Source organism: Acomys minous (genome assembly GCF_964271855.1).
Source record: "Acomys minous genome assembly, chromosome: 15".
In the NCBI taxonomy this organism is placed as follows: domain Eukaryota; kingdom Metazoa; phylum Chordata; class Mammalia; order Rodentia; family Muridae; genus Acomys; species Acomys minous.
This window is the reverse complement of record NC_140497.1, coordinates 54,721,581-54,793,669: the sequence shown is the minus strand read 5'-3', so window position 1 is coordinate 54,793,669 and position 72,089 is coordinate 54,721,581. Positions and strand designations below refer to the sequence as shown.

General features: G+C 44.1%; 1 protein-coding gene across 4 annotated transcripts; it reads right to left on the bottom strand.

Annotated features, from left to right (window-relative positions):
• Nucleotides 1-11,995: 11,995 nt before the first annotated feature.
• On the bottom strand, nt 11,996-41,638 carry INTS10 (integrator complex subunit 10). 4 transcript variants are annotated; one of them, XM_084760667.1, is made up of 19 exons: nt 41,437-41,638; nt 40,885-40,952; nt 39,143-39,246; nt 38,361-38,500; nt 37,791-37,872; nt 37,315-37,455; nt 34,799-34,970; nt 31,895-32,064; nt 30,827-30,960; nt 28,532-28,685; nt 26,964-27,046; nt 25,149-25,301; nt 24,531-24,639; nt 20,244-20,323; nt 18,739-18,901; nt 17,463-17,556; nt 15,445-15,522; nt 14,596-14,673; nt 11,996-12,413 (listed from the first exon to the last, which is right to left on the bottom strand). In XM_084760667.1, exons 1-19 carry the CDS (start codon nt 41,563-41,565, stop codon nt 12,257-12,259), a joined length of 2,289 nt encoding a protein of 762 aa, XP_084616793.1. In that variant the 5' UTR covers nt 41,566-41,638; the 3' UTR covers nt 11,996-12,256. The 4 variants fall into 4 exon arrangements, with proteins under 4 accessions (XP_084616793.1, XP_084616790.1, XP_084616791.1 ...); XM_084760664.1 differs by lacking the exon at nt 15,445-15,522 and having other exon boundaries at nt 41,437-41,637; XM_084760665.1 differs by lacking the exons at nt 14,596-14,673; nt 15,445-15,522 and having other exon boundaries at nt 41,437-41,636.
• Between the last annotated feature and the right edge of the window lie 30,451 nt (nt 41,639-72,089).

Genomic DNA, 72,089 nt, shown 5'->3' with positions numbered 1-72,089 from the left:
TCCTTTCCAATTTGTATCCCTTTGATCTCCTTTAGTTGTCTAATTGCTCTAGCTAGAACTTCAAGTACTATATTGAAGAGATATGGAGAGAGTGGGCATCCTTGTTTTGTCCCCTGTTTTAGTGGAATTGCTTTGAGTTTCTCTCCATTTAATTTGATGTTGGCTATCTGCTTGCTGTATATTGCCTTTATTCTGCTTAGGTGTGGGTCTTGTATCCTTGATCTCCCCAAGGCTTTTTATCATGAGGAGGTATTGGATTTTGTCAAAGGCTTTTTCTGCATCTGATAAGAGATCGTGTAGTTTTTTTTTCCTTTTCCATGTTCATCAAAGGAAAAATCCACCAAGACGACATCTCAATTCTGAACATCTATGTCCCAAATGCAAGAGCAGTCCCATTCATAAAAGAAACATTATTAAAGCTTAAATCATACATTGGTAATGTGAGACTTCAACACCCCACTCTCACCAATGGACAGATCATTAAGACAGAAACTAAACAGAAATAATAAAACTAACATGTGTCATGCATCAAATGGACCTAACTGTTATCCCTCTGGATGTTCTTCTCCTGGCTGTGTCCCAGCAGGGCAAAAGAAAGGCTGGGCAGGCTTGAACCTGGCTATTCCCATAGTCTCACAGGCCTGAATGATCCTGGGGCCAGCAGGCTTCCTCCAAAGGGAGCCCTGTGGGCTATGTACCCTGGCAGACAGGAGGAAAGCTGGGCACCCTTTTACTTGGCTTTTCCTGGAGCTGGCAGGCCTCTTCCAGAGGTGGGATTATGGAGCTCTGCTAGCTGTGTTTCTGGGTAGGCAGGAGAAAGGCTGGGCAGGCTCTCACCTGGCTCTTCCCACTTTCCAGTTTTTAAGCCTATAAATTGGTGCATGTTTGTCAATTCCCTCTCTCTTCTTCATAATCAAGACCAGAAATAAGCAAAGTACCTGCACATTTATTATTTGTGTGTGTGTGTGTGTGTGTGAGAGAGAGAGAGAGAGAGAAAGAGAGAGAGAGAGAGAGAGAGAGAGAGAGAGAGAGAGAGAGAGAGAGGGAGAGAGAGAGAGAGAGAGTGTGTGTGTGTGTACCTGTGTGCCATAGTACATGTCTGAAAGGACAGCCAGCAGTAGCAGTTCTGTCCTTCCACTGTGGGTTCTGGGGATCAAGGCCACCAGCTATGTGCAGCAAGCCCTTTTTAGCTTCCATGCCATCTCACCAGCCTACCATGAATTTTGTTTCATGTTTGTTTTTAGCCTCAATAAATGCACCTTTGCTGGGGAATGACTTAATCATGCCACCAATCATGACAGGAGAAGAAACATAATTCCAAATAATCCTATGGACCAATCCCCTTGGGATGCAGATTCCAGTCAATGGCAGGGTAAAGGCCAAGGAAGTTCTAATCTTTTCTGTCATGTTATGGACCCCTGAAATCCATCCCATTGGTACAAACAATGCTCTTAAACTTACATATCATAACCTGTCGGCCACTGAGCAAATAAAATGCCTTATCAATGCCTCTTTCCTTCTGCTTTCCATTGTGAACCTTCCTAACAGAACTGTAAGAGCAGTTTGATAAAATTAGAAACCTGACGACAGACAAGGAGGCCTGTGCAGCACGAGGGTGCCCAGCATGGATAATATGGTGTCTCTTTTATAGAGAAAGAAGTTGAGCTTGAAGTGAAGCACTGTGCTGTGGGAACAGCAGGGAGACCCTTGATCTCAGGAGTATCTACTCTTTCACCTTCAAATCCCAATGGGGGCTTTTCAGCCAGGACTCATCACTTCCACATCTTACTTAAAACGAGAGCAAGACAGACCTCTGTCATTCAGTAACGCCAAATTGCTTAAAATCGGAAAATCAAAGCCAGCTTCAGTTTCTTTTGGTTTCTATACCCATCAAATGTCTGGTGTGCACACTGTATTAACGGAACACTCATTCGTCTAGACCTTTCCTGTTTTCAGTGTCCTATTGTGTACTCTCTCTGTAGGAGATGAGATACTGCCACTAAATCCCCGGAAAGTGCCACATGATTATAAAGAGAATGTATCCTCTGGTTTGGAGGGTTCACCAATAGAAAGGCATGTAAGAATCCTCACCCAGTTCCTCATCCATAGAACAAGACCAAGGCACACAGTTTCCCACACATAGAGAAAGGAATGGGCTGGAAGAAAAAGTCAGCAGAGGAGCTCCTGCAGAACTATGCCATTTGGAAAAAGCAGTTTGCTAATTGAAGTCAGGAGTGGGTACGACAAAGAAACTGATGTAAGTGGGTGCAGGGGAGGTAACGGGAAAGCTGTCATGGGTGGGTGGGAGGATGTGGTGAAGGCTTAGTGAGGCACAGAGATGCTAAGACTGGAGGAATAAATGTAGGCAGGAGTAGAGAGGGGGGATGGGAAGGAGGGAGAGAGTTGGGGAAGACTTGAAGATTTCAGGGGCCAAACAGGACAGGAATTGATAAGGTCATTGTGGGTGAATAGCGTTTAGGAGCCACTGTGCAGAAACTCATTCCTAGTGTTGCTGCAAGATCGAGACTCAAAGAAAAAAGGGGCTGAGGAGATGGTTCCTGGTACCCGAGTTTGATGCCTGGTAACCCATGTAAAGCTGAGTGTGCCTGCATCCCCAGTGCACCAAAGGCAGAGGCAGGAGGATCCCTGGGGCTTGTGCTGGCCAGCCAGTGCAGTCAAAGCAGCAAGTTCTGGGTTCAGTGAGAGACTTTGTCTCAAAATAAAAATAGGATGGTGTTGGATTGAGGAAGACACCTGATATTAACCTCTGGCTTTCACGTGCACGTGCACATAAACACAAAAACCATGTACAAACACACATACACACGCACACACGCATGCATGTACACACACACACACACATGCACAGAAACGGAACCGTTTAGGGGGGTCCTATCATTGAGTGTCAATGGGGTCAGAGACAAACCCACTCCGTCCCTTTCTCCTTAAATCACTGTCTATCCAAATCTGATCACCAGTACCGCTGTGGTTTCAAACTGATGTACTTTTAAACAAACTCTCAGAAGTCAGAAATAAGTGAGCCACTTCTATGGACAAGTGCTGGTCCGCCCTACAGGCAGGGATTTCTGGGAAAGAGAAGTTAACAAATTCACCTCTGCTTTACAAAACAAACACCCAAGTAAAAAATGGACCATATCAGAGAACTTGATGATTTCAGTTTAGTGTGGTATTTGTGACCACATTAATTTGTGGTTCCGTATACTCTGCAGAAACAAAGAATTTTCTCACTAAAGATCAAGCCACTCCAGATCTAGCCAATGGACAGAACATTCTCCACAGTTGAGTGGAGAGTGGGGTCTGACTTTCACATGAACTCTGGTGCCTCATATTTGACCACGTCCCCTGGATAGGGAGGCCTGGTGGCACTCAGAGGAAGGATAGCAGGCTACCAAGAAGAGACTTGATGCCCTATGAGCATATACAGGGGGAGGAGGTCCCCCTCAGTCACAGTCATAGGGGAGGGGAGTAAGGGGAAAATGGGAGGGAGGGAAGAACAGGAGGATACAAGGATGGGATAACCATTGAGATGTAATATGAATAAATTAATAAAAAAAATCAAGCCACTATCCAAGGGCCGAAAGGGAGTGGCTAAAAGTCAGCCTGTTCCTGCTCTGAGTAGAGGATAGTGCCACCTGCTGGCAATGTCTTGAAGTTTTACTTCAAGGGCAAGTACAGAGTATTTAGATAGTAATTTTTACTAAAAATAAAACAAGAGCATGTTTTAAAACTGAGAATAACCAATGGCATATGGTGACACTAGTTTAACTCCTTTCTCTCCCCCGCAACCCCTTGGTTCTTTCCGCAGGTGAGTTACTTCTCACCCATTCTGGCTGTTTTCCTGTTTTCTGGCTGTTTTCACATATGCCTGCTTTTGACCAATCACTCACAGGCTTTTTGTACTAAAGAACTCCTAGGTACGAATGACCCTGTCTTCTCTCTTGGCCACTCAGTGTCCCCAGAGACAAACTCATCACTCTGACATGTGGCAGGCAGCTGTCCCTCCTAGAACAGGATTATAAAAGAGGCTTGGAACGCTTGTCCATAGAAGGCAACGGACTGAAGGCAAGCGGTGTCATCTCCATTAGAATTCCAGTGACAATTCTTCTCAGATTGAGAAAAAAAAATCCTAAAATCCATAGGAAGTACAGAAGTTCTGAATGCCCAAAGCAATTCTTACGGAAAGAGGGATGTTAATAGGCACCACACACCTGATCTCAGACTTTAATCTTGGAGCCACAGCAGCCAAAACACTACGGTACTAAGTACTAGCACTGATACGGCCCCATAGACTAATGGGACGGCTTGAGACCCCAGAGTCAACCACACAGTTGCAGCCACCTACTTTCTGATAAAGCCCTCAGGGGAGTATTACCCTGGCTGCTTGCTCCCTCACTCCCTGCTTCCTGGTACTGCCTGAGTGGCCGGAGCCTCTTCTCCATGCCTTCCTTGACACACTGGATGCTTTGCAGTCAGGAGCCACAATAAATCTTTATTCCCTTAAGTGGCTTGTCAGACATTTTGTCACAGTGACATAACAGGTCAAAAACAATGTGTTACCCAACAGTCACATTCACTGGCAAGAACCAGCTGTGTTGATTTCTTGGCCACACATTCGTCAGTGTCCCTTGGGCCCTGTTGTGTCCACTAGGTCTCTGTCTTAGTGTGCTGAGTCCAGACTTTAAAATGTTTTTCAAGAAACCATTTTTCTTTTCTTTTCTTTTTTTCGAGACAGGGTCTCTCTGTGTAGCCTTGGCCGTCCTGGACTCACTTTGTAGACCAGGCTAGCCTCGAACTCACAGCGATCCGCTTACCTCTGCCTCCCGAGTGCTGGGATTAAAGGCGTGCGCCACCACGCCCAGCTGGTAAGAAACCATTTTTCTACTATCTACCCCTCCCCTCTAGCTAACCCCCCCTCACCACACTTAACATGTAGTTGGCTTCCTTTGGCCAGGTACCTCAAGCCCTCACACCTGGCTCAACTTCCTAGAAGTTCCATAGCTTTTCCTCAGCTGCCCAGTGGCTACGAATCTGCACTCGAACTCAATCTCCTTCATACTGCAACAGAGTTAAATAAAATCTGCCTTGCTATTTTTAACTAGTACTGAAAAATAGGCTTCCCAGAATAGTGCCTGGGGAATTATTTCTGTTGCAAAGCTCAATAGCCCTCACAAAATGAGGAATGGAAATAGAGTTTTAAAGTAGAACAGACCAAATGCCTAAAGGAGAAGTGCTTCTTTTTGTTCAAAATGAACTGTCCTGTACCTTGTGGGAAATGAGGATACCCTGAGTCCAGAGAGCTGTGAATTTTGAGATGCGAACAGACTTCGTAGATAAACAAAGCAGGATAATTTACACGGGAGTTTAACTCTTGTCTCTGGCACCTTTGTACTGTAATGGCACAGCCGAGGAAAAGCAGCACAGGCCCCGGAAGCCCTAAAGATTTATCACCACGCCATTTACGTAAGAAATATCTTCAAATATATAATATAAATGATATTATAGGCCAAACTTAGATTGATCAGAAATTCAGGAAGTTGGAACCAATCTGGGTGCTCACAGCGAGCGCTGTGGCTGGCGTAAGAATGAGGTAGTGGGTGGGGCAGAGGCCTCAGAGGAGCCAGTAGCTCCCTTTGTGACGTCAACACTGAATTGGGTTTAATTTGGGTTAAATTTGGAAATCCATTGTGTGGCCACGTCCCCTTGATGGGGAGGCCCGATGGCACTTGGAGGAAGGATAGCAGACTACCAAGAAGAGACTTGATACCCTAGCATCGTATTCAAGGGGAGGAGGTCCCCATCAGTCAAAGTCATAGGGAAGGGGAATGGGGTGAAAGCGGGAAGGGAGGGGAGGGAGGAATGGGAGGATGCACGGGATGGGATAGCAATTGAGATGTAATATGAATGATTTTATTTTTCAATAAAAAAAAAAAAGAAAAAAAAAGAAAATCCATTGTGTCATGGACTCAGGGTGTACACAGCTTTTAATACTGTAAGTTTACTTTAAAAGCTCATGTGTTGGAAGTTCTTAAGTTTAAGAAAATCAGAGGTAGAAATGGCAACATCAAGGATTTAGGTTTTCCATATGATTAATTTTTTTCTTGAATAAGGGATATTATGAGAAAGAAAAAAATAGTGTTCCAGGAAACCTGTAATTCTCTGAGGCTACTAAAACAGTAGAAATAAGTTGGCACTCCAAGGCACTTACTTGTAGTGTGACATAAACGGCTCTTTGCTTTCGTAGAAACCCTCACCACATCTGTAATGATGTCAACTTTATTTCCTGCAGAAGAAACTGAATGTGTGAGCTGCGAATACTGCTTTAAATGTTCATACAGGTAGGCTAGCACACCTTAGAAGGTTACATTTATATATAATTAAGGTCTGTATGTCTCCTAGGATTACAGGAGGGTGAACTCCTTAAGTGAGCTTGATAAACAGGTTCTTCAATTAATGGGCAGAAGGAACCCTCCAATTCATTGTTACTTTTTCTTTTTTGCTTATATCTAATCTCCTTACCTTTTTAGAAAACTATAGCAGAGTTAGGACTTAATTAATTTTAATATAGGCTTAAGCATGAGAGCTAGAGAGAGGAGCACTGAGCAGGCTTCTCCAGGAAGAGTCCCTGATTTTCTTCAGTTTCATCAGTGTGCTCTGAGGTTTCACTGGTGGCCTCGAGCGTGCGAGGTGTTTTCTTTTCTGAGCCTGCTCTCTTAGATGTGCCACAGTCTCGCAGTTTTGCTTTTGGTTTCAATTATATACATAGACTTCTTAGAAAGTAAGAATAGTTTCATAGTTCAAGAACTAGGAACCAATTATTCTTTCAACTAGAAAGAGGTTAAGGTTTTCAAAGGGCCAGTTAGAAATTTATCTTGGGCCAATGAGGAGGCTCAGCAGGTGAAAATGCCCGCCACCAAGTTTGCCAGTTTGAGTTCAATCCCCAGGACCCACACAGTGGAAGGACAGAACCAACTTCAGCAAGTTGTTTTCTGACCTCCACACACGCACTAGCATGTGTACATCTACACACAAGAATAAATACAATTTAAAACTTTTTTGTTTTGGGGATTTCACTGTGTAATCCTGCCTCACCTGGCATTTGTTATGCAAACCAGACTGGTCTTGAATTTACAGTTTGTGTCTCCTGGGTGTACTAGGATTAAGGGCATGCACCACCACATGTAATCTGATAATTTAAAAAAGTTAATCTTACGTCTCAAAATACACATACTAAATAAAAATATCAACAATAACAAAAGAAATAAATTCTGACCACTTATACAGTCAGTTGTGACAATGTGATGCCTTTTTTGGGGGGGGGCAACTATGAATAGAGTATGTCTACAACTTCTAAAATACTCATTTTAATGCTTATATCAGATAGCATGATAAATGCTTTATATTATAATGCAATAGCTCTATTATTTGCCAGTAAGTAATAGCATGGCATTGCTCTCAGGACCCTCACATCATCTCTGACTCCAAATGTCACGCTTCCTTTGGTTTTCTGATGAGTGATAAGGAACTGGGATTTTGAGTGAGACCCCTGACCAGTGCTGTCCCTGCTTGGGTGCTGGGAGGGTCCCAAGGTAGTTCTGTCGGTTACTGCACTGCAGTGTTCGAGGTAATGCGTGCTAAAGACATCCTGCCCCTTTGGGAAGGAACACAGTGGCAACATCAGTGGACATCAATATAGCTTCCACTTGTGTGCCTCGCTCCTCTAACTGTATCTGGGCTCTATGGTAAGTCAAGTCTGGCAGGTCCTGGAAGTATAAAGGAGTCTTACTGAGAGTCAGGGTATGCTCCGACGAGCAGACAGTGGATATGACTGGGAATGTCTCTGCTGGGTGCTGTCCCACCGCCACATCCCAGCACTACAAACAACTACAGGCCCCTCATCCATGAGGGGCACAGGCTACACAAAGGTATTTATTGCTACTTAGAAACTGAACACATTTCTTAATCACTGGCCCACTTCCAACAACCCCCACCCCCACCCCAAGGAAATAAATGCATTTTTCTTAATTTTTTCAGTGTTCATTTCTTCCTTGATCACTATATACTCAATAAATTGCCAGCCAATATTTTTTTTAACAATTCTACTCAAATCATTAGAATTTTGCCTTAGTTGCTAACAAAGATAAACCAAAGGTGTTTAAATATAAGCTTCAATTTATAAGGCAAATAAAAGCCAACTAAGACCATCATTCCTTTTCTTATTTCGTTGAAAGAACTTTTAGATTCCAAAAATGTTATAACAAAGGTAGCAATTAATTTCTAAGAAGTCTCTCCCTACATCGAGGTAACGGTTTGACTTTTAATCATACACTGGAAATACTTCATTGCCTTTGTCTTCACTTCCTGGAGGTGCCCTTGAGGGAAAAGGATTAACATGTCGGTCTAAATTTATATCCTCCCACTTTGGTGAGTTCATATATGTTTGTCTAAAGTGAAGGATAGGCCACCTAAAGTTGTATATTCAAAAGAAATATTCAATGCATAAATTCCTTAAATGCAAGCTCCTGCCCCTGCTTTGTGTAGCCTGTCTTATGTGAAGAATTATAGAATGCAGATAGTGCTAAAAAATTTAAATGTCTTTGTGAGGCGGAGGGGAGCTTATTATTCTGTTGTGGTTTGAATGTGAAATTTCCCCCACAAGCTCAAGTTGTTTAAACACTGGTCCCCACAAGTTGGGCACCAGCGTTAGCGAAGGTTGTAAAGCCTTAAGACTTGGAGTCCCACAGAGGAAGTAGAGTTTTAAAGCCAGGCCCCACTTCCTGTTTACTGTTCCCCCATTCCTCCTGCATGCCTTCCCTGTCTCCATAGACTGTACCTCCCCACTCCCAAATTTTAAGTAAAAATAAATTTGCCTCCCTTAAGTTTCATTTATCAGGTATTTTGTCAAAGTAATGAGAGACATACTATAGTCCTGGATATCATGTAAACAAACGGTGTTATTCAATTGTTTCTCTTCAAAATATGTGTTTAGAACACAATGGAGTGTGAGTGGTGTCCTCCAGTGAGGGACATCAGCAGGAGGCCAGGGAAGGTTGGAGCTCAGTGAGAGCTGGGCAAGGAATAAGGGACCATGGCTGCAGCAACCCTGAGATGGATGTGTACCTCTACAACAGCCTTCTCTCCTGACACCCGGTTCATCATCCTTTGTCATAACACCTCTGGACACAAACACCCAGAGCCAGAGCGGCGTGTGCAGAAGTGATAAAAAAGAAACCACCTGAGCAATCTGTGCTGAAGGGGGGGGGGGGAGAGGGAAGCACTCACAAGGATGGGATAAAAAAATAAATAAAAAATTTTTTAAAAAGGGAGATTAAAAGTGGGTTGAGGACAATTCTGCTGGATCCCATCTGTGTGGTGTGGCTGTGGTAGACACATGGAGGCGTCAACCTGTTTAGAAAATTCCCTACTATGGTACTTGAAATTTCACCATTAGGAACAGATGGTCAGTCATTTTGGGAGAGGCAGAAATGAAACAGCTTTCATGAAGATGTGTGAGTTAGTTACTGGTTTCCTTTGACTGGTGATGAATTCGGCTGCCTGAGTCTAAATAAGGCAGAATGAGGGGTCTGGGAGGGGCCAAGATTAACCGTGACTCCACAGCGATGCACTGATCATGAGCTATTAACTCAGTGACTGTGGGAATGCAGCCTGTCTTGTTCATAAGTAGCTCATTTGCATGCATTTACTGGACAGCTAAAAGGCCGTTATACCATCTTTGTACATGTACTGTAATTTACATTGATTACAATCACCTTTCCCCCAGTGCCAGGAATCAATCAAAGCCAGGGTTTTTGAACACACCAAGCAAGGTTCTACCAAGTTATATGCCTGGGTCTTGTGTGTTTGTTGTTATATTTCCATCTGCCTGAATGCCTTCTTCCTATGAGCATACAACAGGATTTATGCTCATCAGTCTAATAAAATCGACTTCATACTTCCAGGTCTTGTCCATCTCTGGAAGGCCTCACCAACAGCCCCTCCCTTCGTGCTCCATCTCTAAATGTCTGTTTAGTCTCACTGACTCAGGCTTCTATTCTATGGGGATCGTGTGTGTGTGTGTGTGTGTCTCCCACTTGTCAAGCTTTTTCAGGCAGGAAACACCACCCATAGTCTCTAGCCTTCCCTTTGAGATAGCTATTCCTAAAGTACTACAGCACAACACCCACATGGGGAGCTCCCAGAGAATCCATCAGAATGGCTGTGTCTCAGTCCAACACCAGAAGCAGAAATCCAGTGCATGACCTCAGTGCAGAGAGAGAATCTTAGCCTAGATTCTTCCTCCACTCATTAAACCCGTCTCACAGTGTTGACATGAGAAAATATATGTGACATTCACGGCATACGGCCTGAAACAGAGCTAGCAAATGTTAGAATTATTTTATTATAATTAAATTAATAACTGACCAGTGAGTCCAAGACATTCAAAAGCTAACCTCTGCTTCTATAGTTTGGTTTATCAAAGTGAATTTTCACTTGGTTTGTGTGAACTGATGTCAGTTCCAGGGCAACCCTTATCCACGGTTTCCAGTTCCCAGAGAAGAGCTGCTCCAACAGAATCCTGAGTCACAGAAAAGTATGGCAGGTGAAAAGCCACTTGAGGGTTTGAACTCGATGAGAGGCAGGGCCAGGCTGTGGTCACCGAGACACACCGAATTCCCTTTACTTTTGCTTGAAAGCACTGAGATAGTATTTAGTATTACCCTGAGTTCCAAATTTGACAAGAAAACAGTAACAAAAATTTCCACCCACACTGGGCTAAGTAGCGTCCCAGGGGGCACAGCGGCAGAACGGCAGGCTGACAACAAAGCCTCAGCAGTACGTAGCTAGGGACTGCACCCTGGAAAGTTAACTCGGGATCCTGTGGTGTGGGGATGCCTCCCATGGCAAGCACGGCTCTGGGCAGCTGGCTAGCTGACTTGGAGTTCTGGCTAAACCACTGGCATATTGTTCATCAGTCAGTTACCTCAGGGTAACTTCCTATAAGGTTGCCCCTTGACAAAAGGAAAGACCCTGCAAAGTCGCCCTGATCTTAAATTGGCATCCCATTAGGAATGTAACTTTTAAACCTTTAAACTACTGTGTGACTGTGGCCCGTTTTTATCCTTTTCTATTAATGGAATGTGGGCAATGGCACTTAAATCATAAGATCACTTTATTTTTCTCCCAGATTACTGCCATATACTCCAGCATTGATTTTAAAGGTACTTGCTGGGACTCTTAAAGACTTTTCAACAGGAAATAAATAAATGAAAAACAAACAAAAAAGAAGGAACCCCTACTGACAGCCTGCAAAAACAGCCATTGTTAAATGTATGATACACTGAATTAACATGAAGTTAGAGGGCCAGTTTAAACACAATGACCTTTGGGTGACACTATTGGGAGACAGCTGATTTAGCAAGAAAATTCCTTACCCCTAGGGCTATGCCTCAGGAGGCTGTGTTAAAACCCAAAAGCTACCAGAATGACCCTGGGAGATAAAAGAATGCTTTTCTTTTTCTGAAGACACCTACAAAACAACATCCGTGCTCACACAGACACATTCAGAGCAGGGCAGGGGTGCCAGCTAACCGCCAAGCAGTGCTGTCTGGCTCCAAAGGCCCAAGGAGAGCCCACTGGCCACAGTGACGCTGAGGCTCAGCAGGGAGGAGGCTCTCCAGCTCCTTTGCTGATTCCCCACACTTCTTGTCCCGGCTTTTCAGATCCCGGAGCACTACGCCTATGGAGGACTCTCAACAGGGACAGGACAGCTCAAGTTCAATTTTGCATAAAAGGAAAGGTGGAATGTTATCTTGGTGTGTAATACTTACCAGAGTACAACATTGAAAACACAGCTGAGGTCATGGTAGGCATATTCCATCATGTAAGTATATGGTAAAATTCATTCCTCCATTCAATTGTGTTGGATTTTTACCCTCTTGCTGTATGCTTAGGAAAATAAAAGACAAATGTACCTTACTTGAAACTAAAATTAATGGTTTTGTTTTTTTTTAAACTTCAAATTGTAGGATTTTTATTTACAAAATGGACTCTTGTTTTATACAAACTAAAAAACCTGAAGTCTTAAAAATAGAAATAACTTCCCACACTTTTGAGATCAACTTTTAAGCAGCTAGGACTTGGTGTTTTCTTCGTCATCGGCCCAGGTCTGGCAGCACTTGCCACTGCTGTGTCTTCCCTAGTCACACAGCCAAGCCAGCTGTGGCGGCCCAGAGGTCTGTCAGGTCAGGGTCTGAAGGAGCAAGATCTTCTCGTTAATGCAGAAGCGATGCAGTACCACCATTAGGTTCTCACCACAGCGGGAGACCTGGCGCTCCATGGCCAGGCGGAAGTCCTCCTTCACGCCTTTCGTGATGCCTCGAGTGACTGTGTGGTGCCTGAGGTCAGCAACAGGGAAACAGAAGGAGACCTCGGTTAGAAACAGCACCAAGGCCTAGTGTTACCTGGGTAGGAATCACCTGCCTCACAGCTAACTGTAGTCACGCATTTACACCAAATTTAAAAAGAAAAGCTGCAACCAGGTAACCGCACCTGCCCATTCTTCTCAGGCTCAATGCTACGCAGACATCTTTCCTACCCTAGACTGGGTCATTTTCCACAGTCAAATGGTCAATGCAATGCCACCTGCTTTGGCTCTGAACTCCTGAAGCTCGTACAACGCAGTGCCCTGGGGGCTTTAGCTTCCACCCTCACTGGCCTCACTGTGCGGGAGACCTGGCCCCAGACCCCAGAGAGACAGCAGTAGGACGAAGGACCCAGCGTGTCCCAGTCACCAAGGAGCTCTCTGGCAGGCCCTCCATGGTTGGGAGGTCCAGAAAAGCTCAGGTGTCGGCACAGCTGCTGGGGTCCTGCGTGCAGGCCTAGCCCACAGAGCCAGGCCAGGGCAGACCCCTTTGAGTGCTGTGTCCATCCAGACTGTTGTAGAAAAAGCAGGGACCCTGGGGCCCTGAGACAGAAGCGTGCCACAGGGTCTAAAAGGAGTAGAGCTGTCCAGGTGTTCGCTGTCTGTGGGTGCGTTAGTGGGAGCAAAAGCCAAGAGGTGTCTAACTGTGCCCCAAGAGCCGTGCGTTAGGACGGGAAAGGACAAACAGAATCCTAGAAAGTGAGGACAACAAAATGAACAGAGGAAAAGAAAAGTCCAGAAAAACTCAGTGGACTTGACCACAAACAGAGGAGTTTTGGCTGCTAGTTTGGTAATGTGACAGTTTCAGACAAACGGAAGCCACCTCTGTTCCTCACCCCTTACCTAACTCTCCTGCAAGTCACAAGGTTTTTGGGTAGTGAGAAAACAGGCTGTGGCCATCGTGGTTAATGTTCTGCTTCTAAAAAACATGGTTATGTAGAAAGTGAGCAGGGGTCCCAACCCCTCAGCGCAGTAGCAAAAAGATGCCGTGTTTAGACTAGTGAAAACAGAACACTGTGCAACTGCCCACAGCCGCTTTAAAGGGCTTTGCAGGAAGACACCAGGGCTATGGGGGAACTCAGTTCTGCATGGACACGTTAAGCCTGGCTGGCGAACTCAGCTGGGTGTCTCTGAGAGTCTGGGTCCTGCTGGGCACAGAGGTGCACACTGCTTATGCTGCCTTGAGAATCTTCTAAACTGAGTCCCTGGGCTGCAATCCAAAACTGGACCGAGCATAAGTTACATGCATCTACAGGCCATACGTCAAAGTACAAATTCTCCCCCAAAACTACTGACGACACAATTAAATGTTACTCTACTTGTTATGGTCCAGTGGGACTGTTTTCAAGGAGGTGTGGAAACAGGAGCACAACTCAATTATATATGCATCAGAGATTTTATGCACATCTGGATGATGTCAATCACAGTCATGCTCCGCACACAATGATGGACGGCATTGGTACCTACAGCCTGGGTCTGTGGCAGATAGGCTTGAGTAAGTGCACACTATGATGTCCATACAATAGTACAGTGCATGATAGGTGTGTCCCTGGTGTTAAGTGGCACATGACTGTAGTTAGATCTTATGGTTTAAGTACAGGAGAATCTAGCTAAAAAAAAAAAAAAAAAAAAAAAAAAAAAAAAAAAAAAGCATCATTTTAGCTTATTAGATATTGCCAATTCAGAAAGCAGCCTGCTTTAAGGCAGGGAAACATTGTGTGAATGTCTGTTTAAAGCAAAAAGGTCCTGATCATTAACATGGAAGCCCACAATAAAAGTTTACTAGTGGTACATGCATGCCAATGTCCTTAAATATTCATGACCCAAACCTTTGCATTTTATCAAAACAGAATCTCAGCTTAGCACTTCCTCTAATACTCACTTTGTCTAATACAGTTTTATCAAACTTTGTTTCCCTCCCCCCAGATCCATAATGATTTTTAAATTCAACACAAACACACTGGCAACTCATGGAAAAAAATTAAAAAATGTTACAATATTTACAACCAGATGGTTTGCCAAGGAATGCAGAACAAATTAAAAACAAATAAATAAAGCATGAAAAAGAGCACCGAGGGACAAAGAGCTGAAAACCATGGGCGGGAGGACATGTTGACGAACAGCACACTATGAGCAGGTGTTTTTCCACTTGGTACCTGTCAGCAGTCTGTATGCTGGGCTGAAGCACAGGTAAGAATTCCTGCTGCAGTAACCCCATGGGAGGGCTAGAAGGCCTTTAAAAAACAGCAAACAGCAGCATTCAAACACCCACACCAGCTCACCCTGCACTGCAAAAACAACACTCCGGAGAAGGTACACGAGACTGGAAGCGGACTGTACAGAAACTTTAACCTCCACGAGCCCCTGGCCGTGGCGTCCTCAGGGGACTGGGAGAAGCTGAGGGCCCCACCGCACCTGCTGCTGGCGTCAGTCTAGAGGCATCTTGGCTGCTGGTCCCAGAGCTCTGCCCACTTGTGATTTGGAGTGAAAAGGCATCGGTGAGGAAGAGGGGGATGAGATGGCCATGGGGACAGGTAACATTTGAGAAGGCTTGACTCAAAATCCAGCCTCCTTCGCTCACTCTTCTCATGCCCATGCTGGCTAGCCATCTTTGGCAGAACGGAAGCCCCGGACTGAGTGGCCCTTCAGAGAGGACTCAGGAGGGCTCGCAGTGTTTTCAATAAAGAAAGGGGGTGAGTTTGAGATCTGGGGGAAACCCAAGGCTGGGACATATGGTTTTGCAGCATTCTGGAATAAAGATTTAGCACATTAGCTGGTAATCACCCCAGAGAGCATCTTTTCCCATCCTGATCCAGTCTAATGCAGCTATGGTAGTGTGGGTATCAGCATAGAAACATTTCTCTAATTTAACACACATCAGAACATAGCTATATAACAAATGAAGAATGTTATGCCTCCTTCTGGCCTGGCAGTAGGTGCCTGGTGTTCGTACTGTACCTGCTTACATCCGAGATGCTACAACTAGGACGGACTCACAACCTTACCCCAAGGGGAGGAGAGGTACACTGCTCACAACATCTCTGCCACTCATCTGGAGGGACCACCCACAAGGTCTGCAATGGCTTCAGAGAATTTGTTTGAACCCAAAGGGAAAAGGAATATAGATAGTTTTATTCAATAGTCTAAGCACACCTCAGTCAGTCAAAGCTCTGTCTTAGGCAGTTTAATTCTCTCGGTGTTCAGGTATAGATTACCTGAATTACAGATTTCAAATTCCTGGTGAGACCCTCATAGAGAGCATTCCTACAAGGCCAGACCACTAGTCAACAATCCCTAGTCCTCTGTCCTAATCAACCGAGGCTCTTTTAGGAGGCTTGTCTTCGATAGAAAGTTCAAGGAAACTATGGTTAGGCTGAGCAAGGTGGCAGAGCCTTGGAAAGCGGGGCGGATGCCTCCTTGGACAAGCAACGTCTTCCAGTGACATTATCTGGACAACTGATATGTCCTCACCTTACATGCCAAGACCTAGGGACTATTTGCAGGTTAACACTCTTCAAGCCAAGAAAATATAGGCAAAGGAGAAAGGCCCAGTACAGCGAGGCCTGAGCTCGACTGTTGAGGACTGTAGGTTCACTCATCCCTCATATTGCCACAGACACTCGCTAAGTCATGCAGCAATTCTCTGCAGATTGCTCCCCCTGTAGGGAGAGTTTGGCTCTACAATCATTTATCGCATGACAATTTGAATGGTGTGTTTTTTCTATGAACTAAAAAGCTTTGTAAAGATATGTTGTATGATCAATTTCACGGGACCTAGAAATCACTACAGAAAACGGGTTACCTGGGTTTCCACATACAGAAGCAACCTATTCTCACGCATGGAACCATGCAGCTATATCCCCCATGACTGCTTTGTAATTTGATTGAGGCGGCTAGGGCATCCTGACTGGCAATCTAATCTGCAAAGGGCCTCCTCGCCTCCTAAGCATCCCCTCAGTTCTGTCTTGGTTTAAGACACACGACATCATTTTTAAGATGGGAAGAGGATCTCCCAGTCTTCTTTCTGTCCTTGAGGACAGATTCTGTCAGGCCCTGCTCTTGCTGAGGCACAATAAGGAAGGAATGCTCACTCTGGGCCAAATTCCTGAGTTACAGAAATGCAACACAAACATTTCTCACCTCTCTTCTCCAACACCCCTAAGATCTACAAAGATAGAGCAAAGTAAGGACTTCCGCTTTCAATGACTAAACAACTTGCTTCTGCCAAAACTAGGGGATGGAGGAGGTCCCCTCCAGTCTCAGCAATGCACCCCTCCTGCTCTGGGTAACTGACTCTGACTTACAGGCACACTGAATATGCAGAAAGCGAAGAAGGAAGTATGCAAACTGCACACGGCACTGACAGCAGAGAGGGTCTATTAGCCAAACTGCAATGAGGACTGAGGGTAGAAGCAGGGGTTATGAGCTATTTAAAAATCATGAATGGCCACTGACTTGGTATTTTCATCTGAGACAACCTGGGCTTTCTGTAGTGGACTATGGGCTCAGGGGCACACATGGGACGGAGTTCTGCCACAGTCACTGGGGTGGGGGCAGGTGGGTTTTAGTGGCACTAGAACCAGCTAATTCACTTTGCATACACAAGCAATGGGGAAGCTCAGAAGGGCTTAAGACACAGTTTATAAATAAGACCTGCAGTTTCCCCTTCAATCTAGTATAATACTAAGCGTGGCTGCTTTCAGTTAAAGTCACTGTATGTCTAATCAGAAATAAATACTACATTTTGGAAAGGAAATGGTATATAGAAATTTCTGTCTAGTAAAAAGTTTCAAAGGAAACAAAATATTCTAATTTAAGCAACTTTTTTTTTCCCTTCCAGAAATGTAGCTAGGAAATTCATGTCTTTAAAAGACACCCAGGATCAAGTGGACCTCGAAAACGAAGACTAGGTTTGGATTCCTTTCCATTAAATTTCTGAAAGGTACAGAAATTTACAAGTAAGTCATGCAAGCACATGAAAGATGAGCACTCGGCTTCGAAGAACAAAAGACGACCTGCTTACTTGATCAGCATTCCTTGATTCGGGAGCAACTCCAGATGAATCTTCCCTCCTTCCTGGGTCCTTAAATAAGCAAATTCCTCCAGCATATCAATGTCTGCGCGGCACAGTCAGGTCAACCAACAGGTAACACGCTGCCCTGCTCCCCCAGGTGTGAAATAGTTCTCACCAGATAAAAAGCCTGCTTAGCACCCCTACTAACAACAGAAGTCAGTTCCTCAGCGTGATGCTGGGTTTCACATTAACCGAACTGCCCTAGGAAAGAAACCCCTCGTTGCACAGTGTCTGCCAGGCGGGGCCAGCAGCGCAGCTCAGCGGCAGGTGTGAGGCTCCACATCTTGCATGGAGTACATGTGCTCAGGCCCCAGACCCACCAAGCTGTTAGCACGTGGTTTTCCCACAGAGATAATAAAACAAATTCTACAGGGCTGTAAGAGCAGTTTCTTAGTAAGAATTCAAAGAGATGGGCGGAGTGGAGAGAGATGGCCTGGCTGACAGAACATGAGCTATGCAAGGTTATTTCTTTAGACCCAGCAGACAAGGTCTTTCAGATGCTTCAAGAAATGAACCCAGAGGATTTCATATGAAATGATAGATGCTGTATTCTTCTGGGGGAAAATTATGTACCATTCATTAGAGTAATTTTTAAAAAATTAAATGGCTGCTTGGGTGGGCACGGGAACATACATGGTACACATCCTACAACTTGAGAGAGTGTATTATAAGAATGATATTAAAGAAATGAAAACAAGCCAATCGGGGTGTACCCTCAATGCAAGCCTGTCTTCCCCTTACCAACATGTGAAGTCGAATGCTGCCCATCTCACAGAGCAACTCTGCCTCAGTAGTGTAAACTTCGGCAGCTGACATGGCGCAGGCCCAGTGCTATCAACCGATCCCAGGGGCAGCCTCTGTCCCAGGTCACAGGGGACATTTTTCCCATAGATAAAGGCCAAGGTCTACACTACAGAGGCCATAGTCTACGCTAAACCAACTGCTCTGTGCTTGCCTCTAGAACCCAGAGGCTAGTCTAATTGTAGGCATCTTGGCTGCCTTTTTGGAAGTCAGCTAGAAGTGAAACAGTTGTCGACACTCCTGATTCCTTGAACTGTATCTTTGAAATTCATTTGACTTTTACTAAGCAACTGCCACGGCGCCATTTCTGTCCCTCAGTACCTTCTTTCCCCACAAACAGCACAAGCAGAATCTGTGCTGAGAAGGGCGCATACTCTAGGATGCCTCGCGCTAACCACTCAGAAGCGACCCAGAGGAAGGATACTTGTAACATAGCTGAAGAAGTTCTCATACTGGAAATTTCCTTGCTGGCAAATCTTACTGATGGCTTTCAGGAAAAGGTTCTCTCCCCGTGGCCACTCCTGTTGGAGCAGTACAATCACATGGCCCAGGGCCATGTCATCTCTGCTGTCCGTGAAAGCTCTCAGCTGCAAGACAAAGTTTCACATAGAAAAAATAAAAATAAATCCACAAAATCTAGGTCATACCACCTCCTAAAAGGGGGCTCCATCTCTCAGTATATGCTGTAAGTCATTACTATATCAATCATTACAACTACACTGTTGTGGCCGGACACCATACTCTTCCCTAGAAGAAGGCTGGATTCTACAGAAGCCCCAGGGCTCCTCTGTGGGCCGTGCAGAGCGGGCTGTCACGTCTTTAGACCAACACTGGACATGAACAGGTGAACTGGGAGTTTTTGAGTTTGAGGTTCAGGGATAAATAAGGTTGAGTATTCCTAATCCATGAAGAGAATAAACAGGAATTTTTTTTTTATTGTCTGTTCCTGTCCTGTTTATTTGAGACTGAGTCCCACGCACCACAGGCTGGCCCTGCGTTAGTTAGATGGCTGAGGGCACTCTTGATCAGATCTTCCTTCTTCCAGCTCTGAAGTGCTGGGATTATCGTTATGTACCACAGTGCCCAGTTTATGTGCCGCCAGGAACTGAACCCAGAGTTCACGGGTGTTGGGCAGGCACTCTACCAACTAAGCCGTCTCCTCAACCTTAGAGATATCGTTTAAAGAACAACCCTGAGTGGAAAGATAGGCAAGACGCCATCACTGAAGGGCTTGAGACGGGGATGCTGGGAAGAAGGGAAGACAGCGAGCAATCAAGTGTGAGCTACAGAAAGGCCCAAGGTTTGCCTTGAGATGGACAGCTGCATAAATTCACACTTCAGAGGGCTTCTTCAGTTCCCAGAAGCCCTAGTGCTTAGCTTAGTGTGGGAGTACTACATAAAGCGATGTCCAGTGCTGTTGCCTTTTGCACATTAGCTACTGAAAAGCTGGACCCCACACCCACACCCACACCCACCCCAAGGCTCTACTGTAGCCAAGGGTTGTGGAGACTTCACGAGTCTTGGGAGCATTCTGAGGCTACTGGGCCTTTGCTGCTGCTGACCCTCATGTCTAAAAGAATTAACTCTTCACACATTGGTGACCCCAATATTTATACATTCTATAAATACATTCTGACATATACAACTTCAAATTTTTCCCCCTGTATACCAGCCATAGTGGGTAAGGGAATTTGCTCGTCTGCCTTACTATTTATTACCCATACACTTCTCAAAATGGGCCCCATTTCCTCTTCACCTTTATCTAGTGCAGTTGAATTAAAGAAAACACTTGTTAATTCCTATCTTACAAGCTTTTTCCACCTGCCTTGTAAAGCATAAAACAGTGTGACCAAGCTCTGACTTCATGCCAGTTTACCAGGACATATTTCAAAGACAGAGTGCTTCCTGCTAATCCCATTTTAAGCTCACCTTAAAGCACGCTAGCATCAAGTGCAGGCAGTATGGCATGACAGCCTTACTGGTACAGGGCAGAAGCTTCAGATCCAAACCTAACACAAGGCCAGACTGTTAGTGCATGTTACCATCAAAGACAACAGCCTTGACACACAGACGTTCCACATGCTCCCTCCACAAGGTCAACAACACTCAGAACTTGAGACACAGCGGACAATCATATTTTGTGACGAGGATACTGAGTTTTGGTCTCTGGTCTCTAGATTTCATTTCTCAATTTTCTTTCCTACTCTATTAACTAATTATTATAAAATATTTCAAATATGTAGAGTATTATGTAGATGCAATCTCATAAACTCTATGTGCTAGTCACACAGCTGCTGAGTGTGCATATCTAGTCTGCACGTGTGTGTGTGCCACACGTGTGCAGGGCCTGCAGGGGTCACAGAGGGTGTTGAATCCCCTGGAGCTGGAACTATGATGATTATAAGCTGCCATGTAGGTTATGAGAACCTAACGCGGGCCATCGACAAGAGCACCAAGTGCTCTTAACCCACTGAGCCATCTCTCTAGGGCCTGATCTGGCTTTGATTTTTAAAGATTTTAATACAAATTATCACAAAACCTGTTGAAGCTTCTTATACTGTCTTGATTTTATCCTCTTCTCCTGTGCCAGGGATAGACACAATACTGAGTGTGATGACCGTCACTTCTATGCAATCTGCATGCTACTGTCACAGACGTTTCTATTTACAGACAACACACAGAAATGTCTGGCGTGTTTCAGTCTACTATGTCAAATGGTGACATAACATATGTATCTTCTGCAAACTAACTTTTGTATTCCCCCTTCTGTGTTTCAGATCTGTCAACAACACATGTGTTAAGGCAGAATTTGCAGGACTACATGGTATTCTATTATTTATACACATATATAAGGGAGCATTCTAGTCATAAACACCACAGCTGGTTCATGGGATTTCTAAGTTGTAACTATTAAACACAATGTTTGATCAAACACGTTTACACATGACTTCATGTATTCTTACAGGAAAAACTTAAGCAATGACTTTTAAACCAAGATCTCAATCTTTTTCCTTATGAGCTGTGCTCTTTATATCTTAAATCTTCCTCTTTTGAGAGGCAAAAGAAGTAAATGACTTTTTTATACATAGGGATCCTCCTTAACACATTATATACCTAAAATGAAACAATGATTTATTTTCAGGACTTATCCTTTATACTAGAAGTACAAGAATATTCCATTCCATTGAAAAAGGAGCCTTTTGGGTTTGGAACTCATGACCCAGGAGGCAAAGACTCAGATCCAGGGTAATGGCTTGGATGAGGCCCAGGGCTGGGTAGTGGGCAGTCCTGGCGGTGCTGACTGCTAGGTATCTACGCGCTTTCTGAAGCCCCGGGAAGGCGTGCTCCTTCGCCCTCACTCAGGCCCAGTGCTCAACAGTCCTGCTTTTTGTAGTCTGCTTTATGCAGAACGGTGAGGGCTTCACTATGTCAGTCTCAATCTCTCATGTCACCGACAGGCTGGGCACCTTTCAAACGGTTTATGTCCATCCGGAGCTGCTTTTGTAGACCTACTAGCTCATACTTTCTTTACTTATTTTCCTTGGACAGGCTGGTTGGCTATTTTTTTATTGATCTGAAGGATCTTTTTGAAACTTCTAGGAGGCAAATTCTGATTGACTTTAGTTGCCACACCATCTTTTGTCGGTCTGTGACTGACCTTTTCATTCTGGCTAGCTTCCTGGCGGCACTTACAGTTCAATCTCTCCACATTTTGGTCTGTGTTCTCTGTAACTCAAGTCCTTCTCTAGCTAGAAGGCATGAAGGTTTTCTTTTATAATTTGTTCTAAAACTCACATGTAAAATTTAAAACTGAAAATATCTTCAGGTAGCTTGAAGGTTGCGTGTGTGTGTGTGTGTGTGTGTGTGTGTGTGTGTGTGTGTGTGTGTGTGTCATCCTTTGCCTCTTACACCCACTGAACTGAACTATGACCTGGTCCTCAGCTTTCTGTTCAGTTCCACTATTCAACACCTATGTCAATGCTACACCCCAGCAGCTGTTACAGCTTCACAGTCAATCGGGCTGAGCCAGGGCGGCCGTCCAGATGTGTTTCTGATCCTGAGATACCTGCTTGGTGACGATCAGAGGGACAGACTGTTTCACATGTGCTCTGAGTACCTGCAGCCCGCATGCTGAGAGGCCTGTCTCTCCTCACTCAGTTGCCTTGGTGCCTTCACCGAGAATCTTCTGCCCTATCTGTTGGTCTGCTTCTTAATGCTCTTTCCCATGCCTGTGTTTTGCCTCTACTGTCTTACTTATTACACACTACATCTTGAGATCAGCTGACAATGGTTTCTTTTGCAAAACGTTTTTCACTACTCTGAGCTGCCCTTCCATATATACAAAATTTCAAAGTTTATACTCAGTTTGTTGATTTTTATTTAAAAACAAAACCAAACAAAAAACCACCTGCTGACGTTTTGGTTGGGGTCACATTGAATCTGCGAGTACATTTGGGGGAGAAATAGCACTTTAATGGGATCAAGTCTTCTGATGAGCAACCATGTGGCATCACTTCAAAGGCTGTTTTTCTTCCTCTCAGAAATGTTTCTCAATATCTGGAATGGAGGATCTCTGTATCTCTCATTAACTTATGTCTTCAGTCTAAATACTTGATTTTTTTTTTTGAGGTCATTTAAACTGTAAACAAACATTTTCATTTTCTAAGAGCTTATGAGCATGCACAAACAACTGCTTTTCACATCAAAAGGCTTTAGAAATTTTACTTATTAATTTCAGTGGCTTTCAGGAGATCCTTGAGGCTTTTCTACATAAGCAAATGTGTGGCCATGAATTATGGGAATCCTCACTTCAGAAAAGCTCTTGCTTGATTTCATATGTAAGAGCCAGGTTGGCAAAAAAAAAAAAAAAAAAAAGGAGGAAATAAAAAATAATAATGCATCCAGAACCATTAAGTCCTACTCTCTGAAAGAACTTTTAGTGTCTCTTCTTAAATTCTTCATAAAATTTGCAGTGAAAGCATTGGCCCTGACATTTTCTCTATGCAAGATTGTTTTTTTAATATCAAATTTAATTTTCTTTTGCCACAATAGATTTTTTCTATTTTATTTTTTGTCATTTTTTTTCTATAAGTTTTGCTTATCAAGAGCTTCCTTGGCATAAAGCTGTTCAGAGCTTGTCCACTTATTGTCCTTTTATTATAACCGGGACTCGCTGTAGTGCTGCCTTTTCATTCCTGATATTGGGAATTTGTGGCCATCACCTTCTGCACTGAGCTTGTTAGGATTTTATCAACTTTATGCACATTTTCACAGAAGTAACCTCGACTTCACTCATTTTCTCTACTGTGCTGACTCTGCTCGAATTGATATTGTTTCCCTCTCCTACTTTCTTTATCTTTAACTTGCACATCTATTTCTAACTTCTTAGGTGGAAATATAGGTTATTAGCTATATATTAGTGTCTTTTTTCAAGCAACGTGGAAACAGGTAAAGCTCAAAACGGCCCCAGAGGAGGACGGTGACGACCAGAGGGGCACACGAGAGGAGGGCGGTGACAACCAGAGGGGCACACGAGAGGAGGGCGGTGACGACCAGAGGGGCACACGAGAGGAGGATACGGTGACGACCAGAGGGGCACACGAGAGGAGGGCGGTGACGACCAGAGGGGCACACGAGAGGAGGGCGGTGACGACCAGAGGGGCACACGAGAGGAGGACGGTGTCGACCAGAGGGGCACACGAGAGGAGGACGGTGTCGACCAGAGGGGCACACGAGAGGAGGACGGTGACGACCAGAGGGGCACACGAGAGGAGGGCGGTGACGACCAGAGGGGCACACGAGAGGAGGATACGGTGACGACCAGAGGGGCACACGAGAGGAGGGCGGTGACGACCAGAGGGGCACACGAGAGGAGGGCGGTGACGACCAGAGGGGCACACGAGAGGAGGGCGGTGACGACCAGAGGGGCACACGAGAGGAAGACGGTGACGACCAGAGGGGCACACGAGAGGAAGACGGTGACGACCAGAGGGGCACAGGGCGGATTAGTGTGCTGAGTTCCCGAGTGCTAGTGCAGCACAGGACAGCTGCAGAGACGAGAGGCTCATGAACAGGAACTCGGGCTGTGCACAAGACACAGAGTTGCAGCCAAGGGAAACTCAGCTTTCCACAGAACAGCAGTATCATCTCACCAGGAACTGCATCACATCTCAGCCACCGGTCCTAAGACCTAAGACAAAGACGACTTCAGCGTACCTTTTCTAAACTTGGGCTTCACTTTGGAGGGCTCTTCTTGTGACTTCCCTCCATCCTGTATGGGTAGCACCATGTAGCACATCAGATCCAGGACTTTCTCACACGTCATCTGGAGGAGACAAGACCATAGGTTAGACCCGAGGTGCTAAACTGAAAGCAGTAAGCACAACTGCACATGTGTACAGCAAAGACGCCGGCAGCAAGTGTACACGCAGACTTGTACTCCTGTGACCATCGCTGAGACAGCCCCAGTCAGAGAAGTCTATGAAACCGAGGGAACAACAATCTATTCTTCACTGTTTAAAAAAAAAATGCCTTGAATTTGTATATACTAATAAGCATATATATTGCCTATCTGTAAACTACACGGCAAGTTCAAAGTCTGGGATACATGATATCCTGTGTCAAAAAAGAGAAGAATAAACAAATAATAAATAATACTGAAGACCAATACTGAAGACACTATAGAAACATCAAGTAAAACAAGATCATTGTGATTTTCAGCAGCAAATTAAGTAACAGGTCTGAGTGGCATCGACTTGAAAAGCCACAGCAGGGAAGAGACACCCCAGCGTGCCAGGGAGCCTCTGAGAATGCCAGGAGCCTCAGGTTACTCACTCTGTACTCTCCCAGAGCGAAGTGACAGGCAGCCAGCTGGATGAGCGCCCTCTGGTGTTCTAAGGTTCCCTGTCCTGTGATCGGAGGCTGAGAAAGGGATCCCTGGAGAGCCGCCAAGTGGTGCAGGCTGGCTATCGCCTTCTTATACTGACCCTTGGAAAGACACAAAGGCAGGAAGCACGGATATTAAAATACACACAGGCAGGCGGGCATGCACACGTCTCCTGAAGTTATTATCCAGGAAGTAGCAAGCATATGTAAGGCTCTTACGTGGTCATCTCTGGAGGAGAGGGAGACTTAGCCAGAGAGATGAAGTTTAGAAGCACATCCCTGGGAATCCTCAGGACACTGGCTCTAGGGACCCAAGGACACCAAGATATGCTCAAGGCCCTAACATGAGCATTTGAATATAACCTATACACATCCTCATGTAAACTTGCAATCATCACTAGCTGGCTGAGTAATGCTACTATGAAATAGTGATTAGGGGGAAAGCCTGCTTTTATTCTCCAAATACTATCCACCCTTGGTTTAACCTGCGGGTGCTGAATCTGTGATACAGAAGTGCAACTGTACAAAGACTTTCTGAAGTCTTCAGAGTAAATAAAGTAACCAGTGGGCTAGAAGATAGCCCAGCCAGCAAAGTGTTCGTTTATACCACAAGCATGGGAACCTGGGTTTGATCCCCAGAACCCAGGGGAAAAGTTGAGTATGGCTGCATGCACTCAGGAGTGAGAGAAAGGTGGATCGCAGAGTCCTGGGCCAACAAAAGATCCCATATCAAAATCAAGATGGACAGTCCCAGGCTCCACATGACCACGTGCATGTGCTCACACACACACACACACATGCACACATATGCACTCACACATGCACACACACGTGTGCATACACACATACACGCACAGACACATACACATGCGGACAGACATACACGCACAAACGCGTGCGCGCACGTAGGCAGACAGACACACACACACACACACACACAGAATTTCTGATAAAGCACATTTTAGCTATACTATTTCTACAGAACCAGCTCACGACTTCTTATGAAGGACAGAAGCACCAAGCTGGCCATGTCAGCGTCTTGGTAGAAAGTGCCTACTCTCCCACTCTGGAAGCTAAGAACAGTGCGGCAGGCTGAAACGGCAGCAGAGCTGAGGGAAGAAGGGCCCGAGAAGGTCACCTTCCACTGAAGTAAACGATTGCTTTTTCAGGTAACCCCTCCTCAGACAACACTACATGCTTCTCTCCTATGGTCAGCTTTGAATGTTCATATGTGGGTGTAAGTGTAGGTAGAGAACATGAGACCAGAAAGGGCATCACAAGTGAGGATGGTATTTAAAATGGAAAGTTGAGAAGGGGCCAGGCATGGTGGCTGACATCTTTAATCCCAGCACTCGGGAGGTAGAGGCAGGTGGATCTCTGTGAGTTCAAGGCCAGCCTGGCCTACAGAGCGAGTCCAGGGCAGCCAAGGCTACACAGAGAAACCCTGTCTTGGGGGGGGGGGGGGGAGTATTCACGCTATCTTCAACATACATGAGGGCAAAGATAAATATGTTGTGGGGTTCATGCTGCTGCACACAGGGAAGAGCAGGGGTATGACAGGCCACACAGAAAGTCACCACGCAGGTGTCACTGTGAGACACTGGAGATGAAAGTGGACTGTAACATCACAACCACAAAATATGCCAAGCCGTGGACGGGCAGTGGGCTAGCCCCAGGGAGCACAGCACACTCCTTCTGCTACGAGCAGCTTGCAGCAACCCCACCCTGCCCAGTCCTAGCGGCGGGAAACGCCCCTCACTGTACCTGGTAGATGATCATATCTGTGAGAAAGATTCTTAGCCACAGCCAGGTGTCTGTCTTCCAAGCCAAGCAAATTCTTGTAAATTCTGTGTGAGAATTCAAAAGCAAATTCACCCCAAACTGGTAAATACAGAAGCAACAGAGGGAAAACCACACAAAGTAATTAAAAAAAAAAATAGATGGTGACTTTGCCCAATGCTGTATAATTTCTGGTAGGCAGTAAAGCCAGGAACATTTATCACTGATATGGCATGATTCCTTTCTTCACATTTTATTTACTTTACACGTGCACGTGCACCATGGCGCAGATGTGGAGGTCAAAGCACAACTGACAGGAGTTGCTTCTTTCAAGCCTTTACTCACTGAGCCATCTCACCAACGCACAAGAAGAATTTTTATACACCAGCATTTTAAGCATATATTATATGCCAAGAAATATACTTCCCATGAATTACCCCATGTATCTTGTTTTTGGTTTTTTGAGACAGGGTTTCTCTGTATAGTCCTGGCTATCTTGGAATTCACTCTGTAGACCAGGCTGGCCTCGAACTCACAGAGATCCGCCTGCCTCTGCCTCCCTGGTGCTGGGACTACAGGCCTAAGCTACTGTGCCTGGCTATCCCATGTATGTTGTTTTGTTTTTTAGGTCAAGGTTTTATGGAGTTATACCTGCCCATTTATCTCTTTCTCTTTTTTTTTTTTAAGTTCGATTTATGATTAAAGAAAATATCCTCCACAATAGTCACATACATAGTCATGATAGTAAATACAACAAAAGAAACTAAGGTGATATTCCCTCAGAAAACACAACACATCTGAGGAGGGCTGCCCGGCCATGTGACAGGAGGCCAAGGGCTGCATATTCACTGCCTGACAGCCAACTACTTGGCTCTGATTTCATAGGAAAGCAAAACTGACTAGTCAGCAAACTCAGACTCAGGAGGATCTGTCAGTTTAAACACTCTGGTCTACAACGCAAGTTCCAGGCCAGGCAGATCTCCACAGTGAGATCTTGTCTCAAGAAAGAAAATAGGCTTTCTCCAGTGTCCCAAGGCAACAGAGCTGAGGGCAGACAAAACCACATTATTGCCTTCTGCATTGCTGACCACAGGCAGCTTGAGGGAGCAGAGAAAGGGAGCAACACAAACACAGGGGAAAAGACCATCCCTCCCACTCTGCACAAACAGGCCAGGAGGAGCTCAGAAATGAATGGCTATTTGACTAGCAGTTGAATAGGTTTCCTGATCAAAAAAATAATAATAATTTTTGTTTGTTTTGTTTTGTTTTTCGAGACAGGGTTTCTCTGTGTAGCCTTGGCTGACCTAGACTCGCTTTTGTAGTCCAGGCTGGCCTCGAACTCACAGCGATCCGACTGCCTCTGCCTCCCGAGTGCTGGGATTAAAGGCGTGCGCCACCACGCCCAGCAAAAAAACGAATTTTATAAATCGAGCGAATGGCTAGACCCAGTTCAATGAGCTCAGAGAGCTGACACTTCAAATACCACAGTGATCTTTTAGAGTGTGATTTTTATATGAGAGATTTCATGGTGTGAGTGACAAGCACATGCTCACCTTTGTCAAGGAATTCCTGGGAATAGAGCAACTCCCAGCTCTCCCTGGCCAGTTTGAAGCTCTCCAGCACTTCAATGGAGTTGCTCAGCTCAGCCTTACTGACGACAATGTGCCGGTTCCTTCCTTTGGCTGAACACTCTTCGTCATCTGAGCTCTGCGTGTGGGACGGGAAGAGCGTGATCACTGACAGTGGAACGTGAGCCACAGGCTGAAATATTTTGCAGTCATTGCTCTGAACGCTGTCTCCTATGGCTTTTATATCACAGACTATTTCTTTTCTAATTTGTCATTGATCTCTGATGATCAATATATGATTTTCACCTTGACATTCCCATGCAGTCAAGTTGTACCTTTAAAATTGAGTTTGTTGGTTTTTGATGAGAAAGCCTTATAAGTCCAAAACACATCATTTTCATCAAAATTAAATGAAAATGGTCTTACACTGACAGATAATGCATAAGTGGCACTTGCTATAGTTCTTCATTTCCTTAATATGCGACATTAACTAACAGGGTTCCTCACAGCAGCCTGTCACACAGTGGACACAGAAGCAGCTGCCGTCAGTGCCCCCTTTGCTCTGCACACACATGCCAGGGCCTCTCCTGTCCCTCCTTCGGCTCTGCTGCTGAGCTGTCAGCCTAGAGTCTGCACGCATGTACTCAGGAATGCCCTTTGTGTTCTACAGTAAAGATTTCTACTCCTCTTTCTTTTGTGCCATGCAGAAGGCCACTGTCATAAATGTTACTGGGCACGGGTAGATATGCTGCCAAAACAGTCTGGGTGAAACGGGTTACTGAGTTTCATGCTGTCACAAAATGTCTTCAGTCAGTCAGTTACTGTGGCTGATTGCTTCACCATGTCAACAGCCCCAGTTAAGTGCTCGCTAGATTTTCACTCCACTGAGGTCACTACAGTGTGGCCAGGTTTCAGTGAAGCATCTGACTCCCAGCCATCTCACACACGATGACGCCTCTGCCTTGGATGCCTTTCTTTAAAAATACACACTCTCTCTCTCTCTCTCTCTCTCTCTCTCTCTCTCTCATTGCTTTTAACTATGTATAGGTAGGTGTTTGTGGTATATAGGCAATGTGGTATGTGGTCATGAGTGCAGGTGCTCTCAGAAGCCAGAGGTGTTGAATTCCCCTGGGGGCACTAGTCATAGATGCTGGGATGTGCCTAATGTAGGTGATGAGAACTGAATTCCGGTCCTCTGGAAGAGCAGCAAGTGCTATTAAGCACTGAGCCATCTCTTCAGTCCCAGGTGCCTCCTTTCAAATAGCCTTCCTTCCCGCCTTTAGACTTTAGTGTCCTCTGTTGCTCCTTATACCTGGAGAATCTATCCTACCGCAGTTCTTTACCTCACGAATCTCTCTCTCTCTCTCTCTCACACACACACACACACACACCCTTGCAAACAAAATCTATCTGCTGGACATGCTATTTCACTGGAGTTCTGTTCCATAGCAAGCAGTGATGAGTTCAGTAGTGCTGAACCTATGAAAGACAGCCCTGCTTCTAAATTAGGTCAGACTTATGAAAGAACGCCAATCTGAGGGGAAGACAACATGCCATCCCAAACAGCTTTCAAAGAAGCTCTGAGAAGTAGTTTGGGAAGCACAGCGTGAAATACATATGGGCATCAAAGCTCTGAGAGGAGGATCCAGTCCCGGCTGAAGGGACACGCACACACACGCGCACACACACGTACACACACACACACACACACACGCACACACACGCACACACACACACACGCGCACACACACACACGCACACACACACACACAAATGCCACTCGGTCAGCTCTCAGGCACATGTGAGCAGTTCGGTGAGGCTGAGTACAGACCTCTTCTAAGGCTTGAGGAAAGCCTTCCTGTAGCTTGTGGGGCTGCCCAGGCTGCCAACATCCACCATAGCATCCACTCCAGCAGCCAGCGGTTCCCAGGTGGGCTTATAAAGGGTTCCCAGACCTCGACACGCCCGGGCTGCTGGGCTCTTCTGTTTGGTGTAAGATGTTTGGCCCTAACCCTGCACTCTACCCACCAGATGACAATTAGCAGTCCTTCCTCGCAGAACCACACCTGTGACAACCAAAAATGTCTTCAGACATTGTCAAATGAAGCAGGCAGATAGAAGGGGGCAAAACTGCGCCCCCTGAAGGCACCTAACCTACACATAACTATACTATCACTTCATGAGTCGTATTATTTTAGCTCCAAAATCACACTTCCGAAAGAGTCAGCTCAAACAAACAACACATGTGCGATCTGTCAGCGATTAAGTGGAAAGGGTTACCATGGTTTTCTCTCTCCCCTCAGCTAGCTTCCTCTTCTTGTGTATGTGTTTGCTGCGATCCATTTCTACATCGCCATACACATTGGCTACATCTTCCAGGAGAACCAGCGGTACCTGGCTTGGGGCGTTAGGACCTATGCAAAGGAGGACACATGAACAATAAAAATGCAGGAAGAAAAAGAGTAGCAGACATGAGCAGGAAGTAGGTCAAGTGCCAGGTGAGAATACAGCTTATAAAATGTATCCAGTGTGACCCTGCCTAGGGAAACAAGAGCATACACACAAATAGGAAAAAACCACATGGGTCTATACTGAAGTGCTTATAATGTGACATGTACAATATAAATATATGCTCCAAGGAAAACAGAATATACGAAAAACCATTAAGTCAACATGCAATATATATTATAGTTTATTTAAATCTTTGTCTATTGGGCTGTCTTTATAAAACCTACATTTCGGGGGATTTTTTTTTCCCTTAATGTTTTTGCTTTTGTTTTTTTGTTGTTTTTTGTTTTTTGTTTTTTGTTTTGAGACAGGGTTTCTCTGTGTAGTGTTGGTTGGCCTGCACTCACTTTGTAGACCATGCTGGTCTTGAACTCACAGAGATCCAGCTGCCTCTACCTCCCTGAGAGTACTAGGATTATAGGCATGCACCACCGTGCTGGGCTGTGGGTTTTGTTTGTTGTTGTTGTTGTTGTTTTATTTTTTTGTTTTTTGTTTTTAAAGAGAGGGATTCGTGTAGCTGTCCCTAAACTCCTGATTCTGCTTTCTCAGCCAGCCTCGAAAGTGTTGACTTCCTTTGCAAACAGAGCAATCAGTACTCCTATTTAGTTTTATATGACTACTATAGGTCTCAATGCAGGAAGTTTATGAAAAATATTTATGTAAAACTGTAAGTCATTCTAAACCAAACAAAACCACTAATGACAAAGAGCATACGACAGCACCCTCCAACTTCTTACTCTCACAGCAATGGTACAAGCGGAACACTGTAAATATTTTTGTCTTCTTTCTACCGGCACTAAGGCAGTGCTTTGGGCTCCCCGCAGGAGCCCGTGAGCTAACCTTGGAAGAGAGATGGCTGTATGCTGCTGACGTACTGGAAGGCACTCTTGAAGAACACCAGCATGGTGGAGTAGAGCACTTGGTTTTTATAGTTGGCATGCGCCTCGCTGTCAAAGTTGCTCATATATCTGCAGAGCTCCTTCATCCGGTGCAGCATGTCACTGCAGCTTCTGAGGGGAGGGAGAAGCTTTACCTTACTGCCTGGCAGCCAAAGAACGAGTGAAAGCTCTGCAGAGGCACACACTTACCAGAGGCAGCTGCAGGTATCTGGGTACTTAAACTTTCATGGTTTTAAGTAAAATAAAGCTTTAAAAAATCACTTTTTATATAATTTATTTTACTTATATATACAATAGTATTTTGCCTGCACGTATGTCTGTGTGAGGGTGTCCAATCCCCTGGAGCTGCCATGTGGGTGCTCGGAATTGAACCCGGGTCCTCTGGGAGAGCAGCCAGGGCTATTGCTTCAGCCCCTTAAAAAATTATTTTAGAGCTGGTTGTGGTGGCTCAGCACTCGGGAGGCAGAGGCAGGCAGATCTCTGTGAGTTCGAGGCCAGTCTGGTCTACAAGTTATACAGAGATACCCTATCTCAAAACAACCAACAACAAAAGTTAACTGCGCAAATTCCTATGATATGTTGTGATAATATGACAAAGTATAATCAAATCAGGGTAATTAACATTTCTAGCTCCTTAAACATTAAAAAAAAATGTATATATTCACAAATTGCCAAGTGTAAAATTTTAATGCATGTGGACCATATATAGCTCAAACCAGGGTAATTCGTTTCCTTTTGAGTCAGGGTTTACAATATTATCCTGGTTGGCCGGGAACTCATTCTGTAGACTAGGCTGGCCTCGAACTCACAGAGATCTACTTGCTCTGCCTCCTGAGTGCTGGGATTAAAGGCGTGCAGCCAGGCATGGCCATAGCGTAATTAGGTTTCTGATGTCATACTATTACTTTGGAAACCTCAAGCTCCTCTATTCAAATTCTGTGAATTGGATCTATATCAAGCTATTTATTACAGGGCTGCGGCTTCGGATCAGCAGTGCAGATCTGGCCCAGCATTAGGAAGAACGTGGGGTCAATCCTTATCATCACACACAAGTTCCCCTGTACCGTCATCATGCGCCTTCTGCTCTGGGGAGCACCAGCAGTCACTCTTTAATAACTGTAGTTGGCTAGTGTCAGGCAACGCTTCCCTGCTTCCCCCCCCACAGCCGTGCCCAGGCGCAATGCTTCCCTGCTTCCCCCCCCCACAACCCCGCCACTGCCGTGCCCAGGCGCAATGCTTCCCTGCTTCCCTCCCCACAGCCGTGCCCAGGCGCAATGCTTCCCTGCTTCCCTCCCCACTGCCGTGCCCAAGCACAATGCTTCCCTGCTTCCCTCCCCACCGCCGTGCGCAGGCGCGCACACACTCACTATTCTATATTCCATCTATAGCATCCGCAGTATGAGAGGGAACATGGTGACTTTGTGCCTGACTTACTTCACTATGTCACCTAGGCCCAGCCATTCTGCCAAACACGGTGTATGTAATATGATGCTCTACGGCTGAATAATATTGTGATAACTCTATACCACACACTCACATTTTCTTAATCCACTTATGGCCATCTAGATTGGTTCCATATCGTAGCTATTGTGAATAATATAGCAACAAACATGAATATGCAGATGTCGCTGATAGGCTAATTTTCTTTGGATCAACTTGATCACAGGGTAGATCTACTGTCAGATCCTGTGACCCCCTCCACACTATTTTGCATAATAGCTGGCAAATTTACATTGCTATCAACAGTTCAATATTAGCTTTCCTCCATGCCGAGGATTGGTTATTTCTCATCTTTTCATCACTGTGTGATACACTTGAGGTTCTTCTGAGACAGCTCGTTCATGTTACTAGTTTGTTTGCATGAGTGGTAAATTTCCCCTTCTAACCTTCAGCTATGAACAAAGGCAACTGCATGACAGAAGCATGTCAAGTTAACTTCTTCTCTTTTCTCTGCATGACTACAGATAGGATCAAGCCCAGGTGCTGGTGGCAAGCATCTTTAATCCCAGCACTCAGGAGGTGGGCGGATCTCTGTAAATTTGAAGCCTGCCTGGTTTATAGAGTTCCAGGACAGCCAAGGCTACACAGAGAAACCCTGTCTCAAAAAGACAAACAAGATAGGACCAGGCTGTCACATTGTCTTTTTAAAAAATTATAAATGTATTACTGGGTTTCTCTGTAATGCCCTGGCTACCCTGAAATTCACTCTGTACACCCTGGCCTTGAACTCAAAGAGATCCGCCTGCCTCTGCTTTCCTAGTGCTGGGATTAAAGCTATGCACCACTACACCTACACTACATTGGGGTGTGTGTGTGTGTGTGTGTGTGTGTGTGTGTGTGTGTGATGCATACTTTGTGTATTATTAGAGCACAGTGAATGCATGTACATGTGCAGACCTGAAGTTGATGTCAAGTCTTTCTTAATCACTTTTCACATTATTTATTGAAAAAAGAGCCATCACAGAACCCAGAACAAGGCAGCTCAAGCCTGTGTAGCAGGCCAGTTTGCCCCAGGACTTCCGTCTCTGCCTCCCTATTGCTGGGATCACAGGCAGCCGTCACGCCTGCCCAGCTTGAATCTTATTCCTCACACATGGGCAGCAAGCGCCCCAGGCCCACACCACACCATTTTAGGCACCTACCCTTCAGTTATGAATCTTTGGATAAGATGAAAAATTACCCTCTTCTCTTGTATAATTGGTGACTGTTACAAAATTTCCCCCAACGAAGTGTATCTATGTATGATACTGATTTTTTTAAAAAATAGTTTTGTTTTCTACAAGGATTCTGAGATGACACAACCAAAAGACTTGATAAGCAATTCTGAAAATTAAGTATTCATTACCGTCTTCCTTTATCCATCTGCCACTCGCATCTCATTCCAACAACATTCAGAATCTTAAACAACCTCTCCCAAGGGTCCACAATCTGGGATGATTTCTCAGTCAGTCCTTCTATTATGTACTTCTGAGAGCTACGTTTGCTAGGCGACATTAAATCGGATGTATCTTGTGCACCTGAGATGAGAGAAAAAGTAATTACTATCACGAATTATTTATGCAGTATTTGACAGAGGAAAAAATGTGACTATTCATTCAAAAGACAAAAGAGCTGACACTAATACATCACAGTAGGAAAAAAGGGCTCATAGGGATATATAGACTTAAACAAACAAAAACTTCACAAGCTAGTTATTATTACGTATTTATGTGGCACTAGATAGAGAAGACAAACATCTAAATCTTCATTCAAAAGGGTAAGCAGGGACCCTGACACATCAATTGCAGTGTCCTAACAGGGGTCCCTATAATGGTGCAACTGCTTACACAACTGCAGTCTATAAGGTGATGCTGGAAGTGCAAGGTTCCGATTACCCAGCAGCAAAGAGCCACAGAAGAGGTAACAGAGGGGACAACGCTGCAGAAGAACGCAGGACAGCACGTGGGGAAGGCCGGCAGAAAGAAGCCGCTGCATCTCAGCAGCTCCCCACAGCACCTGGAAGCAGACACTAGCACCCAAAGGTTTTCACTAGAGTGGAGCACGGTGAATGCTTGGTGGGAAATCTGGGACAAAAACAACCAAGCGAAGCACCAAGGGCACAGTCCTCAAAAGGCACGGTTTCAGAAGGAGCCCAGACAGGTCCTGTGGGCAGGATGGGGCTAAAGACGGGACCTGAGGGCAGAAGACAGTTCAGGAATAAGCACTGTACACTCCTGCCTTTGTTGTTGTTTTTAAAAAGTAGGGCTGAGCTGGGCGTGGTGGCGCACGCCTTTAATCCCAGCACTTGGGAGGCAGAGGCAGGCGGATCGCTGTGAGTTCGAGGCCAGCCTGGTCTACAAAGTAAGTCCAGGGCAGCCAAGGCTACACAGAGAGACCCTGTCTCAAAAAAAACCCAAAAACCAAAAACCAAAAACAAACAAACAAACAAAAAAAGTAGGGCTGGTTACTGAGAGGCACAGCTTTAGGGGACTCTTTCTTTTCTTTTCTTTTCTTTTCTTTCTTTCTTTCATGTGTGTGTTAGAAGGCTTTATTTTCCTTAATTCTTAAATTTTTAATTAAAATATAATTATATCATTTCCCCTTTCCACTCCTCTCCAAGTCCCCCTCACTCAAACCAAACACATGAAAATTTTTTCCTAGCAACAAGCTTATAAAGACACACAAGGCCGGGCGTGGTGGCACACGCCTTTAATCCAAGTACTCGGAGGCAGAGACACGTGGATCACTGTGAGTTCAAGGCCAGCCTGGTCTACAAAGTGAGTGCAGGACAGCCAAGGATACACAGAGAAACCCTGTCTCAAAAAAAAAAAAAAAAAAAGACACACAAAAAAACCACTATTTTTCCAGCTAAGCAGTGTGTTAAAATGTGAAAAGGAGTCAAAAAGCTTCATTTTTTAAATCAAAAAGTTTAAAGTTAAAGTACCAGTTTATTAGTAAAGGAAGACAAAGCTTTTAATAGATTTTGTGTAGGCTGGATCTACTGTGTTTACAAGTCCACAGACACACGAGGTGAGTTGAGGCCTCTTCTTCCCCTGAACCCCCGAGACCCAGTAAACTCTAGCCCTGTAAGCTCTGCCCAAGGCAAGTGCCACAAACAGCTGCAAGTTTTGTCTCATACAGTGTTCTCTGTACATCCTCTATGGTTAGGAATGCTGAGATACACAAACACCATGTGCTACCTTCACCTGTAGCCGACTGCTTTGTACTGGAGGGGCAACAGGCTATTCCACACAGACTCAAGGAGGGGCTACACCATCTAGCGTGGTATACCTACCGTATATTTTGGACTATAAGACGCACCTGACCATAAGACACACCAAGTTTTTAGAGCAGTAAAACAAGAAAAACAGTAAAAACAGCAATTGGACCATAAGGTGCACCCTAATTTCTTCCCCACTTTTGGAGAGGAAGTACGTCTTATGGTCTGAAAAATATGGTATGTCCACACAGTAAAATCGGTAGCAGCACGTGTGTGAGACGTCTGGCTCGCTTTGCTCTAGGACTTGCAATTGGTGGCTGGTTAAAGTAGGAAGTGGCTTCTGAGCAATGGCACCTGGGTGATGTTCAAGGTTCCTGTGTTATGCTCAGCAACCACACTGTTTCAGTTAAGGGGTAGAACTGAGTATAGCAAATTTTCAAATTTTTTCTTTCAGACACAAAGTTGTTTATTTTTTATTTTTAATTTGCATATTCGCCTTATATAAAATTTTAGACCTCAATTCTTTACTTTCCTTCCTTAGAAGAATCTTTTAGGAAAACAACTATGAAATATACTCAGAGAAGGACAACTGCCACAACAAGGGACTTCTGACTGACTTTAGCAAAGCCGGGCTGAGCAGGGTTGCAGGATGCTCCAAATACCTTGATGCTGATTTTCCAACTGTGTGGACCGAGTGACATAGTTGATATAAAACTCAGCTGCTTTGTTCAAGTATTTATATAACAGATTGGCAGGCAGGCGGACATCGTGGTTGTTGACTATTAGAGGAAGGACATCGCAAACTGTTGAAGGAGAAAACACGCTGGTCAGGTTGTTTGCACGAGGGTTCTGACAGAAACAGCGAACTCATTCCACTTCATTGAATGTAGCATCTAAAATACATGGGGGGGGGGGCAGTCACTTGAGGCACACCTGTTTGAATGGGCTGTACAAAAGGACACCAGTGCAGGGAGGCAGAGAGGAGCGTGCCCATGAACCTGACACCATGGCTGCTGGCCTTGACAGGTCATACATGCTTCAAATGCACACACATGCTATATACATCCTATGAAACACACGACAATCCCAGGTGTTCTACTTACCCCTAAGAAATAATACAAAATACAATGCTTCTTACCAAATAGCTTTCTAAAGCAGTTAACAGGGGACTCTTGTTCTTCAATGGTCTCGGCTTCCAGCAGTGCCTCCCCAAGGCCGACCTGGTTCAGAATAAAAATCACTTAAACTAGCACTGTAAGATGTCAGAATTACAGGAAGAAACGGCGTTCTCTTATTTATCATAGGGACAAACAATTCTACTTTAAAGACTAGAAGCGTGCGAGTGCATGGGCGACACTGCCCAGACGATCAGGGTCACCGACCTAACTCCCTGTCCTCTGGTCTCCTTCTCCTCCGAGCTAGCAAGCTAAATAAGAGTTATCACAGTGTCCAGCACAACAGTGGAGGAAGAGCGCACATGACAGCTGCGAGACTGTCTAAGGAACTGGAAACCAACCTTATACTCCGTCAAGATACGCAAAGGTGACAACACTTCCCCTCCAGAGACCCCAGTAGACGACAGTCCTACTGTCAACAGCTGGGGGACTATGCCATCGGCTGACAGGACTATGCTGCCTAGAAATGTGCAGTGAGTGCAGAGGAAGCAACTGTAGTCTTTTCTTAGAGGAAAGGAAAGAATCAACCCTACCCCATGTTGCACCACCGTCTCAGGAAAGCGCCTCAGAAGCAGCAGCAACATCTCTGATCGTTCCAGTGTGTTGAAGCACTGTTCCGTCACCTTCAGCAGCATTTCACACTGGACCCGACCCGGAAGAGTTTCAAATAAACCTGTAAACAACATTTTACCTGTAAAGAGTAGCCCCCCTCCCCAATAAAGAAAATGCTAACCTGAAAGTGGTAAGGAAGTCATTTTCCATACATAAATCTGTAAGCACTCAGAAGTCACCTGCAAACTAGCTGTTTCTGAACTCCAGAGTATTTGGCATGAGCTGTTTGCTGAACGATCAAGAAACAGTTGGAGGCCTGATGAGCCAGGGGGCAAGAACAGCCTGTGTGCTTCATCAGCACTGAGCTAGCTACCCTAAGGTAAACGCAGGAACTTGCTTAAGTTGAAATGGCCAAACCCATCTGCGGAGTCTTTGATTGCCTATAGCAACCCACACAGAAGTTTGAGGATTTTCTCCTATGTTGTGGTGATCTGGTTTATCTGCAGATGGTTTCTGGTTATTGGAAAACATGTTCAAAATACACTCATTCTCCTGATCTCATTGACCGAGTGCCGTCCCATAGGAACATTTAAAGCGTTCTAAGTAAATGCTGAGGGACCAAGTGACATCACTGTGGACTTTCGTTGTCTGGAATAAAACATAATGTGAGTATCACTCTGACAGGTGTGACTGAGGTGTCTGTGACAGGCATGACACATAAGAAGTGGCCATTAATAAACTATTAGGCTGTTACTGTACTCACTCCTTAAAAACTGGGTTTGCTTATCCTGTGAGTCATTCCTCAGTGCTGAGGTTATGATACTGATTTCTCTCCACACCACCGGCTGCTCTGGGAAATTCACAAACCTGTTTTTAAAATGAACGAATTAAAATAAGATGTTAGAGTCAAAAAAGTAAGAGTAGTAGCGGTTATAGAGTTTTGTTTTTTCTTTAGGTGAATGATTATATATGCCAAAATAAAGCAAAAATAAATTCACAAAAATAATCTGTTAGTTAAAAAATTGACAGCACTTATAAAAATCTTTTGACTTTTTGTAAATGAGGGGCTGGAGCTGTAGCTCAGTTGGTAGACCACGTGTTTATCATGGACAAAGCCCTGGGTTCGGTCGCGGTACTCCATCAACGAGCTACGGCTGAGGATGCTTGTAATCACAGACTTTGGGAGGTTAAGGAAAGAGGACCAGAAGTTCAAGGTCAACCTCAGCTTCTTTATTGAATCGGACCCCACAGCAATCTGGGATACGTGAGACCTCATCTCAGAAAGCCAGAGAAAGCAAAAGCGAGCTGAGAGCCATCCTTCATGCACCCTCTGTGATGTGACCAGCTACCTCCTCCTCAGGCTTCTGCTGCTATGGCCTCCCCCACCAAGATGGACTGTCTCCTCAAACCCTGAGTCAGGGTACACCCTTCCTTCCTAAGTTGCTTTCTTCAGTCACAGCAACAGAAAAAGTAAGTGATACTCTAGTTTCAAAAACAAGACAAAGGAAAATCACGGGCCACAGGTAACCAAAAGGAACAGCTGCAGTGAGACCTGACACTGTTGGGTGTATGCGGGGCACAAATTTAAGAAGCAACATGGTAAGGTATCGTTTTTTTCCATAGGACACACGCCAGGTGTGGTGGCGTAGCCCGTGCCCCAGCTACATAGGACACTAAGGCAGGAGGAGCATGTGAGTCTGAGTACAAAACCACCCTGCCTAAAAAGTGAGATTCCTCTGTCTCAAGAGAAAGAAAGGGGAAAAAAATAGTGTGTGTGTGTGTCAGAGAGAGAGAGAGAGAGAGAGAGAGAGAGAGAGAGAGAGAGAGAGAATATGAATATATCACATACAGGTTGGAGAGTATGGAAAACTGGCCTAATTACATATCACTTGTGGAAATAGATATTTAGCATATCCTTTTTAGAGGTAATTTGGTAGATGATGAAATGTACATATCCCTCGGCTACAAAACAGAAACACCAAAATACAGATACAGACTTACCTGCTGATGTTCCAAACACTAATTTGAAATAAGTGGAAATTAAACGTGCACTAAGAAAGGAGGGGCTAAGAAGTGCTACGTGGGCATGAAGAATGACATCCATCTCCATAAACCAGGCACAGCAAGCTCTGGAGTGAGAGCACTACAGCCTCACTTTCCTAAGCTCCCCAGTGGATTGATACCTTAGTGTACAGATACACAGGCTTTACGTCTGCTTTAGAAGAGATTTCAAAGTTTATCCTGTCGATTACTGTCTAATGTTTGTAGTAAATGTATGTTTCTTAAATAAACCACTGAAAACAAATTTGGGGATTAAAACGCAAGCATAAAAAAAAAATCATCTCCGCAGAAGGCAAACTAAGAGGGCCTGAGTTCTGGGTCCCAGGACCATGGATGACCTTGCAGAGTGCCAACTCCTATGAATTGTTGATATCTGAAAAAGTCCCCTTCAGAAATCAAAACAAAAAAAAAAGCTCCTGGAAGAATCCCAGACAGCTAACTCACATGTCATACAGCAGCCTCCCTGCAGTGGCAGTCCTCTCTGCGTTCCGCTCGATGATGTACATCTCATACTGAAACAAGACAGACAAGGGTGGACACCCTTCTACAGTCTTAAGCGGGTCCAGTCCCGGCCCACCCGCAGCACCGCTCAGGGGTGGACCTTCACCCAAAGCACACCCAAGTGAAAGGGAGAGCCTGAGCACAGAGCATTTCCTGGCGGCCCAGAGTTCAGGCCAGGGATCTCCTGGGATCAAGTGAGATAACGTCTCAAAAGTAGCAGACACTGTAGAGATGACAGTCACAAGGATCAATAAATGAATGGCCCGGGCCCTAGTGGCGATGATGTGCCCTGTAGGCCCAATAACACCAGAATCTAGTGTGTGGTCTCCGTCTCTGCAGACCGTGGGCAGAAGGTTGGTCAACTGCGCTATGGAGCCTGGTAGGAGGGACGTGGGGGGGGGGGGGAGGGAGGGGCGGCCGCGCAATGCGCCCGGGGCCACCGGACTCAGCCAAGCGCTCTCCTCCGCGCGTGGAGACCCGCGGGGTCTGACTCACCTGGATGTTGAAGTCGGCAGGGTAGAGGCTGCGGGCCGTGATCAGCCACGCCTTGGCTGCCCACAGGTCTTGGGGCACTAGCTCCCGGGCTCGCTGCACCAGAAACTCACAGTCGCCCTGGGCCGACATGACCCAGCCACTACCTTATCCCACCGGTGACTCCCAGGACGCCGCCAACCCCGCGGCGGCCACTGCGCATGCCCAGAGGCCAGCCAACCACACGCCGCAGCGGCTCTGTAGAGTCCTCTAGAAACTGCGGAGTAGTGGAGTTTTCATCTCTAGGATTGCCATTCCGCGGATTGCAGGGCGGTGCTGAGCGCCTGGGAGAACGCTCCAGAACCAGTAATCCAGTTCTCCTTGTTTTTGCGTTCTCCTTGGACTCCCAAGAGCGGTTATAAAGGTGCTGAATACCTACAGACAGCCCTGGTGTTTGTTTCGGCTGCATCTATTATTTTTCCCCAATACGGAGCAATTAGCATTTAGGAGATGCTCAGCTAGGTGTCCGAATGCCCAGCAAGTATTAAAATCTTTGCTCATTTGACCAACGGAAAAATAGCTGCTGTATAAATCGGTGACACTTTACCGAAACTCCGGCTTTGTTATTTATTTAAACAAACAGCCCAAAAGCTCCCAGTTCTGTTGACAAGGCAATCAAAATTCATTGGGAAGATTATCCTGAAAGTGAGTTTGTGAGTTTAAGGAAAAAAAAAATGTGTAGATATATATATATCTACACATTTTTTTTTCTGTTTGTATCAACTTGCCACCAATTGCCACTTAAAACCAGGACATAAAGGATTCAGAACTAATTAGGCTTTCTTTCTTTCTTCTTTCTTTCTTCTTTCTTTCTTCCTTCCTTCCTTTCTTTCTTTCTTTCTTTCTTTCTTTCTTTCTTTCTTTCTTTCTTTCTTTCTTTCTTTCTTTCTTCTTTCTTTCTGTTTTCCTTAGAGACACATTCCCTCATATCCCAAGCTGGCCTTAAACTTTGTAAGTATGTGAGGATGGCCTTGAATATATCCATACTTCCCTTTCCCAAGTGCTGGAATTAAGGACCTGTACCTGTCCTGTTTTCTTTTCCTTGAAAAAAGAAATTGGTATATACTTATATAAGTGGAAAATACAGATATTTAAGGCAAATATGAATATATACATTATAACAGTGAGCTGCAATTCTCAGATGAAGTTGGGTTTTTTTTTCCGTTAAAGATTGTGCAGATAGCTTAACTTTGGGGGATTAGAATATTGTTATTGTGAAGAGATGAGAACTAAAATTATTTGGGGCCTTTAATAGACATCTACTTTGGGCTGGAGAGATGGCTCAGAGGTTAGGAGCACTGGCTGCTCTTCCAGAGGTCCTGGGTTCAATTCCCAGCAACCACGTGGTGACTCACAACCATCAATAGTGAGATCTGGTGCCCTCTTCTTTCCTGCAAGTGTACACGCAGGCAGAACACTGCATGCATAATACACAAATAAATCTTTTTTTTTTTTTTTAAGACATCTACCTCAGCACTGATACCTAACATTCTTTTAGCAGATAACCTTTTGGGGTGGGATCATTAAGCCTAGAACTTGAGGCTCCATTCACCTTAAAGTTAAGGATGATACAACATCTGGGCTTTACAGAAGGTTCTCCAGCCTTTGCTGTAGTCCAGGAAGCCTCTACACAGTGTAGCTGGTTAATGCATCACTCTATAACTCTTTTTAGTTCTGTGATTCTAGAAGCTCAGGTGGCTCCTGTCCAGTAAACACGTCATTCAAACCAAGGTGAATCTCTGCCTCTGGCCAAATACACCTCACTCATATTTAGCTTTGAATAAAATTTAAGTCCCTTTATTGTTTTATGCGAATACCATTTATAGAAGTATGAAAAAAACAGCCTTCTTCTTTCTTTACATTTTCTAGGTCTATGTGGCACAGCTGGCAAGATATCACATCCAAAAATCTTCTAGGTCTGTGTGATCCAGCTAGAATACAAACACACCTTTAATCCAGGAGGCAGAGGCAAGCAGATCAGAGTTCAAGGCCAGCCTGGTATAGAGCAAGTATCAGATAAAGAAAAGCGTAGGTCCAGGCGTGGTGGTGCATGCCTGTAATCCCAAAGGAAGGTAAAGTTAGTTTGTAGAAGGAAACACCCATGCTTGAAAGTGATGTCTCACACACACACACACACACACACACACACACACACACACACACGGCAGCTGAGAACTGCTCCCAATAAACCTGCATTTATATACTTTAACTCGTCTTGCATTAGTTCATTTTCCAACTTTTGATAAGATTTATCACCCATGATGACAATGGACTAAACCTCAGAAACTGTAAGCCAGCCCCAATTAAAATGTTTCTTATATTTTTGATTTGTGAGCCTAGCCTTTAACGGCTGAGCCATCTCTCCCGCCCTAAAACGTTTCTTTCTTTTTTTTTTAAGATTTATTTATTATTATGTATACAGTGTTGTCTGCTTGTAGACTAGTAGAGGGAATCAGGTTGCATTATAGATGGTTGTGAGCCACCATGTGGTTGCTCGGAATTGAACTCAGGACCTTTGGAAGAGCAGGTGGTGCTCTTAACCACTGGGCCATCTCTCCAGCCCATAAAATGTTTCTTAATAAGAGTGGCCATGGTCACAGTGTTTCTTCACAGCAATGGAACACTAAGACAGAACTTGGTGCCAGACTGCATTATTGCTGTGACAGGCCTGACCATGCTGCTTGTTGGTGGAATGCTTGAGACTTTGGACTAGAAAAGCAGTTGAACACGTTAAGTGGGATTTAACGGGCCATCGAGCATAGGAGACAGTGGTGCTGGCAGCAATGCAGATTCTTACAGGCCACCTCAAGGGGTTTCAGAGGAGAAGAATGTTAGTAAGTGGCCTAGAGAGCATTGGTGGTGAAGAATGTAACTGCTTTATGGCCTTGCCTACCCCACCCCCAAATATATATCTAAGGCTAAATTGAAGAGTTTTGAATTAATGGTGTTGGCATATGAAATTTCAAGACAGCCTAGTACTGACTGTGTCATGTGGTTATTAGCGGCCACTCTTTTTTTTTTTTTTTAATTTTTTTTGGTTTTTTGAGACAGGGTCTCTCTGTGTTAGCCTTGGCTGTCCTGGACTCACTTTGTAGACCAGGCTGGCCTCGAACTCACAGCGATCCGCCTGCCTCTGCCTCCCGAGTGCTGGGATTAAAGGCGTGTGCCACCACGCCCGGTTTAGCGGCCACTCTTACGCAGATCTGTAATGAAAAGGAACAAGCTGAGAGAGGAAAAAATACAAACTGTACAGTTTGAGGAGAAAGGGAGCACAAGGGAGTCCAGTGTTCAAAAAAATAAAATCTTCTTTAAAGTCCTGATGCCACGTGGAATAAGGGGAGTTGCGACCTCAGGGCAAGACTCTACCCAGCTGAGCTTCCAACTTGTGAATAGAAGTTCAGGAAAAGCTTAAGCAGCAAAGGAAACCATCAAAAAACAGGAAGCTGATGAAAATGTATTTGAACAAGCAGGCCAAGTTCCAGCCGTAACAAGCAGAAGCCCTCGGCAGCTGTGGCAACTTAGGTTTGGCTTTAGAGTCAAGGATACAAGAAAGGGGTTGTGATATATATATACATATATCTGGCTTTGAACTGGTCTGCTTGCTTCCACCTCCTCAATACTGGGATCACAGGCATAGGCCACCATTCCCAGCAAAGAAAGATTTTTAATATAGTTTACATGTGTGTCTGTGTATGCACTATATGTACCTTGTGCATGTGGATGTGGGCATGCGTGCAATGGTCAATGCCAAGTGTCTTTCTCATTTATTTTCCACCTTACTTTTTGAGGCATGGTCTCTCACTAACCCTGCAGCTCGTTGACTTGGGTAGATAGCAGGGATCTGTCTGTCTGTGTCCACCCGACTCCTAGCATGGTGGTTATAGACACATGCCACTGCATCTGACTGTTTACATACGTGCTGGACCCAGACCCAGGTCCTAATGCTTGTCCTGTAAGTATTTAATGACTGAACCACCTCCCCAATCCCTTTATATAGCTTTATGTACTAATACTAGTGAGAGAGAGAGAGAGAGAGAGAGAGAGAGAGAGAGAGAGAGAGAATATGTCTATAGAGAGTCTTGGGTAGCTGTTCAAGCAGCCAACTGTCTCTGTCATTTTTTATTTTTTGGAACCTGCAAGCATATACTTTCTATTGTCTCAGGCAATTATTTTTTATTCCTTTTCAAGTCTCTGATGGGGTTGAAGACCAGATCGTTTAGTTTTACTGTTAAGCTTAGCTGTTTAGGAATCAGGAAGATGCTTTTAGGGCTAGATAGATGTTTTTAGGTTGATAGAGATGAGATATGATAAGGATTGGTTCAGGTTCAGAATCTTAGACACACCAAGGTAAATAATACTTTCTTCAATAAGTCTTACCTATTGGTTTTTGTAATTGTTTCATAATTGTTCTTACTGTATATTATTTTTAAATGGCTTTTTTGTTTAGACAGAAAAGGGGAATTGTTAGGACTTGGTCTGTATGCTGCCCAAACGAGCAGACTCACGTACCCCAAATATCACTGTGTAAACTTGCCTAAAAACGTATTCCTGTTTGACCAATAAAATTTGAACACACCTTGGTAGGGAAAATGGGATAGGCATTGGCTGAGGTTCATAGGCTTTTGGAATAGAGAGGTTCTTGGGAAAGGAAGCAGTCAGGGATCAGCGGAGGGTCTTGGGAAGGAGACCAGAGAGAAGGAGAAGGAAGAAGACCGCCCCCATGGGTTAGGCAGAGTACGAAGCACATGGCCGGCATGGATGGAGGATTTCGCGCCGATGACGAACATTAGCAAGCATTTAGGATGATGGATGGAGGTGGCTTGATGGCAACTATTAGAAGCAGATGGTATGGGATTTTGGCAGGGAGATATGGGAGGTAGTTTAGGGGATTAATATCTGCCCTGCCCCAGGTGAACCAAGGCTATTTTAAAATATAACAGACTTCTGTATTTTTATTGATTGATAGTGGGTTAGAAAACACCACTGTAATAACTATAGCCTAATAATAATAAACATTTATTAGGCCAGACATTTTAACTAACTGTAACACACTGGCCTGAAATTTATCAAAGTTATCTGTAATTTACAGGCCACTCTCCTGGAAGCTGCAAGCCTTTGAAGCAGCTCCAGAATTTCACAATACTTCTTCACACAGACAGAGCCTGCGCGTCAGCCCCACACTGACTTTTCCTGACACCCTAGGGTATTCAGTCTTGCAATTCTGCTACAGATTGTCCTAAATGTTCTGTGTCAAAATTAATTTAACATTTATGAAAACTGGCCACAAGTTGCTATGTAAAATTTAGGTCTGTCAAGAGTCAACAGGAAGCTCGGTGGTCATGGCACACGCCTTTAACCCCAGCACTTGGGAGGCAGACGCAGGCGGATCGCTGCGAGTTCGAGGCCAGCCTGGTCTACAAAGCGAGTCCAGGACAGTCCAGGCTACACAGAGAGACCCTGCCTCAAAAAAACCACCACCACCACCACCAACAACAACAAAAAGAATCAACAGGAAATGGATTTTTAAATATTTCAAGGACTTCATGTTAATTTTTGTGGGAGGGAGTTATTCAAACACATAAGGAGGTGTAGTTTTATCTATGACATCTAGCTATAGAATCATACCAGAGGAAAGTTGGAATTCCTGGTGCATTACAACTTTGAGATTTCCTTAGCCTGGGTCACGTTCCCAGGCTGGCTGAGAGAGAGAGAGAGCCTTACACAACTATTGCTATCATGCTAAAAGCAAAAAGATAGAGTGTATTTAGATTTTTAAGAAATCTTGATCAGGCATGTGGCTCAGCTGATAAAGAGTATTTGCCTCAGGAGTACAAAGCCCTGGATTCACCACCCTCCTCCCCATCACCAAGTAAAACCAGGCACACACAGTGCACACCTGTAATGTCGGCATTCCAGCCACAGAGGCAAGAGGGTCAGAAACTCAGGGCCGTCTCCAGCTACATGGGAGACCATACCTTGCTTTACAGTGCTTCTGTGCCATTGCTAAGTGCTCAACAGGAGGTCTAATGCAGGTAAACTAATAAGGATTTAAAAAAAAAACCCAAAGTTTATGTTCCTATTGGATCAGGCTTCTTGTTTTTTAAATGCTTTCTCTTCTATGTTAACTTCAATGTGTTTGTTTGTTTGTTTATTGTCAGATGCTGTCATTCATTAATGGGTCAGATTACAGACATACTGTAGCCAATTCCTTAGTTCATCTTTTAGTCAGCCCGCTGATCTCATCTTCCTTATCTATCACGAGCACCCCAGCCATTGTCTGTCTCTTCGCTCTACCTCATGAAGAAGGGTATTTGAAGGGCCACAGGATTCTTTTCTAGACTTTCCCAACAGCCCAGATATCACAAACTCAGCTCCTCCATGCAGATGAGGCTGTATCTAACACGGTATCCAACAACCAGCAAATTACCCGTTTACGCCATCCCTTCTTGCTGGCTTTGCCATAACGGTGTGTAGATCATTTCCTTTAGTGACTCATGGCTCGGGAGCACTGAGCAATGTGTGATTTTACTCCAGCACGTTATCTGCAGCCTTGTGGAACTTAATAGAATTCCCATTGAAGGTCAGGGAAGGTGAGGAAACAGCACATCTTATGGACCTTTGGGCTCACACTGCTGATGCCTCTGGTTCTGATGACAAAGGCCAAGCTGGGTTCTGTAGTGCATAGGCACTGCCACTTGTCACGTTATCTTAGCCATTCAAATATTAGTTCTGTAATTTGACTCTATCCCTATAGTGGTGCTCAGCTTTCTCATAGACATGCTTCCTGCTTGCCCTTTGAAGCATCTTTTGGCCAGATGTTTCCCCCACCCCCAGACACAGTTTCTCTGGGTAGCCTTGGCTGTCCTGCAACTCACTCTGTAGACCAGGCTGTCCTTGAACTCACAGAGATCTACCTGCCTCTGCTTCCCTGAGTGCTGGGATTAAAGCCACCATCTGGCTTGGCCAGACTTCTTTTGAATTGTTTTACCTTCCACACTGAAAAATTCTTTTCCTTTGCCACATGGGTTTTGGTACAGAACTAACCTTTCCCCACCCCAAGCCCCTATGCCCCCCACCCTCATACCCCACCCCTCCACCTCCCACCTCTGGGACAGCTACCATGGTTCCAGATGAAAGGGGCCTTTAATTTAATACTTTTCATTAAACCTGTTCTATTCTACTTACGATTAAGTTTATTTTATTCTCTGAATCATCAATACATTTTGTGTTTTCATAAAGCCTTTTGTCTTGGACAATTTTGTGCTGATGTGACAGATTGCCTGGCAAAGCCCCAACCGCACGATGCTGGTATCTGGTTCAGGCCTGTTTCTGTATCACAGTGTAGCAACTGACACTATACAGTAAAAACCGTGCTGGGGCATGCAGAACCAACTGCATCAAAGGAGTTAAATGAGAACAGGCTGAGAAAGGTGAAGTCACTGAAAAATTAATTTCTTTAAATAGGATGTAAACTGCCAGGCCTGGCTTGATTATGGCATTTCAAACATCTGTGCCAGTGTAACTGACACATGTTCGAATCCTCCTTTTCCTCTGTAGCCCGTCCACTCCACTACAGGTTCCCTTCCCCACCCACCCTTATCTATGTGGACACACTCACACACTCAATCCTAGGAATAAGAGTAACAATCTATGGAAAAGATTTAAAAATATCAACAAAGGATTGGGTGTGGTGGTGCACGCCTTTAGTCCCAGGACTCAGGGATCAATGTGAGTTCGAAGCCAGCTGGGTCTACAAAGTGAGTTCAGGACAGCCAAGGCTACACAGAAAAACTCTGTCTCAAAAAACAAAACAAAACAAAACAAAAACCCCCAAAATCAACAAAGAGCTTCAGAGTTAAATGGTACCACAGAGCCAATGGATTTAGCAGACATCTGTAGAATATTCCACCTGACATCTGGGAGTACATATTTTGCTCAGCAGTTTATGAACTTCCTCTAAGTAGTTCACATTTCATAATGTCTACCAAGTCTCAATAAAAACACACAAATTAGCCAGGCATGTTGGCATGGGACTTTAATCTCAGCACTCCAGGATCTCCATGAGTTCAAGGTCAGCCTGGTCTACAAAGTGAGTCCAGGACAGCCAGGGCTACACAGAGAAACCCTGCCATTAAAAAAACAAAAGAAAACAAATGAAAATCCCCAGGAAGATTGAGATAATTTCTTGTGCCTTATCAGGTAAAAATGGAATGAAGCTTGAAATTAATAGCAGAACTCAGAAGTGGTATAACCACACGGGCACGGAACCATACACACGGACTGATCAGCACATCCTTGAGAAACCAGCAAGGAGTTTAAAAAAGTTCCTAGAATGGGAGGATACAAGGGACGGGGATAGCTATCGAGATGTAATATGAATGAATTAATAAAAAGGAAAAAATAAAAATAAAAAAGTTCCTAGGATCAAGCGAGATGGAAGGCATACCTTCCCAGAACCTGGGAGCAAAGGGGGACTGGGTACAGCTGTGAGTGCTCACAGGAACTCACTTCAACACACCCCATGCTTGAGGAAGTTAACTCAAGCGCCCCCCAACACCTGCCTCACTCCTGGGAGACAAGATTAATGTCCCAGGCTCCCTGCCTGAAACCCATCACTTTTGCAACATTACAGACCAAGTTTGGGGACAGCCTATACCCAAACCATAGCATTCCTGATGTCTCCAAATTCTCTGAAAGTCAAATATCCCACTTAAAAGTTTTCTTGGGGAGCCAGACATCATGGAGTATTCCTTTAATCTCAGCACTCAGGAGGCAGAAGCAGAACTCTGTGAGTTCAAGGCCAGCCTGGTCTACAAGGAGAGTGCCAAGATAGCCAGGGCTACACAGAGAAAGCCTGTCTGGAAAGACCAAAACCAAGCCAAACCAAACCAAAACAAAACAAAATGTTTTCTTGGGAGCTGGAGAGATGACTCAGCAGTTAAGAGGCCTGCTGAGATCAATTCCCAGCAAGCACATGGTGGCTCACAACCATCTATAATGTGATCTGATGACCTCTTCTGCCATGCAATGTGCATGCAGATAGAGCACTCATATACATTAAATAAATAAATACATACATAAATCATTAAAAAACAATTTTCTTAATGATTTGCACTGTTGAATACAGTTGCGATTTGACTAGTATTTGCTAATTATTCAAGATATGAGAAAGCTATGAATTTTATTTTGTAATATATGGATGTAGGGACACGTTTATTTTTAAAAATACTACATTAGTAAGAATTCTGATGGGACTGAAAGCAGGAAATTTTTTTCTTGATGTTTTTATCCAAATTATGGCCCAAACTTCCCCCATAACTTTTACTGCTGCCAGACTCTGTTTGGCATGTTAATAATTCATTGAAATGTGTATAGGCTGATAACTTGAATGTTTTACATTTGGTTATAAGTCATTAAACAAAATAAATGAAACTTTCAAACAGGAAAAGGCCACTATTACTCAATTTTAACTGTATAGCACCTTGTAATAGTTTGTGACTCCATACTATAAATCATCCACATATCCCATAAATTTAATAGTTCACCATTCAAATTTTATTCCCCTAGACCTTGGCAAAAGCCATTGATTTTATTCATCAGAATCAAGCAATACTTAGCTTTCCAAAAATAAGTAACAGTCATTTTGGTAAATTAGAAAAGTATAGAAAAATCACATGGAAGAAACAACAAATCATAACTCAGTCATTCAGAAATAAGCATTTTTTTAAAAAATCATTGTGAACTGCTATTGTGTGTGTGTGTGTGTGTGTGTGTGTGTGTGTGTGTGTGTTCAGGCATGTATGAAGGCCAGAGGTTGTTCTCTGGTATCTTCTCTTGTCATCTGATGTTTTGAGACAGAGTCTCTCGCTCAACCTGGCTGGGCTGGCTAGCAAGGGCCTGGGTCTACCTGCTTCTACGCCCTTCCTCCACAGTGACAGACTCACACCGTCATGGCTGGCATTTTACGTGTGTGCTTGGTATCTATGCTTAAGTCTTCATGCTCGTTAAACAACCACTTCACCCATGGAACCATTTTCCAGGGCTGCCTCCCTTACTTTCTGAGACAGAGTTTCATGCAGTCCGGGCTGGCTTTGAAGTCCTGACAGCAGAGGATGACCTTGAACTGCTGATGTGCCTGTACTGGGAGAACAGATATGTGCCCCCTTGCCCTGCTCTCAGACTTAAGACTTAGATTTACACATAAATTGACTTTAAAAGGATAATTAGAAAACAGTATATATATATATATATATATATATATATATATATATATATATATATATATATTTGATGTTATATTCACATACATATACAATTTTCCCTAGTGTGCCTTTTAATTTTATTTTCAATAATTTAAAAAATAACATTTTTGTTGTTTAAAAAAAAACTATGGATATAAAAATTCACAAAAGAGCTAGAGAGATGGCTCAGTGGTTAAGAGCACTGGCTGTATTTCCAGAAGACCCAGGTTTAATTTCCAGCACCTACATAGTGGCTTGAAAACATCTGTAACTCCAAAAACATCTGTAACTCCAAAAACATATAAAGGAGCTCTTCTGGCCTTCGCCAGCACTGAGTGTACATGGTTGCATAGACAGACATGCAGGCAAAACATCCACACACATAACACAAAAATAAATGTGAAAACATGAAAGGAAGCAAGAAAAAAAAAAAAAGAAAAAGAAAACTTACCATTCTGTCAGGGAACCAGGAACATGGACAAATTTTCACCTCTCCGGTTCTCCCAGGTTTAATCACTCAGTCTCATCACCAGCTCTGCAACAGAACACCTGCGGCCGCCTTCCCCCGCCTCATCTCTAAAAGGCCCCACAGATCTTCTCCTCCCAAGCCCCCTCCCTCCAGCTGTTGCTTTATCCCAGCCCCAACTCCAACAGTCACGCCATGCTAACCCGCAGGCCCCTCCTGTCAGGGAGCCAGCAGGGCTGACTGTAGAGCTTTATTTTTCCCTCTGTTCCTCCATCCCCAATCCTCCCCCCCCCCCCCATCTCCATCTCGAGCTCTATAGCAGACCTTCTGGGGTGGCCTCTCTTCACTGGCTAGCCACATTCCAAGGAGACTAAGCAAGCAGATCCTGTGCAGCACTGTGCTCTGCTCCCTCCTGTGAACTCTTCCAGACCCCCAGCCTTTCCCCCATTCCTAAGTGTCTGCTCCCAATACCCAGAAACACATTTTGCCTGGAACCCCGGTGGCCACACCTATCAAGTCTACAGAAAAATTCCTACCAGGCAACACACAGGCTCCGTACTCTCTTAAAATCCAGGGAGGAAACGTAAATCAAAACGCCCACCCAACAAAGACAAAATCAGGTATAAGTACCTGTTAGGGTCCAGAGGAAGCCGCACAAGCCGCTCAGATGCCGGTCTCAGATATGGAAGGTTTATTGAAGGCAATAAGACTGACCACAGTCAGGGACACAGAGTGGCCTAGGGAGCCAAATGTGATGACCAACATATTTTCAAGACAGCTTAGAAAGGCAAAAAGCACAATTAGCTCATATGGGGGGGGGCAGAGGAAGGGGGAACAGTGGAACATGGTAGTCACCTCTGACTCGAGTTACTTTTGCTAATTAGACAAAGCAGTTCTAGCTGACCTTTAATTTGATTGGTCCCAAGTAGAATTTATAGTTCAGGCCAACTGTGCTTATGGTTGGGGCATTTCTAGGAGTAGCAAGGCCATAGAATATGCTGCACATAAAAACATAGTTTTGGTCTTTCCCCTATATCAGCAACAAGCTGAGATGATATGCCTGAGATAAAAATGGCTATAATTATTCAAAAGGAGTAAGCCTCAACAGTACCCAGACCTATAATCATCCCAGTCGCAGATGCCCAGAGATGCCACTGTAAAAACATCATCAGTAACAGCCAGGGCGATATGGCTCCACTAGACTCCAGCTGTTCTACCACAGTGTCCCACCCCCAAGGATTCCAACATAGGTGAAGCCGAAGAGAAAGATCTTAAAACAGCCTGTGGGAAGACTCCTTAAAGAGTCAAGGAGTGACTCCCTTAACAAATTCCAAGAAAACACAAATAGTGAAGGAAGATGAAGAAATCCCTTAAAGAAACCCAGGAAAACACAACATGGGAGAAAAATGAGTAAAAAATTTAGGACCCCCTCTCACCAATAGCGAACACCACACAAAAACTGAACAGAGAAATGCTGGAGCTAACAGGCGTTATAAAAGAAATGGACCTAACAGATGTTTACAGAACACTTCACCCAAACGCAAAAGAATATACCTTGTTCCCTGTGCCTCACGGAACTCTCTCCAAAACTGACCATAGACTTGCACACAAAGCAAGTTTCAACAGGTAAGCAAGCATCAAAGTAACTCCCTGCATCCTATCAGACTACAGAGTAAAGCTGGCTATCAATAACCACAGGAAGCTTACAGACGCATAGAAACTGAACCACTTACTACTGAATGAAAAATTGGCCAAGACAGAAATAATTAAAAGGAAGTTAAGGACTTTCAAAAATGAATGAAAATAAACACACAACAAACCCAAACTTATGGAACACAATAAAAGTTGTGCTGAAAGGAAAGTTGATAATACTAAGTGCCTACTTTAAAAAAATGTAGACATCTCACACTAGCAGCTTAACAGAACACCCGCAAGCCCTAGAACAAAAAAAGAAGTTATCACACGCAAGAGGAGTAGATGGGAGAAAAATAATCAAACTGAGGGACACCCCATGGGAGAGAGCCAACCCCTGACACCATTAACGGTAATCTGCTATTCTTACAGATAGGAGCCTAACTTCTCTGAGAGGCCACTACCCAGCAGCTGATCAAATCAGATGCTGAGCCTCACAGCCAAGCATTAGGTGAAGCTCAGGAGTCCTGTGGAAGAGGGGAAAGGAAAAATAGAAGGACTTGGAGGGGACAGCAATGCTGCAAGAGAATAGGGCCAACTAGCATAGACCCATGGGGGCTCACAGAGACAGAAGCACCAACCGATGAGCAGGCATGGACTGAATCTAGGCCCCTACACGTATGTAACCGAGGGCATTGTGATCTTCATGTGGGTCCCCTAGTAAGTTGAGCAGGTGCTGTCTGTGACATGGACTCATTGCCTGCTTTCCATCCCTTCCCTGTAACCAGGCTGCCTTGCCTGGACTCAGTGGATAGGGGCGAGCTCAGTCCTGATCAACTTGATGTGCTGGGATGGGCTGGTCGTTGGGGGAGGGCCTCTCTTTTTTCTGAGGACAAGGGGAGAGGGAATGAATAGGGGGAAGAGGATGGGAGGGAGAGACTGGGAGGAGAGGAGAAAAGGGGCTACAATCGGGATGTAAAGCGCATATATAAATTTAAAATAAAGTTTAAAAATGGAAACAAAGAATCAATGGAAGAAAGAGCTGGTTCTTTGAGAAAGTCAACAAGACAAACCTCTATCCCAACTAACTAAGAGAAAGAGACTATCCAAATTAACAAAATCAGAAATGGAAAGGGAGACAGAACATCAGTCATAAACATGCTTTCAAAATTGGAATATCTAAGAGAAACGGATAATTTTCTCAATAGGTGATATTTACCAAAGTCAGACCTGAGATCAGATAAACAGTTTAAATAGACCTAAAACCGTTAGTGAAATAGAAGCAGTTGTTAAAAGTCTTCCAATTGTGAAGTAGGGTAGGGGTTCAAAGTTTACCGCACATACTGTCCTTGACTGGTGCCATAGTTTGAGCAGGACCCCTGGGCCCAGATCTAGCCAATGGACAGGACATTCTTCACAGTTGAGTGGTGAGTGGGGACTGATTTTCACACAAACTCTGGTGCCCCATATTTGACCACGTCCCCTAGATGGGGAGGCCTGGTGGCACTCAGAAGAAGGAAAGCAGGCTACCAAGAAGAGACCTGATACCCTTTGAGCATATACAGGGGGAAGAGGTCCTCCTTAGTCACAGTCATAGGGGAGGGGAGTAAGGGGAAAATGGGAGGGAGGGAGGAATGGGAGGATACAAGGGATGGGATGACAATTGAGATGTACTATGAATAAATTAATAAAATATATAAATTAAAAAAGTAGTGCTGGCACATGTTTTTAACGCCAGCATTCAGGAGGCAGAGGCAGGTGGATAGCTATAAGTTGGAGGCCAGCCTGGTCTACAATGTAAATCCAGGACAGCCAAAGCTACACAGAGAAACCTTGTCTCAAAACAAACAAACAAACAAACAAACAAAAAAGTCTTCCAACCAAAAATGCCCAGAGCCAGATGGATCTAGTTCAGAATTCTACGAGACTTTCAAAGAAGAGTTAATGTAACAATTCCTAAAATTATCTGGATGTTAGCTGTTAAACAATTGATAACCACGCTACAATCTGTAGACCCAGAGAGGTTAAGGTTAGGTTTAAAGGAACTGACTGGGGGTGGGGTGGGGTGGGGGTGGGGAGCACATGGGTCTTGTTATATTTTAATTTGTTGGGAAAAAAAAATAAAGAAAGTCACATAAAATAAAATGAAGTTTTGTGATTTGTTCTAAAGCCAGCATCCTTGTAACTACATTCCGGGTGAGGAGTTAAGACTATTATCTCCTAGAAGCTGGTCCATGGGCTAGAGAGATGGCTAGGCGGTCCAGAGGGCCTGTTTTCCAAACATAAGGCCTGCAGTTCTGATCCCGGCACCCTCACAGCAAGTTGTAGTTGTTTCCTGCAGATACCTGTAAACCCAGGGCCAGACAGGAGGACCTCTGGGGACTCCTGGCTTCCACCCTAGCTGGACACAGTAGCCTAGGATTTGCCTCAGAGGGGCAGTTGGAGAGAGATTCAAGAAGAGACCCAATGCCCTCTTCTGGCACACACAAATAAATACATAAATATATTAAAAAAAAACCCCAAACCCTCATAGGCCCTTCTCCAGCCCTATCCCTTGCCCCATGTGTATTTATTATCCTACCTTAAAAAACAGCTTCTTTGTGTGGGGGTACAGAGTTAGTACCTAAGGGTGCACTCATACACATTGTATAGTCTATTTTATTTTTTCCTCTTCGACAGGGTTTCTCTGTGTAATAGCCATGGCTGTCCTGAACTCACTTTGTAGTCTAGGCTGGCTTGGAACTCACAGAGGTCTGCCTGCCTCTGCCTCCCAAAAGCTGGGATTAAGGGGGAGCACCACCATGCCCTGCTCATTGTATGGTCTATTAAAAGTTAATATCTCATTCATTGTTATTTTGTAACTGAGGTATGCCTTGCTTGACATAAAATCTACCATGTAAAGTGTGTAATTTGGTGGTGTGGAGTACTTTCTCATGGGTAAGCACATGGAGTTACTATCTGCAGTGGTTGTAAACATGTTTTTGTTTTGATCCCAAGTGTGGAGTGTGAAACAGAGTTGTGTGAGAGTGTGTGGTGTTTCTATGCTGGAAACAGACTTGTGAGAGAACAGGTGATGTTTGTCCACTAGAAGAGAAATCACCTCTTGAGTAGGCATGGTCTTTGCCAACCATAGTATGGACTCAAAGGATATATATGAGCCCGAAACAAGAGGCTGGGCTCTTTGGTTTTGTCATCATTTCCTATTGTTTGGTTGCTCATTGCTGCCGTTTGAGATGCTCCTAGAGAGAACTGTTCCAGCGAACGCTTCGAGGTTCTGGCTGCTGCTCCAGGTTCTGGCTACTGTGGTTGCAGTCGTCTTTGCTGAATTGCTGGCTTGCTGTTTGACAGGAAATCCTGCCGGTGGAATCGCTCCAAGGAACTGCATCTAAAAAGGCCTACTTCTGTTCCCGTTAACCTGTTTTTTCTATCTATTGTAGGTGAGTTGCAAGGGACATGTCAGCATTAAAGAACCCCAAATAAAGTAGGTTTGAAAAAGCTCAAAGCCTACAACTATCCAGTTCCAGAACATCTTCACACTGATGAGATGAGCTGCAACAAATAAAACTAACTTTCTGAGTCCTTCAAGGCAGCCCTGGCAACCACCAGTCTACCTTCTGTTACTATAGATTTTCCTGTCCTCCACATTTCATATACATTGAATCAAAGTGGTGGCTATGTGTCTGGCTTTTTGCCCTGTGTGTAATTTTTGCAAGTTCATCTGTGTTACATAACACACGCTTTTAGTATTTCAACCCATTTATTATGGCCAAATTATAATCTACCATATGTGGATAATCATGTTTGGCTTAAGCAAGTCTCCATAGCTGGTCACTTGTGTTGTTTCTGCATCTGGGCTAGTAATTTATTATAAACATTCTGGGCAAGTGTTTACATGACCATGTGTTTCCTGTTCTCTTGGGTACATGTGTGAGACTTGGCTTGCTGGATTACAGAGTCACTCTATGGTTAACTTTTTGGTAAGCTGCCAAAAGGTTTACCCCAGCAGCTGCACCATTTTACATGCTCACTAACAGTGCACATGGCTTCCAAATTCCTTGTCAGCCCTTATTATTCTGGAATGCTCTCTGCCCTGTTTCTTTCTTCTAACAACTTATCTGTTAAGAAAACTAGGCTGTTTGACCTGTAGCTATCCACCCCCCACACACTTGGATATTGCTGAGTGTGTGCACAATGAAGTTTATATTTTTTCTGGTTAATTTACTCCTCTACTCGCTCTCCCTCCCTCCTCTCCTCTCAGTCCTGCCCTCCCTCCTTCTTTTCCCTTTCCACCCTTCCCTCCTTCCCAGAGTAGGGATCGCAGATACCCCCATCACCTACCCCACTGCTTCATGACTCATCACGACTAATCATGTCCTCTTCCACTGAAGCCAAGCAAGACTGCCTGGCTAGGAGAAAGTGATCCAATAGCAGGCAACAAAGTTCCTGTGAGAGAGAGTCCCCACTCTAATTGCTAAGGGACCCACAGGAAGTCCAAGCTGTTCATCAGCTCCCTAAGTGTTGGGGGCCTAAGTCCAGTCCATTTGTGCACTTAGGTTGGTAATTCAGTCTCTGAAGCCCCCACGGGCCTAGGTTAGTTGTCTCTGCTTGTCTCCTTGTGGAGTTCTTGTACCCTTTGGATCCCTCTTTCTTCCCCCGACCCCTGACACTCCCACAAGATCCCCAAATCTCCTTCCAATGTTTGGCTGAGGGTCTCAGCATCTGTTTCAATCCGCTGATGTGTGGAGCCTCTCAGAGGACAGTTAGCTAGACTCCTGTCTGTAAGCATAGCAGAGCATCATTAATAGTGACAGGGGTTGGGGCCCTCCCATGGGGTGGGTCTAACGTTGGGCCAATCGTAGCTTGGCTTTTTCCTCAAACTTTGCTACATCTTTATCCTTGCCCATCTTGTAGGCAGGGTAAATTTTGGGTCAAAAGTTTTGACCCAGTTCCCCCTCTTCACCTACTTCTGATGTCTATTTTATTTCCCCTTCTGAGTGAAATTCAAGCTTCCTACCTTGGCCCTCCTTGTTACTTAAGCTTCTTTGGGTCTGTGAACTGTGGTATGGTTATCCTCTATCTACTCTATCTATGGCTAATATTTGCTTATAAGTGAGTATGTACCATATGTGTCTTTTTGGGTCTGGGTTACCTCACTCAGGATGATCTTTTCTAGTTCCATCCCACCCAAAAGAAAAAAAAAACAGAAACAAGACCTCTGGATTCCTTCACACTCTCAAGGTTTATTTTTTTTAAAAGTTACATGTCCAGGTGTGGCAGATTCCCTTGGCTTAGAACTAGTCAACCATCTAATCCAAGCAAGGCCATGAATATCTATTTTCATTTCAATTCCCTATGTATTGGTAGAATGTATGTGATTGGCTGCCATCAATGTTTCATAAAGGAAATACTGGAGATCCAAAATGGCAGCACATAACACACCTTGTTTGTGCAGCAATACAACAGTGACCATTCAGCAGCCTAAGGACTGATCTGAGACCCATAAAACACTAGCACTGGGGTAACCCACAGGTGAGAGGGCTCCAAATTGTGTCAAGCATGGTTGGATCTGGCCTCCATCCACCCAGTAAAACCACAGAAAAGACCCAGAGGTCCAAAGGTTAGCACCACACATCTGGATGGTGGGCAGTCACCAGGTTAATGGACATGGGCACACTTGCCTGGCTGGCTGGCAGTGACTGAATTCCCAGGGTGCAGAAAGAGCCTTGACTCACAAAAACACCAGCGTCTGTGGGTCCAGGCCCCAAGCAGACACCACAGTCTAGAACACTACTAGATCTGCTCTCAGGTCACCCAGAAACCCCACAGAAAGCTCCTGGTGTCCAAGCAGCCACCATACACAGGTTCCAACCACAGACATCACAATGGGAAGAGGTCAGTGTAAGAACACAAGCAACACTTCCCAGGGCCATTCTATACCAACAGAAATCAGCAGTCCCACCACCAAAACAAGACCTGGAGATACTATCACAGCTGATACACAAAAGAAGGGTTTCAAATTTGAGGTTACGAAAATGATAGTGCCCTTAAAGGAGGAAAATAAATCCCTCAAAATAGAACAGGAATACGCAAAGAAAGAGAGAGAAGAATTTAACAAATTGTTTAAAGAAATTAGCGAAAGACAGGAAACTACAGTCAAACAGGAGAAGGAAGTAAAATGTTTCAAGACCTAAAAATGGAGACAGAAACTATAAAGAAAACAAAATCTGAGATAATCCTGGAGATGGAAAACACAGCAAAGAGGACAGGATCTATAGATGCAAGCATTAACAGCAGAATTCAAGAGATCGAAGAAAAAAAATATCAGGGATAGAAGATATAACTGAAGAAATGGATACAGCAAAGAACATGTTAAATCTAAAAAGCTCCCAGCACAGAATATGCAAGAAATCTGGGACACCATGAAAAGACCAAATCATAGGGATAGAAGAAAAAGAAGACTCCCAACTGCAAGGCCCAGAAAATATTTTCAACAAAATCATGGAAGAAAACTTCCCCAACCTAAAAAAAAAGAAATGCACATAAATGTACAAGAAGCCTACAGAACTCCAAATAGATTGGACCAAAAAAGAAAATCTTCCTGCCACATAATAATCAAAACACTAAGCATACAGAACAAAGAAAGAATATTAAAAGCTACAAGAGAAAAAGGTCAAGTCACATAACCCTATCAGTATTACACCTGATTTCTCAACAGAGTCTATGAAAGCCAGAAGGGCCTAGACAGATGTTATGTAGACTCTAAGAGACCACAGATGCCAACCCAGACTACTATACCCAGCAAAACTTTCAATCACCATAGATGGAGAAAACAAGATATTCCACGACAAATCCAAGTTCAAACAGTATCTAACCACAAATCCAGCTTTACAGAAGATACTAGAATGAAAATTCCAGCCCAAGGAGGGTAATTTTACACAGGAAAACAAAGGAAATAAATAACCACACATCCTTGTCCCCCCAAAAAGAGGAAACTCTCTCACACACTCTCTCTATCACTATCAACATCAAAATAATAGGAACCAATAACCACTGGTCATTAATATCTCTCAACATCAATGGCCTCAACACCCCGATGAGGAGATACAGGCTGACAGAATGGATGCATAAATAGGACCCATCATTCTGCTACATACAAGAAACACACCTCATCAATAAAGATAAACATTACCTTAGAGTAAAGGGTTGGGAAAAGGTATTTCAAGCAAACCGACCCAAGAAACAAGCTGGAGTAGCCATCCTAGTATCTAATAAAATAGACTTTCAACCAAAACTAACCAAAACAATTGGGGAAGGAAATTTCATACCCATCAAAGGAAAAAAAATACACCAAGATGATGTCTCAATTCTGAACATCTATGCTCCAAATATAGGAGCACCCACATTCACAAAAGAAACATTTCTAAAGCACATTAATAGTGGGAGAACGTCAATACTCCACTCTCACCAACAGATAGGTCACTGTGGAAGAAACTGAATGGGGAGACAATGAAATTAATAGACATCTTGAATCAAGTGGACCTAACAGATATATACAAAGCTTTTCACCCACACACAGAAGAATTCACCTTCTTCTCAGCACCTCACGGAAGCTTCTCAAAAACTGACAATGTATTTGGTCACAAAGCAAGCCTCAACAGATACAAAAAGATCAAATTAATCCCTTGGATCTTATCAGACCACAATGGATTAAAACTGGAACCCAGCAGCAGCAGAAACAACAGAAAGCCTACAAGCTCATGGAAACTGAACAACTCCCTGTTCAATGATATCTGGGTAAGGAATGAAATTTAAAAAAGGAGATTAAAATCTTCCTAGAATTCAATGAAAGTGAAGGCACAACATACCCATATGTATGGGGCACAATGAAAGCAGTGCTAAGAGGAAAGATCATAGCACTAAGTGCCTTTATAAAGAAACTGGGGAGATCCCATACTAGCAATTTAACAGCACATCTAAAAGCTCTGAACAAAAGAAGCAAACTCACCAAAGAGGAATAGACAGCTAGAAATCATTAAACTCAGGGTTGAAGTCAATAAATTAGAAACAAAGACAAGAACTCAAAAAAATCAATAAAACCAAGAGCTGGTTCTTTGAGAAAATCAACAAGATAGACAAACCTTCAGCCAATCGAACTAAAAGGCAAAGGGAGAGTATTCAAATCAATAAAATCAGAAATGAAAAGGACTATATAAGAGCAGACAGTGAGGAAATCAAAAAAATAATTAGGTTGTACTTCAAAAGCCTATATGCCACAAAATTTGAAAACCTAAATGAAACAGACAGTTTTCTTGATAGCTACCAATTACCAAAATTGAATCAAGACCAAGTAAACAAATTGAACAGTCCTATATATCCTAAGGTAATTGAAGCAGTCATCAAAAATCTCCCAACAAAAAAAGGCCAAGGGCCTGATGGATTCAGTGCAGAATTTTACCAAACCTTCAAAGAAGAGCTAATAACAATTCTTTTAAAACTATTCCACAAAATAGAAACAGGAGGAACATTACCAAACTCATTCTATAAGGCCATAGTCACCTTGATACCTAAGCCACAGAAAGACTAAACAAAGAAAGAGAATTTCAGAAAATTTCTCTTATGAACATCGACACAAAAAATGCTCAATAAAATACTCACAAATGGAATCCAAGAACACACCAAAACTATCATTCACCATGACCAAGTAGGCTTCATCCCAGGCATGCAGGGGTGGTTCAGTATACGAAAATCTATCAAATGTAATCCACCATATAAACAAACTGAAAGAAAAAAAAAACCACTTGATCATCTCTTTAGATGTCAAAAAAGCACTTGACAAAATCCAACACCCATTCATGTTTAAAGTCTTGGAGAGAGCAAGGATACATGACACATACCTCAACATAATAAAGGCAACATACGTCAAGCCTATAGCCAACATCAAACTAAATGGAGGGAAACTTAAATCAATGCAACTTAAATCAGGGACAAGACAAGGCTTATCCACTTTCTCCATAGCTCTCCAATATAGTACTTGAAGTCCTAGTTAGAGCAATAAGACAACTAAGGAAGATCAAGGTGATACGAATAGGAAAGGAAGAAGTCAAAGTATCACTATTTACAGATGACATGATAGTATATATAAGTGACCCTAAAAAAATCTACCAAATAACTCCTGCAGCTGACAATTATCTTCAGCAAAGTGGCTGGATACAAAATCAACTCACAAAAATCAGTAACTCTGTGGTATATAAATGACAAATGGGCTGAGAAAGAAATTAGGGAAACTACACCCTTCACAATACACACAAATAATATAAAATATCTTGGTGTAACTCTAACCAAGCAAGTGAAAGACATATGAAAAAAAAAACTTCAAGTCTAAAGAAAGAAATTGAAGAAGATATCAGAAGATGGAAAGATCTCCCATGTTTCTGGATCACGAGAAGCAATATAGTGAAATTGGCCATCTTACCAAAAGCAATTTACAGATTCAAATGCAACTCCCATCAAAATTCCAACACAATTCTTTACAGACCTTGAAAGATCAATTCTTAACTTCATATGGAAAAACAAAAAACCCAGAACACCTAAAACAATCCTGTACAATAAAAGATCTTCTAGAGGAATCTCCATCCCAGATCTCAAGTTGTACTATAGAGTAACAGTACTAAAAAATTCATGGTACTGGCATAGAAATAGGCTGGCTGATCAATGGAATCAAATAGAAGACCCAGAAATAAACCCATACACCTACGGGAATTTGATTTTTGACAAAGAGCCAAATCCATACAATGGAAAAAAGATAGCATCTTCAACAAATGGTGCTGGTCTAACTGGATGACTACATGTAGAAAAATGCAAATAGACCCATATTTTCCACCATGCACAAAACTAAAGTCCAAATGGATTAAAGATCTCAACTTAAAACTGGATACTCTAAATCTGTTAGAAGAAAGTGTGGAGAACAGCCTTGAACTCATTGACACAGGAGAAAACTTCCTGAACAGAGCATCAACAGCTCAGGTTCTAAGACCATTAATTAATGGGACCTCATGAAACTGAAAAACTTCTGCAAGGCAAAAGAAACAATCAACAGAATAAAATGACAGCCTACAGATTGGGAGAAGATCTTCTTCAACCCTACATCTGACAAAGGTCTAATATCCAAAATTATTATAAAGAACTCAAGAAATTAAACACCACCAAAACAAATAACCCAATTAAGAAATGGGGCTCAGAACTAAACAGAGAATTGTCAACAGATGAATATCGAATGGCTGAGAAATACTTAAAGAAACGCTCAACATCCCTAGTCATCAGGGAAATGCAAATCAAAGTGACTCTGAGATTCCATCTTACACCTACCTATCTGAATGGCTAAGATGAAAAACTCAAGTGACAGCACATGGTGGCAAGGATTCAGAGAAAGGGGAACACTCCTCCATTGCTGGTGGGAGTGCAAACTTGTACCACCACTTTGGAAATCAATCTGGTGCTATCTCAGGAAAGTGGGAATAAGTCTACCTCAATACCAAGCCATACCATACCTGGGCGTATTCCCTAAAGATGCTCTACCATACAACAAGGACATCTGATCAGTTGTGTTCATTGCAGCTTTATAGGCTGAATCTGGAAACAACATAAATGTCTCCCAACCGAAGAATGGATAAGGAAACCATGGTACACTTACACAATGGAATAATATTCAGCTATCAAAAGCAAGGACATCTTGAAATTTGCAGGCAAATAGATGGAACTAGATGCAATCATCCTGAGTGTGGTAACTCTGATCCAGAAAGACATGCATGGTATATATGCACTCATAAGCGGATATTAGCCACTTAATACAGGATAACCACATTACAGTACAGAGATGGATGTTCGAACCAAAGATGATGTATGATGTGGACCTAGACTTTCTGCTCAGATGTAGCAGATAGGCAGCACAGTCTTCCTCAATAAGGGGAGTAGGGACTACTTCTGATATAGACTCTGGCCTTCCAACGTTGATTACTAGCCCCTCCCCCAGCAGGGTCACCCTGCCAGGCCACAGAGGAAGAGAACACAGGCAGTACAGATGAGACTTGATAGGCAGAGGTCAGATGTTAGGGGAGGAGGGCTCCCCTTTCTGAGGACTAGGGGAGGGAGGGAGGGAGAGGGGATGAGGGAGGGAGGGTAGGATAGGGAGGTGATGAGGGAGGGGGAAAGAATTCAAACTGCAGAAAAAGCAGGTAACTACCTGGGAACAGCTCTGAGACTGGCTGAGACATGAATGTCTAGGCATAGACAATGTTCCTTGTTGGTCACAGAATCCCTGTGACTTATTATTAGATAGTCTTAGTCTTCGCATGGCATGAATGAAGATTTGCCTTAATTGTTCTATGCATCATGTGCACCTCCTATATTTATAATTTTAATACTGTATAATGCTTGTGAGAATTTGTATGTTCTCAGAACGAAAGAACAGGACACTGAAGCTGGATCAGACCTGACAGGATTCATTCCTCTCAGCATGCTGGATGCTGACATCCTGCATCCTTCATGTTCCAGCCCTAAGCCCTTCATTTGCTGTTATCCACCAGGAAAGGACATCTCCCTGGACAGCTTTGAAGAAAGCTTCCAATACAAGTTGGTCCAGCATTTCAGACTGTCCCACTTGGGACTCCTATAAATCTTGGAATTTCTTAACATTTAGAAACTGGACCACAAATGCTACTCCTGGCTTGATTAATCATGTTCCCCAATTTTATTCAGCCTCTACAAAGGTACTACTTGCCTCAAATCAGCCAGAAGAAACCTTAAGAGAATGATGCCCCATTTCCCTTACGGGGGATTGGGTAGGTTTTTGGTTGCTTTCTTGGGCTACAGATGCTTATTTTCATCAGGAGTTGCTTGTAAGTTATTATTGGTCTTATTCAGAGAGAAAACAAGGTTCGACTCAGGGATGTTTCTCTTTTCCTTTATCTTTCTTTAATAGATACGGAGATAGGGGTTGAAAAGAAAGAAGGGGGAATATAGAAATATATAGGGATGATAAGATAAAAAGTAGATTATTGAATCTACTCCTCAATCTAAGACCTTATTTGTTACTAGCAAATAAGGTTATTTTTAATTCATTGGTATAGAATTTTGTATGTTGATATAAAACAAGTTTAATTTTGATACACTGAATAGGATTCAAATTTAAGATTATTCCTCCACACACATATATATTTCTACTCTGATATGAGGTATTGAGCCCATATAACTCAATTATACTAAGCTTACTTCCAATACCTTGAAAGCGCTATTGCAGGCTGTTTAGGATAATTAAATAATACAGGCTAATTGTTAGTTGATCAAATCATGGTCATGTCAACTACCAGTCGACTTTTTTTTTCAAGACAGGGTTTCTCTGTGTAGCTTTGACTGTCCTGGACTCACTTTGTAGTCCAGGGTGGCCTCGAACTCACAGTGATCCACCTGCCTCTGCCTACCAAGTGCTGGGATTAAAGGCGTGCGCCACCACGCCCGGCTTACCAGTCGATTTTTATCACAAGAATATACATCCTAGGTTTAACAGATAAATAGGATCTTATAGATAAATAAGGTAAAATAGTTTTAGATGAGGTTTTCAAAACCTCAGAGACCTACATAATATGGCATTTAAAGATGCTTTTAATATTTTAAAGATTCTTTGACAACAAGACAGGTTAACTCTTGGCAACATCCAGCCTACCTCAAGAAGATGATGAGCATCAGAGAACCTCCTTATGGAGATGGCTTCAAACTCAAAATGTCCTTGTTTCTGCCACAGACAGAATTCTGTCTAAAAATGGACAAGCTTGGATACAGGCAGAGTCAATGGCCAAACTCTGCCAAGACAGAGTAAGCAAGTCCTCAATAGTTCCTGCCTCACAGATATGTCTGTCAGATATATTGGGCCAGAAGGCTGAAGATGATGCTCCAATGTAATAGAGAGTTTTGGGTCACTGTTCAGGCAGTGAATTGTCTCTGTCATTTTTTTTTCTAATTTTGAAAGCTGCTAACCTGCACTTTCGGTTCACTCCTTCTCAAGTCTTTGATGGAGCTGAAGACTACATAGTTCCGCCTTACAATTAAGCTTAGTTGTTTAGGGGTTAAGATGCTTTTAGGTCTAGATAGATGTTTTAAGTTGACAGAGATGAGACATGATGGATATTGAGTCTCATTCAGAATTTTAGAATCACCATGATAGGAAAAATGTTTTCTCCAAGGCTGCCAAATACAATTAGCCAGAACACCATGAATGTAACATTCATATAATCCCTGATTGTTTCATGGTTCTTCTTTCTGTATGTAATTCTTTTACTTATGTGTAATAATATAAATGTGTATGCCAATAAAATGGGGGAAAAAAGGAAGAAAGACAATGCCGTTGTAAATGTTTGTGATAGGCCTGTTCCCACTACAGCCTTGTAATATCCTGAAGGTTTTCTACAAACATTTCCTCTAAAACCCTCCTTTTTTTTCCCCCTTGACTATTCTCAATTAATTTTCCATGTATAGAATTGTTTATTTTTATATGCGTGTGGTTACTAGTGGCCGACATTGGTATCTTTCTCAGATGGGGTCCTTGCTTTTCGAGACATGCTCATCTTCCTGAAATGATAGATACCGCCACTGCACCTGCTCTTTTACAGTGCTGCTGGGGATTGAATTCAGGTCCTTACATTGGCCCATGTCCTGTTTAACTCAACTTGACTGAACCTAGAGACACCTGGGAGGAGGGTGCCCTCAACTGGAGGTTGGCCTGTGGGCGTGTCTGTGGCTGTATTGCTTTGACTAATAATTGAGGTGGGAGAGTGCAACCCACTGTGGGTGGTGCCATGCTCTAGGCAGGTGGTCTTGGGCTGTTATAAGAAAGCTAACTGAATCCAAGAGAGTTGAGGCAGCCAGGGGCCTCTGCTTCATTTCCTGCTCTAGTTCCCACCCTGACTTCAATGCCAACTGCGATCTGGAAGTGTAAGCAGAAATAACCTCCCCCTTTTCCCCTTTGTCGCTTTTGGTCAGTGTGCTTTATCACAGCAGCAGAGTACAAACTGGGGGATCTAGTCAACATTTTAGTTACTGACCTGTCTCTTTTGCCCCAGTTTCCCATTTTAGAAGTGGCAGTTGGGAACAGCCATGTGGAACGACTTATTCCACGAAGGCAGACTTTTCCTTTTCTTAGCTTTCACTGAAGAAGTTTTATTCCTTTGTGTTAGTGGTTTTGGCACTGGGGACTCTTACCCACTCATGCTGACTTGTGACTAAGACATCTTAGATTGCTTCTTTGGTGATGGAGGTCTGTTGCAGGATCATTCGTATGGCTGTGTTAAGGGAACCACGTCTGTAATGCAATACTCTCTGGTGATAGGTTAATATTTTTCCAGTTCTTTCAGTTGGGGTTATATTTTTTTGTTATGGCCATCGGTGTTATTTTAATGGCTCATTTTCAGAGAGATTAATTATACCCTTGGCACATCTGCTTTCTCATTTTACATTTCTTCTTTCTGTGGAAGGATTGGAAAATAATAGAAAGCAGTTCCCACAGCTGCCTTAGTTACCACGACAACAATACGACGAAGTAGGTGGCTACTTGAATGCCTTTTCTTCTTCTGAACTATCTTTAGCCTAAAAGCTACATATGTGTTAGAGATTGCTAGTCGACAATTAATTAATAAGATTATTTTATTTTTTGGTTTTTGGGGTTTTTTTGTTTGTTTTTTGAAGAATTCATATGGCTCAAGAACAAAGTCTTTCTTAAAAAATTCTAAGTGTTCTTTAAAATTATTTTTAAAGACTACCTATACATGCAATAAATTTACGGAAGTTGAGTAGAAGCATGTAAAAACTTTGGGAATGCTGAGGCAGGAATATTGTTGCAAATCTCCCAGCCAATGTAAGCTAGGTACTCAGACTCTGTTCTGGAAAAAACAAAAACTTTAAATTTTGGAGTGGTGGTCTATGCCTATAATCCCAGGACTTGGGAGGCATGTATGGACTGTCTTTGGCTACATGGCAAGTTTGAGGCCAGCCTGGGCTACATAAGACCCTATCTTAAAAAATAAAAAAGGACTGGAGAGATGCCCCAGTTGGTAAAAAGCTTTCTGTGCAAGTGTGAGGACCAGAGTTCTGGTCCCCAGCACAGATAATAGGTGCAGTTTTATCCTTCTGTGCTTTAGTTTATGTTGTTTGTTTTTCAAAACAGGGTTTCTCTGTGTAGTCTTGCCTGTCCTAGACGCATGTTGTAGACCAGGCTGGCCTCGAACACCCAGAGATCCACCTCCCTCTGCTTCCCTGAGTGCAGGAATTATAGGCGTTGGCCACCACGCCCAGCTCCTTAGTTACTCTTCTATTGCCAAGACAAAACACCGTGACCAAGGCTTCTTAACAAACAAAGCATTTAGCAGGGGCTTATAGTTTCCGAGAGTGTGTTGATGACCATCACGGTGGGGAGTATGGTGGCAGGCAAGCATGGCACTGGTGCAGTAGCTGAGAGCTTACACCTGATCCATTAACTGGCATTAATGGCATGGGCTTTTGAAACCTCAAAGCCTTCCCCTAGTGACAGATGTCCAACAAGGTCACACTTCCCAATCCTCCTCAAACAGTTCCACCAGCTGGGAGACAAGCGTTTAAATATGTGCCTATGAAAGCCATTCTCCCCCAAACCACCACATTCTGTAAACCCAGCTTCCGGGTGACGGAATTAAGGTGGCTGAGCTCATTGGCTGTCCGTTTTTTTTCTGGGACTCTGCTAGAGAAGGTTGAAGTCTGACTTCTCGAGGTAGCTGCTGTTTCGCTCTTGGTCTATGAAGCCCGACTCCCTTTCCTTAGCAAGGTTCTCACTCCGTCTGATCTGGTAACCTCAGCTATTGTAAGGAGTGTGATAGTCATATAGCCCTCAGGGAAGATTAGAAGGCAGGCCCTTTCCCTGATAAGGAACTTTTCCAGCAAGCACAGGGGAATTCCTGGAAGTACCCCGCCCTATGTTGAGATTCTAGCTTCCAGAAAATGACCTTTAATTGTACCAAGAAGTCATCCCCTCACACATAGGAAAATTAAGTTTTCTCCTTCTTATGATGGGGCTCCCTACACCCGCCCCTCCTTGCTACTACATGAAAATGAGCTACTGTGCCACTGTATATAGACTAAGTACCCTGGCACCCCTAACCCTAGTGAATCAGACACAGTCACCCTCAAAAACCCTCCCCACTGCCCAAGGTTTATAAATAAAGGCTGGCTGGCTTGCTGAGGTCAGGGTGGGGGTGGGGGAGCTCATGCTCTCTTGTTCACCATTCTTCCACCATGACCCTCTGAGACTCCATTTATTCTGGAGGGAACCACCCTGGAGTCCCAGTGGTCAGTGGTCAGTGGCCAGTGGTCAGTGGCCAGTGGTCAGTGGCCGGTGGTCAGTGGTCGGTGGTTGGTGGTCGGTGGTCGGTGGTCGGTCGTCGGTGGTCAGTGGTCGGTGGTCAGTGGTCAATGGTCGGTGGTCGGTGGTCGGTGGCCAGTGGTCGGTGGTCAGTGGTCGGTGGTCAGTGGTCGGTGGTCGGTGGTCAGTGGTCGGTGGTCGGTGGCCGGTGGCCAGTGGTCGGTGGTCGGTGGTCGGTGGTCGGTGGTCGGTGGTCGGTGGTCGGTGGTCGGTGGTCGGTGGTCGGTGGTCAGTGGTCAGTGGTCGGTGGTCAGTGGTCAGTGGTCGGTGGTCAGTGGTCGGTGGTCAGTGGTCGGTGGTCAGTGGTCGGTGGTCAGTGGTCGGTGGTCGGTGGTCAGTGGTCGGTGGTCGGTGGCCGGTGGCCAGTGGTCGGTGGTCGGTGGTCGGTGGTCGGTGGTCGGTGGTCGGTGGTCGGTGGTCGGTGGTCGGTGGTCGGTGGTCAGTGGTCAGTGGTCGGTGGTCAGTGGTCAGTGGTCGGTGGTCAGTGGTCGGTGGTCAGTGGTCGGTGGTCAGTGGTCGGTGGTCAGTGGTCAGTGGTCAGGCAGCAAGGGCAGAACCGCCTTCGTAGCTGCTGGGGCCTGCTTCATCACCACTGATAGCTCCATTCTGATCCCCAGTAAAGCCCCACACGGCCTGCCTGCCAGAAGGTTTTAGACATCTGCCTGTTTCTGCTGCTGCGCTTGGCACAGAGGCTCAGACAAGGACCTGTAATATTCGTGGAGCTCCTGAGTGTTTTGAGACCTGCAGTCCCATTCTCTAAAGAGCTAAAGTGATGATACTCCATTGACATTTCATTTTCTACCTCCCTTGGAGAGGCCTGGCCTAGTGCCCTCTGTCCTAGGCTTCATCCTAAAGTGTCCTAGATGCCTCTGGGTGAGAAGGTTTCTCACCCAGAGGCAAGCAGTGGCTGGACCAGCCGAAAGCACTTGGGGCCCAGACTACCCACCCACCAGACCAGAATTATACATTTTAGACAAATCAATGAATTCCATGTTCAGAGACAGACCCTGTCTCAAGAGTTGAGGTTGGGAGGAAGACACCTGATATTGACATCTGGCCTACACACAATGTGTGGACATACATGAACATGTGCACACATGTGCATACACATATATATACACATACATATACACACATACACACACACATGGTGGCGGGGGAATTTAAATAATATGTACATTATATGTATTTTTTATATTTAGTATAAAAAGTGTATGTCTCCTGGGTAGAGCTCATGAAGTCCTACCTGTCCCTGAGGACATGTGGGCAGCTAATGGCTTCTAGAGAAGGAGAGATAATTTCTTAAGTGTCATAGCCTGGTAAATTGTCTCAGGTCTTGTAAATGGACCCTCCTTTGTGTTTCTGTAAGGAACACTACTTAAACACTCGGGCACAGAGAAGGAAGTGGCTCACAAGGCCCCATCACTAACTGAGGAGCCATTGGCAGTTGATGGCCTCTGTGGGCACCAGCATTGATATGCATATATCCCCAACACAGACAAATTTAAAAATAACAAATGGATCTATTAGAAATTTTAAAACCAAGTTTAGCAGTTATGCAATATGAAATCAGCACACAAATATGAGTTCAATTCCTATACAGTAACAACTGAGCAATCAAAAAAAGAAAGTGAAGGCAACAGTTGTGTTTGCAATAGCATGTGAGAAACAAGCACTTAGGTAAAACAGTGTATCAAAAAGGCAATTGACTTATACCTTGTCATTATACAACATTGGATTTTCTCCTTCTGTCATGTGAGTCTCCCAGGGTTTGAACTTAAGTGGTCAGGCTTGGCAACAGGAGCCTTATCCACTAAGCCATCTCATTTGTCCTTTTCTC

Coding starts and splice junctions, on each gene's coding strand:
- INTS10 (XM_084760667.1), bottom strand. CDS start 41,565: ATGTCGGCCCAGGGCGACTGTGAGTTTCTGGTGCAGCGAGCCCGGGAG. Junction 14,674..15,444: donor GTACCTCTCCTCCCCTTGGG/GTAAGGTTGTGA, acceptor TGTTTTTTAAAG/GCCTTCTAGCCCTCCCATGG. Junction 12,414..14,595: donor AGCATACAGACTGCTGACAG/GTACCAAGTGGA, acceptor TGCTGACCTCAG/GCACCACACAGTCACTCGAG.